Source organism: Eschrichtius robustus, chromosome 5 (assembly GCF_028021215.1).
Source record: "Eschrichtius robustus isolate mEscRob2 chromosome 5, mEscRob2.pri, whole genome shotgun sequence".
NCBI lineage: Eukaryota > Metazoa > Chordata > Mammalia > Artiodactyla > Eschrichtiidae > Eschrichtius > Eschrichtius robustus.
Window position 1 is genome coordinate 26,706,529 of NC_090828.1, and position 72,089 is coordinate 26,778,617.

The following is a 72,089-nucleotide window of genomic DNA, read 5'->3' on the forward strand; positions in this document are numbered from 1 at the left end:
GGGCTTTATTAAAGAAAAACAGTAAAATAAATAAATAAATAAATAAAAAGAAACTAAAGGTAAAAAAAAAAAATGGGCATAAAGGTAAAAAAAAAAATGGGCAGAGGTGCAAAACAGACATTTTTTCAAAGAAGTCATCAAGATGGACAACCGATGCATGAAAAGATTCTCAACATCACTAATTACAAATGATTATAAGTAATCACTAATTATAACTGAGATTCCATTTTCCAGTACATTTTCTTGCTAGTTTGTATATTTTGTATATTTCCTTGCTAGTTTGTAGATATAAAGGAAAACTCCCATTTTTTTCTTCATATTTTTCTTTTCCTCACCAGTCAGCTCATAAAATCTCATTAAAATTTTGTCACTTTTATGTAGGAATCATTTTCACTTACTTTTCTTGAGAATTTTTTGCTGGAAAAACAAAACAGAAACAACTATTCAACCAGCCAATTAGCAAATAAAAACAAACATTAAAAAACAGAAAAAAAATAAATAAATTTGGGTGCCCTCCATGCACAAGTACAAACTGATCCTCTAACCATCAGCTTCTTACAATCCAATAAAATCCATGGGATTGACACTTAGGCTGGAAAAAGCTCTGTTGACTCTGCAGACCCCAGAAAGCAGTTTGGAAGTTGCCAATTGTCAGTTGGTCTCTTTAGACCTCTTGCGAATGACACCTTTGGAAAGTCAAGAGGTGGATTGAAAATCTTAAGGGAACTCTCCACTTGTTACACGTTGACTTGTGTCCTTCACAAAACTCATATGTAGAAGTCTTAACTCTCAGTACCTCAGAATATGAGATTGCTGTATTTGGAAACATTTGTTGTTGTGGATATAATTAATTACCATCAGGTCATACTGGAATAGGGTGGGCCCCTAATCCAATATGACTGGTGTCATTTAACAAAGGGAAAATTTGGACACAGAGGCATGCCAAGGAGATGCCATGTGAAGATTGGAGTTATGCTGCCACAAGCCAAGGAACTACCAGAAGCCAGGAGAAACCTGGAACAGACCCTTCCCTAGAGCCTTCAGAGGGAGCATGGCCCCGCAAACAACTTAAGCTCAGACTGCCAGCCTATACAACTGTGAGACAATACATTTCTGTTGTTTAAGTCATTCAGTTTGTGCAACTTTATTATGGGATCCCTAGATCACGAATATACCATTTTTCTTAATTTAAAATATCTTATCAGTTTCTTATTTTCCCTATCCTCAATCTTTCCATTACTTATGGCAGCAAAATTGCCTGAATCATACAGGCACATACATAAGATTTATTTCTTTATTATATTTTCAAAGAGAATCTTTAACTCTATGGGATCTTCCTAACATTATTCCTTCACTGGCCATTTCATTTGTTTCCCTTTTATATCCCAGGCTCTTATGGATCTGAGGATCATGAAATACCACCCTGAGGGCAGGTAGGATGTGCCGTCACACAGAGCTAGTTATCATCTCTTCAGCACTAAACTATCAATGAGAACAGGGCTGAGGGGATTTCTGCAGTCTAGACTGGAACTCGCAATGGATAGAAATGACCCTGCCACTCATGAAGGCAACGGCCCAAGATGGAAGTATCCCAGGCAAGGCTCAGCCTTCCCAGTGCTCTGAGGGACCCACTAGGTGTTTTGTCATTCTTACCCACAGATCCAAAGCACACAGTCCCTTCCAGGGGATGGTTAGAAGGTTTACTCACTTATTTTCCACATTGTGGATTGTGTCAGGCAAAGGCAGATTTCTGGTTTCAGGTAGCAAAAGGAGAACAGGACCAGCAACAATGGGAAAATCTCCATAGATGATCCAGGGCAAGGTGGGTAGATATACCACTATGGTCATCAAGAGTGGAGCCAGTGTTGCCCCACACCTACTAGCCATCATATCTAATCTTGAAGCTTTTGCCCTGAGGGGTAAACAACAATACATAATAATGCAGTAAAAATCCACACATGTAACTTATCATCTAATGTTTTGATGTGATTATGGAAGACATAAAACACAATTATTAAATATATGGGTTTGATGAAAAAATTAAAAATTTAAAAAAATTTTTTTAAAAATAAAGAGCTCTTAGATAGCCCCATGACAAAAAGGTGTAAAATGCAATTATCCTGCCTGAAGAAAATCAAGCTAAAGTTTCAAAAAGACTTGTCCTGACCGGTTGTTCTCCACCTTGCTCAAAAGATGTTTAAACTTCTGTTTGAGAGATATGTAGGTTAGATCTAAGACAGAACTCCCGGAAATATAAGGATGTTAAAAACCCTAATTGGCTGTCAAAAGAAGTTATGAATGCTCCTTTTCTGGAAGGATCTAGGGTGAAATAGCTGCCTGTAAGTGCAGGTTGTATTAGCTTAGAGTGAACAGACATTTCTTTTTCCTTTCTCTCCTTTTTTTCTGGGGGGTGGGGGTTGTTTTTCTGGTTTTTAACAGTAGTCCCAGGAAATATTTAAGGGCTATGATGCAACAAATATAAATTGGAGAGTATGATAATTCACAAAAGTTCAGTCTACTTGTTACCATTTAGCACCATAGTTTTTATATTGTCTCCCCCTCTCTCTCTCTCTCACTCTCTCCTCCAGCATTTTTCAAATTTTAGTCTGCAAGAGAATCCTACGGAGAACTTTTTTAAAAATGCAGATTCAACCCCAAACTCCTGAATCAAAATCTCTGGCAGTGAAGTTAGAAAATCTGTATTTTTAGTAAGTTCCAAGGTGACACAATATACTGATTGCTCTAGAATTTGCAATTACCTGGGGGGAAAGTTCTGTATAACTCCTTAGACTCCAAGTCCTGTCTCTCAGGGGTAAGGAAATCAGCCTGAGAATGTGCTCCTCGCTTTCTCAGCTACCTCCAAGAGCAGCTCTGGATCCAGGCTTTGAGGTTCAAGCCAGATGTTATGAGGATGGCAAAGGAGCCAGCTCCTCCCTGGGTCTGCAGGCCCTCTCCTCTGTACCAAAGCCACTGGCTGACCAGTAACGTGGTCAGTTCCAGATAATCTCATGTGGCAGCAGCAGAGTGAACCAGCTGAATTCCAGAAGTTTCCTTCTAAGTCTGTAAGTTGCATGGCAAAGTTCATATTGCCCTGAAGTAGCAGTTCCTCCCACATTTTGTGTTTTTTTTTTTCTTTTTTTTTTTAACATCTTTATTAGAGTATAATTGCTTTACAATGGTGTGTTAGTTTCTGCTGTACAATGAAGTGAATCAGCTACATGTATACAAATATCGCCTCCCTCCTGGACCCCCCTCCTCCTCCCAACCCCCCCCCCATCTAGGTCATCACAGAGCACAGAGCTGAGCTCCCTGTGCTATCCAGCAGGTTCCCACTAGCTATCTGTTTTACACATGGTAGTGTATTTATGTCAAACCTAATCTCCCAATTCATCCCACCCTCCCCTTCCCCCACCTGTGTCCACACGGTCCGTCCTCTATGTCTGCGTTTCTATTCCTGCCCTGCAAATAGGTGCATCTGTACCATTTTTCTAGATTCTACATATATGCGTTAATATACGATATCTTTCTCTTTCTGACTTACTTCACTCTGTATGACAGACTCTAGGTTATAAACTAATCTACTCACATAGTTACTCCCTGATCCATCCGAACTCTCTCCTCTTATGGCAAATAGAAAGGAAAAACAAGGTACAAATAACGTGGCTACCAGGCAAGTCAGGAAATTTTAAAGTTTCTCTTTTAAATGATTCAAAAATACCTGCTGTGAGGCAATTCTGAAGCTTAAAAGAAGGACTGTATGGGCCAGAATGTCTCTCTGTTGGTTACTTCCCCCACCAGGAAATAGGACTGCCAGATATGCCAAAAGAACACCTTGAAATGGGAAAACATTTTGCAAGGCTTTGATAATAAATCATCTCATTCCATGGGTGGGTTCTGTATGGTTGAGTGGGGAAGGAAGCAAATGTAACTGCCTGATTAATGATTCATTGTTGTGAGAAGGTTGCTCTGCTTAGGGACACTTTCCATTGCTACCTTCATTATGCATCTAAAGCATAGAGAGAAATGGGGAGCTGCATAATTTTAACAACTAGTACAGGTACATATGTTCAGCAATAAAGGGCGAAGCCTCTTTTTTATTTTGCTTGTAAAGACATGGACTAACACTGTTGATCAAGATCCCTTCTCAAATGTTAAGTGTAGAGAGGAAAAGACAGTTTAAATGTTTGTACACTTTTTACCAACTTTCTGTACTCACAGTCTTTAATATCCCAAGAAAACCCCAGTGCACCTGTCTCACATAATAGAGGCTCTCACCCAGCAGGTACATTTAGAGAAAGAAATCTGTCAGCACACTAATAACAGTCCTGACAAGGGAGGGAGGAAATGTTACCAGTACCTTCGGGAATACTCTCTCTGGGAAATTAAAACTGTACCAGAGTGCATGTGGTGTACATCCGTTTAGGTTCTTGTTTCCTCCACTGGCAATAGCTCCTGTCAATCCATGAACTCTGTACTGTAAATGAAATAGAAAATTGCTTCAATATTACACAGCCCCAGATGGATGTTAAACCAAGAGCGTGGCGATATTAAACTCAAACTTAGATAATGCTTGCTTTATACTTCTTTGAGCTGAAATGGAAATAGGGTACTCTCCACAAAGATGTAATACTTCAGAGAAAAGTGAAAAAAAGTCATAGCCATCTGCCTGATTTTGCGCATGCATTTCATTTTGTTTTGTTTTGAGAGGGGAGAATTTCCTAGAAAAAAGAAAGAATATGGAGTCTTACAATCTGTCTTCTACCGTAAGTCAGTGACCCAGAAAGTTCAAGGGAATATGCAGGAGGAGACAGAGATGATGTGATTGCTAGGAGGTCAGAGGAAAAGGGAACACCACAGAAATTTAAGCATATTGCCCCTTTGATGGGAGACACAGTATCAGTTACTAGAGCTTCCATTCCGCATTAGAGACCACTAACTGTCCACCACAGTGAGTCTTCCCTTTCTTTCATTATAGCTGGGCACTCAGCAGCTCAGCAGAAGACTTCATTCCACAGCCTCCCAGGCAGCTGGATTCTTACCAATGGAATAATGTGGGAAGTGATGGATTCCACTTCCTGCTCTGAGGTTGAAGGCATCAGATGTGTACTTCTCTGTATTTTCCTGACCTTCCCACAAGCTGGAAGAAACATGCCTAGGACCAGCATGGATCTTGCAGACGAGGATAGCGCACTAATGGAGGGAAAAACAACAAGATGGAAGGAACCTGTGATCATGAATGGCTGCATGGAGCAAAGCTATGCTCGAGTAAGAGAAAAATAAATTTCTATTAATGTCAGTGATTGTATTTTTGAGCCTCTTTATAACTGTAACTTAGCCTTCACCCTAATACACATTATAGCATTTTGAAATTAAGGTCTTAGAAGAGAACTAAGGAGCTCACAGATGTTACATCTTTTCTCAGTTTAATATAAACCTTCCCAGATTTCTAGAGGTATTCTTTTTTAAAGGCAATAATACAATGACTGTTTCCTAAGAGTTCACACAAAACAGATTCACAAATTAAGAGAAAGAACATTAGAATGCTTTTCAAAAAAATTCTATATTTATCAAAAGTGGAATGGTCCTTGAAAAATAATCAACAATCAAAACTATATTAGCCACAATTGTGTGCAGACACCACAGCCATACATGAAAACATAAGCACTATTATGGGATGAACTGTGTCCCCGAAAATTCATTTGTTGAAACCCAACTCCCAGTACCTCAGCACATGGCTAAATTTGAAGATGTAGGTTTTTCAAGGAGCTAATTACAGTGAAATGAGGTCAGTAGGGTAGGCCCTAATCCAATATGACTGGTGTCCTCATAAGAAGAGGAGATTAGGTAGCAGACACATACAAAGAGAAGACCATGTTAGGATACAGGAGAAGACAACCATGTGCAAGCAAAGGAGAGAGGCTTCAGAAGAGATCAAGACTGCCGGCACCTTATCTTGGATTTCCAACATCAGAATTGTGAGACAATAATTTCTGTTGTTTAAGCCACCCAATCTGGTGGTATTTTGTTATGGCTGCCCTAGAAGGCTAATACAAGTACGTCAGTGTCAATCAGTTTTTTTCCGAGTCAGAACCAAGGAGAAATTCTTTGGGTTGCTTCTAAAACAAAACAAAACAAAATGAACAAAAGAAATGAATTCTATATGATTTCCAGTCTTTCAAATCTTTGTGCTTTTCTGATTAACAAAGAGAGGACTTGTCATGCTTTGACTATATCTGAACTTTCAGAACAACTCTATACCCTTCCAAAATAAGTGTGGATCCATGCCTTACACTATATTCATAAGCTAACTCCAGATAAAGACCTAAACATTAAAAGTAAAAAGCTAATAAAACAAAATGTAAGTCATCTTTGCAGCCTAGGAATGAATAAAGACTTTTTGAAGATGAAGCTAAATCCATAAATTGCAATGTTAAAATTGGATGGGTTTTCCTTCATCAAAATGAAGAATTGTGGTTCAACGAGGGTTACCTTAGAAAAAGTTAACAACGAGAAGATATGTACAACATCTAAAGCCAAAGGAGATTAATAGGTAGAATATCCTCTCCCTCCAAAAAAACAAAAATAAAACAAAAAACTGCTACAAATCAACAAGAAAATACTACAATCCCAAAAGAAAAATGGGTAAAAGATATGAGTAGGTAAATCTTAGGGAAAGGTCAGATGTCTAATGAGTATATGAAGAAAAACTCAACACTATTAGCTACAAAAATACTTAAAGTTTAACAATCAATGAGATTCCATGTTGTCCATTAGAATTGCAAAAAATAGAACACTAGATAGTATCAAGTATTGTAGAGGACATGGGAATGACAGAAACTATTAGGTACTATTGGAGCGAATATAAACTTGTTTAGTAGTTCTGGAAAGCAATCTAACAGTACTGGAGAAATTAAGTATGAGGATGTCCTGTGATCCAGCAATCCACTTCTGGTATATATCTCAGATACAGTCACATCCAGATCCTTCTTAGAACATGTACTTGGATATTCCTGGCTGTATTATTTGTGATGTGGAAGTTGGAAACAATGCCCATCCTTGGGGGAAAGGATAAGTAAAATGAGGTGGAGACATACTATGAAAATATTAAGTATGCAATTATCTAAAACAACCAAGTGTACATAGGGCAACACAAATAGATATAAAACACAAGTTATTTATAGCACTACTCCACTTATTAAAAATGCATACCTACACAACCCATGACATATTTTCCAAAGATTATGTAAATTATACATATTGTGGAGTTTGCCTTCTGGAGGAGAGGAATGGGTGGGAAATGGGAATTAAGGGAAAAATTGAGATAGAATATGGTCTTCCAGGTATCTCAGTGGTTCACAACCAGAGTCAATTTTGTCCCTCTGTCCTCCCAGGGATATTTGGTATTTGGCAATGTATGGAAACATTTTTAGTTGTCACCACTTAGGGGGGCAAGGTGCTACTGGCATCTAGTGGGCAGGAGCCAGGGATGCTGCTAAACACACACAATGAACAGGACAGCTTCCACACAAAGAAGCAGCCCTTCCAGTATCACTCGGATTTTAATTGGTCCAAGATTGTGAATAGGATAAACTGGTAGTAAGCCTTTAATAACTAAAGAAAAATAATTAAAAATGCCTCTCACTCCTTATCCTTTTCTCTCTTATGAGTTTCTCCTCCACATACCCATCTATTAAAATAGGAAGGGTGTCCAACTTAAGATGCACTGAGGGCTTCCACTAAACCTTCATGAATTTGGTGAAGGAGCTAAAAAGTATCCTAGGAGGGCAGCAGTTCAAAAGAACAAATTGAGCCAGAGCAGGGTCAGAAGGAGACTTTGGGTTGGCAGCCACAGAGGGACAAGCTTGGGCCAAGGTGGGGGTGGGGTAGGGATCGAGCTTCAACAAGAGGTTTGGGGCTAGGGTCCTTCCTTGAAACAAGAGAGAAGGAAAGAAAAGAGAATGTGACTCTTTCTGACCATTTAACAGAACTTCAAAATTCTCTGAGCAACAGAATGGGCCTAATGTGGACCAGGTGGGATTTAAATTTAAATGAAAGCAAAATTTTTCAAATACTAGAGACTGTTAAACATTGAAATTGATTCCTTTGGTTGTCCTGCTCTATTGGACATTGTTATCTTTTTAAAGGGCTTGGGTATACAGTATTATAGTCTAATTTAGACTAAGGAGGAGCTTAAAGTTCTTAAGAGCTGTGGTTTGTGTTTTCATGTTATTTTCCTTGAAGTTTTGGCAATTGCTATTTGATACCTTGCCCTTGGCCACTCACATCCACCAAGAGCCTTTGAGGTTAAATTATCATGAATTATCTTCAAAGATTTTTGTCACTGTTGTTGCTGATGGTAGTGGTGGTGTTTTGTTTCATTTGTTTGTCTTTTAAGAAATGAAAGAAAAAGTTTGACAAATCTCTGGAGAAACATAATCCTCCCCAATTTTATTCAGTTCTAGCGGTAGGACTATGAATATATTCAGATCTCAAAGCAGTCTTTTTTTCTCCTCCAGATTAAAAAAAAAAAAAAAAATTGAATTCTTTTGAATCATCTGGAGTAGTATTAGTTTACTTAACTTTTTTAAAAAAAAATTAAAAGAGAAGAAAGGTAGGAAATATTGGGTACAGCTGCACATTATTCTAAGATATGTCCCCACTCCAGCCCTCCAAGAATTAAATCACCCTGTATCATCCTTTGGAAACCACACTTCTGTCTCTTTAACAAGTGAAAATGAGAAGTGGTGGGGCCTCCGGAGTGGCGCAGGCTGTGATTGGTCCAGCTGGCAGGAAGTGGGCCGTGAAAGCGTCGCTTCTGTTTTTGTCCGGAGGCTGCGGGGTGAGTGGCCCGAGACCGTGCAGGGCTTAGGGGCCCTGGACTGGTAGTTACTTTGAATCTCGAGAGTGCGAACGTGGGGTGTGAAACGGGTCCCATTCATCGCTGTGGGTTCGGGGCCCTGGCAGCCTTTTTGCGGAGGTGCCACGCCCTAGCGGCTGGGCCGCGGTGGGCCCGGGGTCCGCTCGGACCGCCAGGACCAAGCAGTGGTCCGGGAACTGGAAGGAAGGTGTTCCCGGGGCGCTGGCCGCGGCCTTTGCAACTCGGCCGAGGCCCGTATCTCAACGTAGATTTTCTTTTTCTCCTGTTCTGCAGGCTCGTTTCTGGCATCATGGCGCAAAGGGCCTTCCCGAATCCTTATGCCGATTATAACAAATCCCTGGCTGAAGGCTACTTTGATTCTGCTGGGAGGGTGAGTTTGGGAAATATCTGTCTGCATCCCTACCTCCAGCCCCGAGTGTTTGGAAAGTTCAGTTTTGCCTGAAAGAAAGGGATGAGCATCCTTTTTTAAAAAATATAATAGAGTTTCACTATAAACATACAAAATATATTTTAAATATATAAAGTATATGTGAAAATATACAATGTGAGCTTTAACATGTTGAACTTCGGTAAGGAGTCATTGTTAATATTATCAACAATAATGAATAATTGAAACAGTCTCAAACATTGATATTTAAATTATAAAAATTCGCGGCTCTGCAATTTTCTGTGTAATCTTGCATTTTTGATCACTTTTGGTTTGTTTTTTAAAGAGAGGTGAGAAATCCTGATGGTATTTCATGGGTGCCGTGTTACTGTTTTATGATTGAACAGGAGTACGGACAGGGTAAGGATGAGAGTAAAACAGAATGTGGTGAAGACATCTTTAAACTGAAAGTGCTAAGAGAGATTTGGGACATAGTCCTGAAAGCTTTGTATCATTTGCACTCTTCCCAGGACATCCCCACAACTGGAAAATAAATAAATACATAAAACTGGTCAGTTTAACTGGTGAGCACCTCACAAGTCAGTGTAAGAAAGAGAACCTGGACGTGAGATACCAGAAGCCTGTGTTTTCTCATGCCTCTGAATATAATTGTTAAGAGGGAATACAGTTCTTTTTAAGAATACCTAGTTGAGAAATCCTAAGAGTGAGTTAGGTTGGAAGAGTGATATCTTTAAATGTGCACGCATTTTTTTTTTTAATTTTACCAGTTTATTTCTTCTAAGCTTATCAGCCATATGAAAAGCATTTTGCATGTGATGTAAGGGCCTTAGAGATTTCATATCTGCCAAGTGAGCTTTCAGTGATTCTGTTGTTTCTTTCCTTAAAACACTTGTCATTATAAATTAACTTGGGTGAGTAATGCAAGTAGGAGGAATGAAAGAGATGGAGAAGAGCTGTAAGATAGAAGGCTGCCAAAGTGTGTATGGAGCTAGAATCAATCTGATTCTTTTAAGACTAGAATTGAACTCCCTAAACAAAGCCTGTAATCATTACCTTGAAGTCAGATGGCTTCCTTTTGGCTATTTGGACTTGCATTCTGCCCAGCTCTGCAGATCCTGAAGCTGAAGCATTTGTCTTGTCTTGTTGGAGGAAGACCTGCTGCTTCATGCTTACTTGGCAAAGAGAACACTTGAGGATGGATCCTAATGACAGCAGCCTTCAATAAAATGTATCTCACTATTTAGGCTGTTTATAAAGTAAATGCTTTTTATAAATTTAACTCTGTTTCTAAGGGAGAAAAAAAATGTTCATTAATTTGAACTCTGGCCCCAAAATAATAGTGTAATTTATTGCCTAACACATGGTTTTTGGACCCATCCCAGAAAGAAATTAACCTACCAATTTTAAAATTGTTTAATGTTGAACATCAAGGATGGGACCCTGAAGATCTGTCCTCCTTAATTTGTTAACGCAAAGATTTCAAAAAGGAACTGCTCTATTTCCTGGCATCTATCAGAAAAAGTGTTTTTAGACACTCTTCAAATTATTCCTAGGTTTGAATAATTTTGTGGTCTGCTACAAGCAATTAGTATTTTTAGGCAGCTCACTTTTCTTAAATGCAATTATGTGCCAAATAGAAAGTGACTTCCCTTCTTAAGGCTGAGGCATTCTCATTATTCTTGGTCGCTTACAGTAAGGCCAGGCAAGATGATAAATTATCCATGATCTATGAACAGAATATGACATGTTCTTATGTAGATGCACTCTTCTATCTAGTTGAGATTTATAGACCTTTTATATCAATACTGAAGTATATTTTACCTTACTAAATGTATTTTTAAGGCTTGTTGAAATCTTAACCCCTTGGCAGACATTGTTAAATAAAGGGAGTGTGTCCATCAAACACTGGTTTCTTCTTCAGAGAGTGAAATAATGGATCATAGTGGTGCTTCAGAATAAATAACCCAGATATGGTTAATCGTCTGATTTGTCTTATCAGAGATACTCTTAAAAGTACCAGTAAAACTTAATGTCTTTTATTATTATTAATAATTCTGATACCACCTTTTCTACTTTTTTCGGTTTTTAAATGCCCTTTTTAAAAAATGAGGTTATGATGCTAACAGGTAGTAGTTAGGTTTGTTTTTACAGTCCTTGTGTGATGAAATAAAATGTCTGTGTCCTTGTAATGTTCCCCAACATTGTTTCACAGTTTTACTGCTTTGTGAAATCCAAGTCTGGGAATCACAGCAGATTCCTAAAAATATTGAAGGATACATTAAAATGCTCTTTTAAGACACTTCATGATTCAGTGTATACAGAACTTTCAAAATATTTTTCAGTTACTTTTAGAACAAATAACATAATTATTCGGTATGCCTCACCGTTTATGCCACGTCTGTGGGCCTTTATATGGATGTCACTAACCCCACACCCCAGCCTCAGTGTGCTTTCAATCTATATCCAAATTACTTTTTATAGACCATTGGACTGCTTAAAATAGTAAAAATATCAACATTTACATCCCTGAATGCAAAAGACATGAGAGACACAATCTCATTTGATCCTCAATGCACCTTTTGAAATTGGTGGGACAGGTATTATTATCCTGACTTTACAGAGGCAACTGAAGCATAAAGGAGTTATGGGTTGAACATGGTCACTCAGCTAATAGTGGATAAGGATGTAGCCGGGCACATTCACTGAGCAGTATTTAGGAGGCCCCAAGCCTTCTGGGCACTGTGCTGGGCATGGGTTTTTGATACTTGGTCTGATGTTCTTTCCACTCTGCTGGAGGCTCCTGATATCTGTGAATTTATTTTGCTTTTCTTATGCTACTTCTACAATTTTTTTAAATGTTTATACATTTTTTATAAATGGATTTTTTATAAATGTTTATCCTCATTTTTCAAATAACAGAAGCAATTAGAATGTTTCTTTAGGGGATTAACATTGCTGCTGCTTGAATACTAAAACTCCAGTGGCTTGAAAACAGCAGACATTTTCTGATTTGTGCTTAGTTTAATAAAATGACTTTTATTATAATAAAAAATATTGGTTTAAATAATAGATGATTCTTAGTAGGTGGAAACTACTATGATCCAGTTTATCACTGGCAGTCTATTTTAGTATTTAACTAAAAATTTTATGTAAAACATTTAAGTTACATCAAAAATATTTCCCAACTTGAGTAAGAAAACACAGTAGTACTTTTAAGTTTTGTTAATTTGTTCTTGTTTAAGAATAAAGTAATTGTCCAGTTCTCTTAGGCAAAAAAAAATGTAGCTTAAGTGGAAATGAAGTACCCTCCTATTTTTAATAGCCTATATAGTCCAGGACACCCAGTGCCCCATATTTTTTGATATTTGTTTTCCCTTTAATACCTACAGCTGACTACTGAGTTCTCACAACGCCTGAACAATAAGATTCGAGAGCTTCTTCAGCGAATGGAGAGAGGCCTAAAGTCAGCAGACCCTCGGGATAGCACTGTTTACACTGGCTGGGCAGGTATGAAGTGCTGACTGTGAACTGGCATAAGCGTGGTAGAGGAGAGCTGTCTGGCTGAATGCTGCACCCTTAAATGCTTCCTGCATCTGCAGAGGAGTAATTGCTTCTGGGGAGAATGCTGTGCTCTCAGCCTAACCTGGGTATCTTCTGGATCTTTAACAGTGCTCAGAATTTAGGGCAGGGTAAGCATATTCCTGTAATTCACGCCTGACACAAATTTGGATGGCTGCCATACTTGGGAGAAAAATTGATGTTCAGCATTACATAGTTAATTCAGAGATGGAATTTCAGTGGGAAGAGTTGGGAAGATTCCCAAAATGCAGTGCATGAAACAGAGGAATTTGCCCACGGAAAATAAAACATGTCCAGAACTGTCTTTTTTTTTTAACGTTACCACATAACAGGGATCCATACAGGAACTCAGGGTAGAGTATAGATTCCGTGAACTAATCCTCCAGTATAGTTGTTGCTGGTTGGTGTACATCCACTGTTTTACTGGTCATTGAGAGGTTGAGAAAGTTTGGGAGGAAATAGTACATAAATATCAAAAAAGTGAGAGTGAGAGAAACCAAAGGAAAGCTGAATAACTGCAGCTAGCTTACTAATACAGAGAGATAGACAGCTTTCTAATCTTGAAGAAAGCACAATTTAGAGACTTAGTGTTTCCCAGTTACTCTGAAAAGCAGACAAGGAGGAATAGGTTTTCAGCTTAAGGAGTTTGGATTTGATTTTAAGGCAATGATGCTTATCATAAACATGCATGTTCCTGGGCCTCACAGCAAGATTCTGCTTCGGTAGTCTTGAACAGGCCAGGAATCTGCAGTTTGCAAGCCTCAGTGGTCTTGATGTAGATGGTCATCCTTAGAGCATACTTTGAGAGCTTTTCTGAGAGGAATTTACTAATAGCAGTCTCCTAGCAATCCTCTCAGTTATGGCAACTGATTTCTTTCTTACGAGGATGGGGAAGGCAGATACAATCAGTAAAATTATAATCTCTCAGGGACGTTTAAGGTCAGTATTTTATAAAATAAAAGGAATAGACTAAATAGTGTTGGACCCTCCCTTTTATAGTTTAGTTTTATGATTTTTGTAGATCTTAGAAGCTTAACACAAGAAATGTTAAGGTGAGAATAAAATGAAAGTATTTTGCTTCAAGAGACATTATAGCAACAGTTGTCATTTATTGAGTAGCTGCTGCGTCCCAATTGCGCAGTAATTGGTAGATGAATCTCATTAATGAGCATTACTGTTCTTTATTTTAAATTATGAGGATTTGAACAAAACAGGACAACTGAGACAGATGGCTAGATTTAATTCCCTAACTGATTGTTAAAAGAATGACTTAAATCTCTAACTCACCCGCTTCAGGTGAGCTTATATTATTTATTATATATTATAAGGTACTTGCTTGCTTTAGGAGAAGAAGTGGTGATTGATTTCAAGTTTGAATTGATAGTTTGGCAGTGTAAGGAAAAGCTCCTCTATTGGCAGGGCTAGTTGAGAAACAAAGTTAAAATTTACTTGGAAATAGAAAAAAAAAATGTTACTCCAAAGTAAAATGCAAGTTTGTTTAAATTTTTTTGGCACTATGGAGTTTTTGGCATCATTTTCTTTGAATTGCCCATGTCCTTCAACTTTTTCTGCTTCAGTATCTATGATACTCATTGCTGTCTCCTGAAAGCAGCTCGTAGGGGCAATTGGCATACTAAGCAGTTTAGGATGTCTTCAGTTGCTGGTTACTTTATGATGTAGCATAAAATTTTCTAGATAAATTTGCTAATGGCTTTCAAGGCAAGGTTCCTAATGTCTCCCCATCAAGCACTGTTAAAAAGCCATTGTTCCCATGTAAAATGGAGCCTCCTCCAGTGTTTTGATAAGTAAAATGCTTTTCCTGTGCAGTGTTCCATCTGAATAGCATAAAACTCTGAGTTGCATGAGAAACTAAAGCTGATTCAACCGCAGAAAATCATAATACCTTTTCCTCCCGTTATATTATGTCTTATCAAGTATCATCATTCATAACTGCTATTTTATTACCAAAAATACATTCACAAACATCTTAACACAATAAAAATACTTGGTATTATGTCTCACAGCAGTGTTTACATAATTATGTGTGGCTTTGTATGTTACTTTTTGTGCCTCATTATCTTTCTTTTTTTTAAAAAATTTATTTATTTATTTTTGGCTGCGTTGGGTCTTCGTTGCCGCGCCTGGGCTTTCTCTGGTTGCGGAGAGCAGGGGCTACTCTTCATTGCGGTGTGTAGGCTTCTCACTGCGGTGGCTTCTCTTGTTGCGGAGCACGGGCTTTAGGCCCACAGGCTTCAGTAGTTGTGGCACGTGGGCTCAGCAGTTGTGGCACACGGGCTTAGTTGCTCCGTGGCATGTGGGATCTTCCCGGACTAGGGCTCGAACCCGTGTCCCCTGCATTGGCAGGCAGATCCTTAACCTCTGCGCCACCAGGGAAGTCCCTTCATTATCTTTCAAAAAGTAATACTTTTGAGGGAAAGGGGATTATATATTTTTAACTTTGTTCCCCAAATTTAGGGTCATATTTCTATAAATATTAATTTATTATTTGCTCTTGTTATTAACTTGTCCAAAATAATATTACTTTGGGAAATACTAATTGTAGAAATCCTTTAAAACTTTATTTTCTTCTTCAGCATTCATGTTTATTAAGCATTTGTTGTCAGTATGCAATGAAAGCTTTTGCATACAACACATAGTTTATTTGAGAAACTACGTGACTGTTACAACTAGAACCTTAAATTACCATCTTATTTTGTTAAGTTTCATTCCCCAGTGGAAGTATGGTCTCATATTTGTGCTGATTCAGATAGGCTTGGTTTTGGAATAGGATTGGGTTCAGTTGCATATACCCAAAATAATCAAAATTACAGTGACTTAAATAAGATAGAAGTTTTTGGTTTTTTGTTTTTTTCCTCTAATATAAAAGAAAGCCAGAGGGAGGGGGTCCAGGGCTGCTATGATGGCCTCAGGATGTCAAAAGGAACCCAGGCTCCTTTCTTTCTGCTACATCATCCCTCAGCCACTGGCTTCTAACCCTCGGCCAAATAGTGACTGAATATCCAGCCATTACATCGGCTTTTCAAGGCTGCAGGGAGTAAAAAGAGGCAAAGACGAATGCATTTCTTCCCTTTAAAAAGACTTCCTGGAAGTCGCACTCAGCATTTCAATTCTACTTTCTTTGCATTGGCTGGAGCATAGTCACATATTCATACCCCTTAGCAAGAAAGGATGGTGAATGTAGTCTGTTACCTGAGGTTCTGTTACTAAAGGAAAGAGGAGCATGGATTTGGGGGTAAGACCTAGCAATCTCTGCTATAAGTTCTGTATAACAAAAAAAAATGATCCTTTTTTGTTCCTGTGCTTGCACAGAGTACTTAGACAGCAAGACACAATTTTTTAACATCTGCCAAAGGATCTCTAGCTTCTGGCCCACTTCGGGGAAATTTTTATAAGGATAAATTTACCAATGTCTATAAATATTTGAAATTTGCTAAGCGATATTTTGCCTGCTCTGTATTTCTAGGGAAATTGATATTTGATTTTGATTGAAAATTTCTTACTCATTTTTAAGTTCATTTGCTTATTGCAGTAAGTAATAGTCTTTTCATAAAGACTGACATAGAAAGGAAGTACTATAGAAATGCCAAATCATAAATAATTTTTGTAGAGCCAAGTGTAATTTCAATTTACAAAGGGGCTACAACAGGTTCTAAATTTGATACTGGGAAACATTATTGTTTTCTCAGCTTGATTAAACAGCTCTCTGCCTCCCCTTTCTGCTTCCTCTCAAGTCTTGTTTGCTTCTTACAGGGATATAAAGTCCTTAATTTGTTTTGTTTTGTTTTGTTTCGTTATTTCTGAGATGTACATTTTAAAGTAATAACTAGAATTATGACTTATAACATTATACCAGAACATACAAGATTTTTAGAAATTTCATATAATATCTGAAACATTTATATTAACATATTTCCATACAAATAACCCAAAGAAAGTTTAGTATTAGTAGTTTTTTTTTGTTTCTTTTTTTATACTGCAGGTTCTTATTAGTCATCAATTTTATACACATCAGTGTATACATGTCGATCCCAATCGCCCAATTCAGCACACCACCATCCCCACCCCACTGTGGTTTTCCCCCCTTGGTGTCCATATGTTTGTTCTCTACATCTGTGTCTCAACTTCTGCAACTGCAAACCGGTTCATCTGTACCATTTTACTAGGTTCCACATACATGGATTAATACAGAATATTTGTTTTTCCTTTTCTGACTTACTTCACTCTGTATGACAGTCTCTAGGTCCATCCACGTCTCAACAAATGACTCAATTTCGTTCCTTTTCATGGCTGAGTAATATTCCATTGTATATATGTAACACAACTTCTTTATCCATTCGTCTGTTGATGGGCATTTAGGTTGCTTCCATGACCTGGCTATTGTAAATAGTGCTGCAATGAACATTGGGGTGCATGTGTCTTTTTGAATTATGGTTTTCTCTGGGTATATGCCCAGTAATGGCATTGCTGGATCATACGGTAATTCTATTTTTAGTTTTTTAAGGAACCTCCATACTGTTCTCCATAGTGGCTGTATCAATTTACATTCCCACCAACAGTGCAAGAGGGTTCCCTTTTCTCCACACCATCTCCAGCATTTGTTGTTTGTAGATTTTCTGATGATGCCCATTCTAACTGGTGTGAAGTGATACCTCATTGTAGTTTTGATTTGCATTTCTCTAATAATTAGTGACATTGAGCAGCTTTTCACGTGCTTCTTGGCCATCTGTATGTCTTTGGAGAAATGACTATTTAGGTCTTCTGCCCATTTTTGGATTGGGTTGTTTGTTTCTTTAATATTGAGCTGCATGTGCTGTTTATATATTTTGGAGATTAATCCTTTGTCTGTTGATTCGTTTGCAAATATTTTCTCCCATTCTGAGGGTTGTCTTTTCGTCTTGTTTATAGTTTCCTTTGCTGTGCAAAAGCTTTGAAGTTTCATTGGGTCCCATTTGTTTATTTTTGTTTTTATTTCCATTACTCTAGGAGGTGGATCAAAAGAGATCTTGCTGTGATTTATGTCAAAGAGTGTTCTTCCTATGTTTCCCTCTAAGAGTTTTATAGTGTTCGGTATTACATTTAGGTCTCGAATCCATTTTGAGTTTATTTTTGTGTATGGTGTTAGGGAGTGTTCTAGTTTCATTCTTTTACATGTAGCTGTCCAGTTTTCCCAGCACCACTTATTGAAGAGACTGTCTTTTCTCCATTGTATATCCTTGCCTCCTTTGTCATAGATTAGTTGACCATAGGTGCGTGGGTTTATCTCTGGGCTTTCTACCTTGTTCCATTGATCTATGTTTCTGTTTTTGTGCCAGTACCATATGGTCTTGGTTACTGTAGCTTTGTAGTATAGTCTGAAGTCAGGGAGTCTGATTCCTCCAGGTCCGTTTTTTTTCCTCAAGACCGCTTTGGCTATTCGGGGTCTTTTGTGTCTCCATACAAATTTTAAGATGATTTGTTCTAGTTCCATAAAAAATGCCATTGGTAATTTGATAGGGATTGCATTGAATCTGTAGATTGCTTTGGGTAGTATACTCATTTTCACAATGTTGATTCTTCCAATCCAAGAACATGGTATATCTCGCCATCTGTTGGTATCATCTTTAATTTCTTTCATCAGTGTCTTATAGTTTTCTGCATACAGGTCTTTTGTCTCCCTAGGTAGGTTTATTCCTAGGTATTTTATTCTTTTTGTTGCAGTGGTAAATGGGAGTGTTTCCTTAATTTCTCTTTCAGATTTTTCATCATTAGTGTATAGGAATGCAGGAGATTTCTGTGCATTAATTTTGTATCCTGCAACTTTACCAAATTCATTGATTAGCTCTAGTAGTTTTCTGGTGGCGCTTTTAGGATTCTCTATGTATAGTATCGTGATCTGCAAACAGTGACAGTTTTACTTCTTCTTTTCCAATTTGTATTCCTTTTATTTCTTTTTCTTCTCTGATTGCCGTGGCTAGGACTTCCAAAACTATGTTGAATAATAGTGGTGAGAGTGGACATCCTTGTCTCGTGCCTGATCTTAGAGGAAATGCTTTCAGTTTTTCACCATTGAGAATGATGTTTGCTGTGGGTTTGTCGTATATGGCCTTTATTATGTTGAGGTAGGTTCCCTCTATGCCCACTTTCTGGAGAGTTTTTATCATAAATGGGTGTTGAATTTTGTCAAAAGCTTCTTCTGCATCTATTGAGATGATCATATGGTTTTTATTCTTCAGTTTCTTAATATGGTGTATCACATTGATTGATTTGCATATATTGAAGAATCCTTGCATCCCTGGGATAAAACCCACTTGATCGTGGTGTATGATCCTTTTAATGTGTTGTTGGATTCTGTTAGCTCGTATTTCGTTGAGGATTTTTGCATCTATATTCATCAGTGATATTGGTCTGTAATTTTCTTTTTTTGTGACATCTTTGTCTGGTTTTTGTATCAGGGTGATGGTGGCCTCATAGAATGAGTTTGGGAGTGTTCCTTCCTCTGCAGTTTTTCGGAAGAGTTTGAGAAGGATAGATGTTAGCTCTTCTCTAAATGTTTGATAGAATTCACCTGTGAAGCCATCTGTTCCTGGACTTTTGTTTGTTGGAAGATTTTTAATCACAGTTTCAATTTCATTACTTGTGATTGGTCTGTTCATATCTTCTGTTTCTTCTTGGTTCAGTCTTGGAAGGTTATACCTTTCTAAGAACTTGTCCATTTCTTCCAGGTTGTCCATTTTATTGGCATAGAGTTGCTTGTAGTAGTCTCTTAGGATGTTTTGTATTTCTGCGGTGTCTGTTGTAACTTCTCCTTTTTCATTTCTAATTTTATTGATTTGAGTCCTCTCCCTCTTTTTCTTGATGAGTCTGGCTGATGGTTTATCAATTTTGTTTATCTTCTCAAAGAACCAGCTTTTAGTTTTATTGATCTTTGCTATTGTTTTCTTTGTTTCTATTTCATTTATTTCTGCTCTGATCGTTATGATTTCTTTCCTTCTGCTAACTTTGGGTTTTGTTTGTTCTTCTTTTTCTAGTTCCTTGAGGTGAACGGTTAGATTGTTTACTTGAGATTTTTCTTGTTTCTTGAGGTAGGCTTTTATAGCTATAAACTTCCCTCTTAGAACTGCTTTTGCTGTATCCCTTAGGTTTTGGATCGTCGTGTTTTCATTGTCATTTGTCTCTAGGTATATTTTGATTTTCTCTTTGATTTTTTCAGTGATCTCTTGGTTGTTTAGTAACGTATTGTTTAGCCTCCATGTGTTTGTGTTTTTTACATTTTTTTCCCTGTAATTCATTTCTAATCTCATAGCGTTGTGGTCAGGAAAGATGCTTGATATGATTTGAATTTTCTTAAATTTACTGAGGCTTGATTTGTGACCTATCCAAAGATGTGACCAAGATGTGATCTATCCTGGAGAATGTTCCGAGCGCACCTGAGAAGAAAGTGTAATCTGCTGTTTTTGGATGGAATGTCCTACAAATATCAATTAAATCTATCTGGTCTATTGTGTCATTTAAAGCTTCTGTTTCCTTATTTATTTTCATTTTGGATGATCTGTCCATTGGTGTAAGTCAGGTGTTAAAGTCCCCCACTATTATTGTGTTACTGTCGATTTCCTCTTTTACAGTTGTTAGCAGTTGCCTTATATATTTAGGTGCTCCTCTGCTGGGTGCATAAATATTTACAATTGTTATATCTTCTTCTTGGATTGATCCCTTGATCATTATGTAGTGTCCTTCTTTGTCCCTTGTAATACTCTTTATTTTAAAGTCTATTTTATCTGATATGAGTATTGCTACTCCAGCTTTCTTTTGATTTCCATTTTCATGGAATATCTTTTTCCATCCCCTCGCTTTCAGTCTGTATGTGTCCCTAGGTCTGAAGTGGGTCTCTTATAGACAGCATATATATGGGTCTTGTTTATGTATCCATTCAGTAAGCCTGTGTCTTTTGGTTGGAGCATTTAGTCCATTCATGTTTAAAGTAGTTATCGATATGTATGTTCCTATTACCATTTTCTTAATTGTTTTGGGTTTGTTTTTGTAGGTCCTTTTCTTCTCTTGTGTTTCCCACTTAGAGAAGTTCCTTTAGCATTTGTTGTAGAGCTGGTTTGGTGGTGCTGAATTCTCTTAGCTTTTGCTTGTCTGTAAAGCTTTTGATTTCTCCATCAAATCTAAATGAGATCCTTGCCGGGTAGAGTAATCTTGGTTGTAGGTTCTTCCCTTTCATCACTTTAAGTATATCATGCCACTCCCTTCTGGCTTGTAGAGTTTCTCCTGAGAAATCAGCTGTTAACCTTATGGGAGTTCCCTTGTACGTTATTTGTCACTTTTCCCTTGCTGCTTTCAATAATTTTTCTTTGTCTTTAATTTTTGCCAATTTGATTACTATGTGTCTCGGCATGTTTCTCCTTGGGTTTATCCTGTATGGGACTCTCTGCGCTTCCTGGACTTGGAAGGCTATTTCTTTTCCCATGTTAGGGAAGTTTTCAACTATAATCTCTTCAAATATTTTCTCTGGTCCTTTCTCTCTCTCTTCTCCTTCTGGGACCCCTATAATGCGAATGTTGTTGCGTTTAATGTTGTCCCAGGGGTCTCTTAGGTTGTCTTCATTTCTTTTTATTCTTTTTACTTTATTCTGTTCCGCAGCAGTGAATTCCACTATTTTGTCTTCCAGGTCACTTTTCCGTTCTTCTGCCTCAGTTATTCTGCTATTGATTCCTTCTAGTGTATTTTTCATTTCAGTTATTGTATTGTTCATCTCTGTTTGTTTGTTCTTTAATTCTCCTAGGTCTTTATTAAACATTTCTTGTATCTTCTCAATCTTTGCCTCCATTCTTTTTCCAAGGTCCTGTATCATCTTCACTATCATTATTCTGAATTCTTTTTCTGGAAGGTTGCCTATCTCCACTTTATTTAGTTGTTTTTCTGGGGTTTTATCTTGTTCCTTCATCTGGTACATAATAGCCCTCTGCTTTGTCATCTTGTCTATGTTTCTGTGAATGTGGTCCACAGGCTGCAGGATTGTAGTTCAAAATCCTTAATTTGTTTGAAACATTTATCAATCCATAGTACACCCCATAATAATGAGTCTGTGTTTCTGGTTCATGACTCTAAAGAAAACTACAGAGCTAGGCTGCCCAACTTCATCATACCTCATTCATGCTATGCCTAGATTTGTCTCAGTTACTCACTTGATCTTGGAAGAGTTTCAGTGAAGAGAGGAAGCATCCATATGTTTTTAATGTTACATATGTACTTCAAACTGAAAAACTGGACTCATGTCATCTTTTTCCATTTTCTGTTTTTTGTTTTTTTCCAGCAAAAATTGAGACAGTTAGTGACAGGGTACTTATTGGAATTTCTGCTAGAGCACCTCTGTGTGTCGTATGTGCTTTAGAAAACACTATAATGCTTTATTGGTAAGGGTGATACATACAAGTTTAAGTTGAAATTTAAAAGGAGCAAATCATTGCTTTAGAAAGTTAACATTCATTTCACAAACTATTTTACAGCTGAAATTATCTTGGCTTTTATTTTTAAATGAAGCAGAGGATATAATACAGTGATGAGAGTGGTTAACATAAGCTTTTAGTAGGATTCAGACATCATCTTCTCCAAAGCCTGCATATTTATTTATACATGTGGGTTGTCATAGTGCAGTTTTATAAGCCGTATTCTTGGCTTTTACCTTTTTTTTGTTCACAGCACAGAGGTAAAATGCCTTGACCCTTCGGAAGGAAAGGAAGGAAGAATTTTTAAAACCCCACAGCTGTCTCATATTTGCAAATGAAGCAGTTATTACTGTAAATCCTCTCTGTTATTTATTCAGGAATGAAGTGTCATGAATAATCAATTTTTCAGTTAGTAATTGAGAGTTAACAAATTATTACTATACATTAATGTTCAAAAAACAAGAATTCAATACTTTAATAATAAAATACATTGAATTTTGGCTCCTAAAGGAATGAGGATCATCAGTATGCAGTTTTGTGATCATTTGACTGTGGAAAGACAGGAGTAAAGATTAAAACATGATTCTTGTTAATAAAATGTTAATAGGATTAACATTTGAATGACGGGAGCCAGAGAGTGTGTGCATGTATGCCAGTAACTAATGTTAACGCCAGGCACTGATGTAAGTGCTTTGCATTAAATAACACATCTAAATCTCAAAACAACTCTGTGGTGTGGATACCATTCACATCCTGATTTCACAGATGAGATAACTGAAGCAAAGTGAAGCTGAGCACCTTGTTCATGGTTACACAGCTAGTAAGTGCCAAAGATAAGATTCGTTTCAGCAAGCCTGGCTTTAGAGCCGTGCTCTTTACCCCATGAGAGTGTGAGTGTGTGTGTGTGTGTGTGTGTTGTTTACTCTCCACTCCTACGTTCTGGTTTACTCCGTGCATTTTATAAGTGAAGAAGATCTACACATAAGCTGTAAGATGGAATAATTTGAGTGATACCTACATGATGATACTCATGCTGTACGAACTTTTTAGAAATGGCTAATGACTAGTCAGTTTTAAGTGTTTAAGGAAAAAAAATCAGAATAAGCCCTGCTCAAACATGACAGGAATTTAGAAAGCTAGAGGGAAACATGGCTTGTTAGACAGGCAACAGTAATTACTATTAAAATGTCTACAGGAAAAAGTTGTTTGGGACTGGACATAGAGGAAACCCTAGAAAGATTTATGGGCATTGGCAACTAGAAAAGTGTAATCTCCAGCACTGTTCCATAGAATGTGTTTTTCCCCTTCCTAATCCTGAATTAATATATTCAGTGTGGTTTCAGGATAGAAAATTAACTCGGCCAAAACAGAAGCTTTTCCTCATAATTGCTTGTATTTGAAAAGGCATGTTGAGGATCTTCTTGAGTAAAATATTACCCCTAGTCTGAAAGCAATCAGTAGCTCTCGCAACTGTTAATAAGCGATATTTGAAATGAACAGTCTCAGTTCTTTTCACTGAAATCCTCCTTTATAAAATTTAATACACTGAAGTGCAGTGCGTCATGATATTGATGTATGACACACACCAGCAGTAAGCACTGAGTTGTTCTTTTTTAGCCTTAATCCTATCCTGGTAGATTTTCAAGAATTCTTTGCTGCGTGATCCCAGTTTGGGGGCTAAGGGAAGCCATTTGGTTCTTTATGCCTGTGCATATAGCAGACAGTGTAGAAAAATAGCAGGCATGGAAGCCCCTTAAGATCAAATCTAAAGGCCAGCTATTAAGTGATGGTGGGTGGTGTCCAGGGATCTCTGGGGACTCACCAGAGAGCATGACGCCCCCTGCCACCTGGGTTTTGTTTGAAGTATATCTGTTCTAGGGTGGAGAAGATTTTAAAGTGCTTTATAAAATGGAAAACATGAAACACTGGTGAGGAATTGCTGTTATAAAGGATTAAATGAGCAGATGAAGTATTCTGGTGTTTGAAGTAAGCATTTAGTAGGAGACATTGCTTCCCTCGCAGATAACAAAGTAGGAAACTTAAGTAAACCCAAGGGGATGGCTGATCTCACTAGTATCTTTAAGAGAGAATGAGGGAAAGTGCTAGCCCTCATTTAATTTCATTTTTTCCCACTCTTAACTATGATAATTCCCAAGGGAAATGATGATCAGCTCACACTTTAAAAATACACACAAGACTCTAGGGGCTTTAGTTCTAGAAGACATGACCCAATCTTCTATAACCAACTCACAAAGTTAATGAGGCTAAGATTGGCATATATTTCCTCTTTTCAAGTATTAGGTAACATTTTAAATGAGAGGATGTGCAGCATAATCCCTAGAGTAATATTAACTCACGCGCTAAGTGCAAGTTATTAAAGTGTTTCAAGATGCTGTTCCTCTGATCTGCCAAATGTATAGCCTCTGAGCTACAGCTTTAGCATGTGGGTCTCAGTTTCTGCAGATACCAGACTTGTTTGAAAGGAACTGCACTGGCCAGGTGTCTTTTCTTTGCAATTTGATATTCTTATAAGTAGCTCTTCATCAGAGCCAGCATTTCATTGTCTAATTTGAGCCCTGACCAAGTGTCCTTCACCTTCATGAGAAGCACTAAACTGCTAGGACAAACAGAAGGCATCAGTGGCATGGATCTACACCGGGTCTATTAGAGCTCTTCACAGTGACTGCTAGACAGATGAATGCACCAAGAATGTCGCCTGCTTTCTTTGTGCCTGCACTTTATATGGTGCTGATATCACTGTGCTGTCAGTAATCTTAAATGGCTGAGACACAAGCTTGAAACAGCTGGAGGGTTTTGATATCACCAGTGTGCTTGGGTGAAGCACAGAGCAGGATGAGAATGTTTGAAGATAGATCAGAAGAAGTAGGAGGAGGTAAAGAAGGAAGACGTATCTAAGCATTTGACTTCTACGGACAGCACCAGGAGACTGAGTCCATGTCTTGTCATTTTCATTCCATTAACTTCAGCAGTTAATACAATGCCAGGTCCATAGTTGGTGCTTAATAAATATCTGTTGAATGAACAACTGAATGAATGAATGGAGAGTGGCCTGCTGTTACTACTCTAGCTACCATCTAAGCAAACTAAAAATAATAACAAACATAACTAGGTGGAATGGGGAAAGGGTGGGAATCCAACTCATTTCATGTCTTTTAGGATGTAAAAGAGTCAGTCACATCTCTTTCCCTTCAACCTCTGATGCAATTGAGCATGAACTCAGAAATGAGACAGGGCTCAGAATGTTCACTTTACACCTGGTAAAGCAGAATACAGAGCATACTGTTTAGACCTGGACATAAAGTGGGCTTCCTTCTTATTGCACCCAATTTGAATTTACCTCCCTAGACTCAAAGAACATCTGGACAGCCAAAGAATGGGTTATGACATGAGAAACAGGATTGAGAAGAGAGAGCTCCTGATGCGGGAAGACTCCCAGAAAGCTCAAGATGGCACACGTATAGGGAACACTTTGCTAATCCTCCTCAGTCTGAGGAGCCAGTGAGGGAGGAGAGAGGCAGGAAATGGGAAGAGGAAGAATATGGTTCCCTCTGTACTTTCTGTCCCTTTAGATCAGGCATCAGTGATGAGACGAAGTGACTCATTCAACACTCATGGAGATTCACAGTCTAATGGGGTTTGGACATTTATTGAGTAGTTACTATGTGCTAGGGACTATTGTACTGATCAGAATGATGTACAGTAACTGGGAGTAGCTACTGTTATTTTCATTTTATAGATAAAGATGCTCAGGCACAGAAAGGTTTAGTAAGTGGGGTAAGATCACACAGCAGGGAAGTGGCAGAGCTAGGCTTCAATCCCAGGCAGTGATTCCTGAACCCGTGCTTCTTAATGACTACTATGCTGAAGGAGTTATCACCTATTATGGTAGTCTGAATAAAAGACTAGGAGCACTTCCTAATTTGACAGTTACAAAGCAGTACACTGCAGGGCACTGAGGGAAGGAAGGAGGAAAGTATATATCTCCTTTTTTTAAATTTTAACCTCTTTTCCTATTTAGCTCTGGAAATAGATAACAGAGAAAAGAAGACACATCTTCAGAGTGCTCATCTGCCTTTTTTAAGTTACATTTCCACTTCTTTGTTTGGGCCAATATTATTAAATTAAGGGTGTGGAGTCACAACTGGTTTCCTCCCCAGATTACCTGTATTAAGAGTACTGGAGTATTTGGAAAGGCAGCAGTGTGCCCGGCTTTCATCTGAAGACTGACCGGATGCACTAGTCCCTGTGGTGTTTACACCCAGGCTTTGTGGAGAGTGACTTCAGTGACTAGGAACGGGAGTCCTTCCCTGAAGACCCTGTCGTTTAGCTGAAGAAATGGAAACACACACCCTCAAAACACAAACAAAATTTAGACAGTTACAGAATAACACATTAGAAAGTGCCAACCTGCTTAAAAAGCAGGTGATCATGATGTATGGGGTTAATCAGAGAAAACTTTCATTTCTTACATTTCCATTAATCTGAAAGGAAAAAAAAAAATTAAGTAATTGATGAGCCTTTAAAGTTTCAACTAGGGAACAGTTTATTTGAAACTTAGGTTGGAACAACCCATGCCCCCGCCTTTAGGAAGTTCTTGTCTCTGTATCACTCAAAACTATTCTTGGGCATTAGCTGAACATCTCTAGTGGCTCCAGCAGTACTCGTTAATCTGAACATGATTTTTCCCACCAGAGTACATGAAGAGAGTCTTCAAAAGCACCTAACCTACAAGGAAATAACTTGCAGATCTGAAGTACCATGGCAAAGGTTTTTACATCAGTGTAGGCTGGTCGTAAAATAAGTGAATAATGTTAGGGAATAATCTCTAAAATGCAGAATTACAGAGAAGTGCTTTGAGAGCTTCATACATCTGTGGAGATTTGTATCATCTCCATAGACATTTGAGATGCATCGAGGTCTTGATTGGTCAAGATGAATAGGACTAATGATCCCTCAGAAATCCAAAGGCTTAGTATTAATTACTTCTCAACAGCTGGCTATATTTATAGCACTACTGGAGATAAGGAGCTGAGTAAGGAAACTGCAGATTTAGAAGTGTCCCTAAACAGTTTACCCTCCCTTCCCAGAGTTGTAGCTACAGAAGGAAACAGAACAGAAAAAATCTGGTTCAGAGCTTCCATACTGAAAGCCAGGACATATTCCTGTTACGGCAAAGTTTTATTTGTTTTTGTCTTTCAAGTAAATTAGTTTTCAACATTTCAAAACCAAGAGATTCGTAGGATGAGCTGTGAGGCAGTGCCAGACATTCTGAACTTCTTATAAAGAATGACATCTGTCCCTGGTGTTCAAAACAGTGCTGTCCTTAGACCATTCTGCTGTGATGGATAGTTTCTTTGCTGTCCATGCAGCAGCCACTAGCCACATGTGGCTATCAAGCATTTGAAATGTGGCCAGTGTGACTGAGAAACTGAATTTTAAATGTGTTTACCTTTAACTAACTTAAGTTTCTATAGATACTTATGGTTAGAGTCTGTCACATTGGACACTGCAGTTCTGAGCAACCAAACAGGCTCCAGGAGTTATAAGATCAAAGTAATAGATATCTGGGTTTCTACCGGCCTCTGAGATCACAGGAGATAAGTAGGTTCTTTTTATATTTTTTGGAGGACATTTGTCCAGCCTCTCTTCCCCGAACTCAGACTCATATATCCAGCTGCCTACTTGACATCTTCACTTGGATGTCTAATGAACATCTCAAACCTGACCTGTCCAAGGTTTGGCTCCCTCTTTCTGCCACCTCCCTGCCAGGCCCCGTGTTAGGCACTTCTAGTGCTCGTCCATATCGGGTTGTCCCTCTCCTTCTGGGGTCCCGGGAGGATTAGACCTCTCAACTTCATTGTAGTTAGATGAGGCCACCTCTTCTGGTCCAGGGGCTCCGGGTGGACCCCCTGGACCAGAAGAGGTCACTTCCAAGCCAAAGCATGCAATTGCTGGTATGGTGCCTTGCAGTACTCTTCATGTTATGTATGTCCCTAATAAAGTCTTATATATTCAGTCCCATCTTAGAGGACCTGGAGTAACACATATAGCCACATTTATCTTTGAAAAATGCTGTTTTTGAATACTCCTCCTCTACATAAACTGACAGTAGGTTAACATCAGATCTACATTTCTATGTCTAGTTTTTAATAATTTGAACCCCCAAGGAGTCCAGCCTTACTAACCAGGTCACCCTCTAGTCTCGTCTACATGGATTCGCTCAGATAATTCCACGTGCTGGGAGTACTCTCTGCCTTTGCTCCATTTCGGGCTTCCCACAAGTGAAGCTCCCCTTTCAGTCCACACCCCACCCATAATTACTTCCTTATGGTGTTTTTTTTCCCCTGGGATACAGCGGATACTCTGCCCACTTGTCTGTTCCTTCTCCACCAAGTCAGCTTCCAAGGCTGTGAATAACTACGGAATTAACATACCATTTCTAAAACAATGACTGACTTCACATGCTTAATTCTAAATGGTGCTTTACTGATATGACTTAAATTTGTCTGGTTTTGCATGTAAAATAGAGATGATATCCCTATAACAACTTTCCTATACCCTCTGGGAAATAACGTAAGACATCATCCAGAGTGGGAATAATCTCTTGTTCCTGAAGGAAAGTACTCATTACTTAACAGAATCAGGATATTATCCCAAATATTTATTGTAAAGTCACCTTTAATGACTTGAGAATTAATGGGAAAATAATGGATTCGATTTTGCTTTACTGATTTCTCAGCATATCTCTCTTCAGGTGGATTATTTTCTTTTTTAAATATCTCAGAATGTTTAAGTCATATATATGAGCAAATCTGACAAGATAGTAAAATTAAGACCAAAAAGCATTAGTTTTCATGGCTTAGTGACACTCATTATTCATGGAGTGGACCAGCTAAAAAATAAAAGAATATTTAACTTAAATTTTATATCAATGAAAATGTCAAACTTCATCCAGATTCATGAAAGGTAGGGTGGTCTTCCATTTTTTTAACAAAATAATTCTAAAGTCTGAAACAATTTGGAGCATATTTTTACAATTAAATTCAATCAATTTTAAATCTCATTTCAATCTTTTCTGGTCTAGAAGAAGAGGTGAAAGGGGTAGAAGACGGAAGCAAATCTTGATTAGTCTACCTTTTGCTTAGCAAACAGTATAGAAGGACATTTTATCTGCTGCTCAAATTTAAGCCCAAGAATATTCTTGATTAAGTAACATATTCTATGATTAAAGAAAAAAAAACATTAAAAAGTTTAAACTCCATTCATCATTCTATATTGAGCCTCATGACCAGTTTTGATGGTTGTTATCCTAGAAGCCAGTAAGAAACATTCTTTCTCATTATATTAAATGTCCTTTAGGGACTGGAATCGTATTTGGAGACGAGTTTATGAATGGATACAACTGTAATCTTCCCTCCCAAACCTGGCCCTCCCCTAGAGGTGTTTGCCATCTCAGAGGATGGCACCATTGCCCATCTAGCTGTTGAAGTTGGGCATCTGGGAGTCATCTTGATTTTTCCTTCTCAGTCGTTCCCCACCAGGTTCTGTTGACTTTTACCTTCCAAGACAAGTATCTTTCCAGTTCAGTCTCACGTCATCTCTACTGCAGCTACTCTTGTCTCTCGCTTGTGCTCCTGAACTGTCCTCCTAAAATTGCTCCGCCTGCATCCACTGTTCCGTATACACTTTTCCAAACCTTACAGTTCAATTACAGTGAACTTTTAAAAACACAAATTTAATTATGCTCTTAAATGGTGCTTTTCAAATTTACAAGACCCTATGTGGTCTACCTTCAGCCTACCTCCCCAGCTTTGAAGAGAGCTGTATTCTTTAGGATTAGGCTTACTAGCATAAGGGGAATGTGCCTAAAATAACAGTGGCTTTAACACAACAGAATTTCTGTCTTGTGTAAGGCAATCGGTGTGTGGCAGCTTCACAGTCCTTTGGGTTCTAAGCTTCTTTGATCTTGATGCTTTACCATCCTCATCACAGAGCTGCCACTTCATGGTCTAAAATGGCTGCTCCAGCTACACCATCACATCTGCATTCCAGCCAGGAAGGAAGAAATGGCAGGTCCCCTCCCTTCAAGAACATCTTCTGAATTTACCCCCATTATTCCCACTACGTCTTATTGGTCAGAACTTACCCATGCACATGGCCATACCCATCTGCAAAGTAGACTGTTCTGGGCCGCCATGTGCCTAGCTAAAATCCAGGGCAGTATTGTTTAGAGAAGAGGGAGATAGATTTGGGGGGACCACTTAGCAGTGTCTATTATAAGAGCTAAATCCTTATCTTCCAGATTGGAATGTGAATCAAAAATAACTGATAAAGAAAAATCAAGAGAAAGTACATAGCATATTATTAGAAATATGGAGGCAGACACTAGAGGAAATAGATAAAATGATTGAAAGTGGTTGCTTCTGGGAGACAGGAATAGACTGGGGCAGGAGACTGCAAATGCGTATTAAGCCTTATAGTACTGTTTGACTTCTTCCATGAAGGACAAATTTATTTTGATAAAAATTACATTTTGAAAAGAGTTTTTAAAAGCATGGACTGAGGCCAGGGTTGTGAGTACACATAAGGACTGGATGAGTTTACCCTGCAGAGCCCTTGAAGTTGTGTTTTTATTTCCCACCTTGCCAATTATCACTCAGCCTTCAGTATTTATGCAAAGGTGTTGTTATATGCGTGAATATTGTCAAAGGTTAGATCATAAGAATCAAGTTCAAGATATTTGGTCACAGGCAATTCCCCCACTTTTTCTATTATTAAATTAGGCCACCTGGGGTATAAAATATTGATGAGGCATTAAATGTCTTTGACTTAGGCATTTTGTCTTATTTTCCTGACCTAGACTGATTTGTAATAAGGTTGTCCAGGAGGATTTTTCTGTTTGGCAGCAGCACTCCTCACTTGAAACCCTTTTCATCCTTTAGTGTCTTGTAGCAGGGAAGAAGGTAGGCACTGTAAACTACAACCTACAGAAGATTGCTTAATCAAAATATGCAGACACAGAGGCCCAGAATGAAAAGACAGAGAGAAATAGAACCTGAGGTGATGGAAAGCTAATTCTCTGATCAAAAAGAAAAAAAAAAAAAAAAAAAATTTTCATCTAAATGAAATATTGTGAGACTTGAGAAATGATTACCTGTTTTTCATGAGAAATGCATCAAACCTTAAAATTGCACACCTTAATGGGTTTTGTTTGTTAAATGTTTAGACCAAGAGGAATTGCTGATAATAAGAGACAAAGGTCTGAAAAGGAAAACAATCATTGGGCTTGTATTTAATCACTTTTTATTTTCTCAGATCTCAGTCATGTCATTATCTGGCTTCGGTGCCTACATAACTTAATTAGGGGAGTACAGGCAGTGATGGGAACAGGAGGGCAAAATGAAAGGGTAACAATTTAAACGGATTGCCTGCAGATGCCTGGTATGGATGGAGATGAAGCCTATTAAGGACCTAATTCTAGAAGAAGCTCTTGACATTGATCATTTGTGAAAAGGAGAATTTTTTTTCTTACCCACGTACAGGTTTTGTACACTTATGTCTACAAAGCTTAAGTATTGGTACATCTGATCAGCAGCTTGTAGAATTACTAACACCAAGTCACTTTGAAAGAGTAGACAAGGTTATTAACTTCGGCAGAAAATGAAAATTTGGCCTTAATATACATGTGAAATTGAATTGTCTATGGCACAAAGCTTTGGAAATTACCCATGCAAGATAAGAAAACTATCTAAATTTAAAATTGTCCTCAGTACAGTGAAAAGTAATTTTGCAAACTGCATTTTTACTGCATTGAAATCCATAAAGAGATTGGCTCTGTTAATTTAGATTTAAACAGAGGTTCTGTGTCTTCTAAAAATGGTAAATGAGATGGAAAATGTACTTTAAGGGGAGAAACGAGTTTCTGGAAATGCTGCAGGCAGGCAGGCTCCCTGCCCCACGTCTTTGAGTCTGCCCTGAGACTAGTCAGCTTCAGAGGAAAGGCTCTATCTACTGTGACAGGCATTTGGAATGAGGACATGCAGACAAGGCCTCAATTGCATATAGCAGGCTTCAAGAGTAGGATAAGAAGCAAATCAAGTAAAGCCCAACGCAAAAGGCATTGGCAGCTTTTCTGGTATAGTTCCTAAAGCGGCTGGGTCCCTGACAGTGGAAAAAAAAAAAATTGGGAAACTGAGTATATTTTCTTAGATCTCAAATAACTTAATAGTTTTCTTATAATCCCCTGCCTGGAACAATACTGGGATAGAGGATTTGGTTACTCTACCTATCTTCTCATGCAAAAAATGATCTTCTATATAAAGAAAAATCTAGTTTTTCATTCCCTAGTCTTTGAATTTCTTTAACTCATAAGAACAAACATTTCTTGTTTATTATTAAGTAAATTATTATTTGTAAAATAAATAGGTGATTATTTAGCAAAGGTTGATTACCTATCATTTTAACCATCAAAAAGTATACATCAGCACAATAGCCAGAGTGCAACAAGGATTAATATTAAACTTGGGTTTAGAGTTCTCAGAGTTCCTATTTTAATTTAGAGTTGTAATGATGAGGAAACTGAGAACAGGAAGTGTCTGCCTACTGTTCTTAGAGCTGCTCAGTAATAAAGCGGAGTCTAGACTAAGGTCATCTGAACTTCCAGATAATTTACGTATTTGTTACAGCTTATCAAAAATCAACACTGCTGAGTAGACAGTACACCAAAATAATACAGTCAACTGCTCTTTCCTCATCTGTACATGATTTTCTTTTTGCTTTTCAGGTATTGCTGTGCTTTACTTACACCTCTACGATGTGTTTGGGGACCCTACCTACCTACAGATGGCACATGGCTATGTAAAGCAAAGTCTGAACTGTTTGACCAAGCATTCCATCACCTTCCTGTGTGGGGATGGGGGTCCCCTGGCAGTGGCTGCTGTGGTGCATCACAAGATGAACAATGAGAAGCGGGCAGAAGATTGCATCACCCGGTAATCATGTTTCTTTCTGAGAATTATTATCTAAACATTATGCCTTAATTCTGTGTGTGTTAGCAAAAGAACACTATTGAATTTACTTTTCTCCCAGCAGTAAATCTTACTGCTGTCATTTGATCAATCACATTATTCCTGAGTTGTAGTTAAGGAACAACCATTATAATCCTTATTTTATTGCAAGGTATAATGACGCTGGGCTTCCCTGGTGGCGCAGTGGTTAAGAATCCGCCTGCCAAGGCAGGGGACACGGGTTTGAGCCCTGGTCCGGGAAGATCCCACGTGCTGCGGAGCAACTAAGCCCATGCGCCACAACTACTGAGCCTGCGCTCTAGAGCCCGCAAGCCACAACTACTGAGCCCACATGCCACAACTACTGAAAAGCCTGCATGCCCTAGAGCCTGTGCTCCGCAGCAAGAGAAGCCACCGCAATGAGAAGCCTATGCACCGCAACCAAGAGTAGTCCCAACTCGCCACAACTAGAGAAAAGCCCACGTGCAACAAAGGAATACCCAACGCAGCCAAAAAATAAGTAAATAAAATAAATTTAAAAATTAAAAAAAAAAAAAGATATAATGACACTGACATATTCCAGATCAAACGTCAGTTCCTTAGCATAAATGAGATCAAAAGCCTAATCATGTGATTACTAATCCAAGGTGCTATCCAGGATCAATAATTTGAAGAAACATGGTGCACGTGCTGCAGTGGGCTGGGAGAGGCCTCTGAAGGGAACACAGAGTCAAAACTGCTTTGCTTACCGGCAAATGACATGCAAATCCAGATTTTCATTTTTAATATAAATCAGGGCAACCCACTAGAAGTTTGTGAATCATGAAGAATTAAGAAACTTTTGTACAAATAAACTACAGTTTTTGCTTTGGTAGAGTTTACTGAACACTCTTTCAGAATTCTACTAAGAAATCTGGCTGCCGTGCAACTCTGCATGCCGTGCTGTTAGGCTCCCCATAAGTATGCCAACACACAGATAGTTGCAATTACAGCAGAGGTTTCTTTGTTTTGTTGTTTAATAGACTTGACTTTTTAGAGCAGTTTTCAATTCACAGCAAAACTGAGAGGAAGGTACAGAGATTTCCCATACACCCCCTGACCCACACATGCATAGCCTCCCCTGTTATCAACATCCTCCACCAGAGTACACTTGGCTGCAATTGATAAACCTGCATTGACCCATCATAATCACCCAAAGTTTGTAGTTCATTCTTGGCATTGTACATTTCATGGGTTTGGATAAATGTGTAATGACATGTATCCAACATTATAGTATCATACAGAGTAGTATCACTGCCCTAAAAATCTTCTGCGCTCTGCCTATTAATCCCTCCTCTCTTCTTCCTAACCCCCGGCAACTACTGGTCTTTTGACTGTCTCCGTAGTTTTGCCTTTTCCAGAATGTCACAGAGTTGGAATCGTATAAGTATGTAGCCTTTTCAGAATGGCTTCTTTCACTTAGTAATATGCATTTAGATTTCTCCATGTCTTTTCATGGCTTGATAGCTCATTTTTTTTTTAGAGCTGAATAATATTCCATTGTCTGGATGTACCACAGTTTATGTATTCATTCACCTACTGAAGGACACCTTAGTTTCTTCCAAGTTTCAGCAATTATAAACAAAGCTGTTAAAAACATCCATTTGCAGGTTTTTGTGTGGACATAAGTTTCCAGCTCTTTCTGGTAAATACCAAGGAGCATGATTGCTGGATTGTATGGTAAGACTATGTTTAGTTTTAGGAGAAACTTATAAACTGTCTTCAAAAGTGGCTGTACTAGTTTGCATTCCCACCAGCAGTGAATGAGAGTTCCTGTTGCTCCACATCTTTGTCAGCATCTGGTGTTGTCAGTATTCCAGATTTTGGCCATTTTAATAGATGTGTACTCGTATCTCATTGTTAGCTTAATTTGCATTTCTCTGATGACATATGTCTTGGGGCATCTTTTCATATACTTATTTGCCACTTGTATATCTTCTTTGGTGAAGTGTCTGTTAAAGTTTAGCCCATTTTTTAAGTGGGTCTGGCAGCATTTTAACTAGTGATCATCTCTGAGCTGACCATGGTTTTTGATTCCCACTATTCATTCTTGTAAATTACTGTTAGAATAGCATTATCAGTTCTGATTTTATTTGTTGAGGATCCCTCTGCTTCAGAGGTTCACAAGCAAGTCTCATTCAATGAATCACTCTTAACTTTCATAAAAATAAATTGTAGTGGCCTTTATAGTCTATATATAATGCCAGCCTCTCTCAAAATATGTACAGCCAAATAGTAATAGTTTGGTATGTGAAGAATGTTAATAGGTATTAAATGAAAACAAGAGTTGTGTATTCAGACACAGTGGGGAAACACTAATTAAACAAAGTTAAATATGTGCCTTTACTGACTGCTCAGAGTCTTCACTAGCTTTTATACTTGGGGGGAACCCAGGTGACTCTAGGGAACAGAATTTGCCACACTTGTCATGTAGGCAACCCTTTTTCCTCAGGACATCTTCAGGCCTGTTGTTCTAACACTCTTTGGAGAATAATACCATATATTAATACTGGTTTATTATAAAACACTCTTAAGAGAGTAAACTAAAATTTCTTTTTTTTTTGATACCTTGGTATTGAAGGTGTTTTTGTTATATCTTTTTTTGTTTTATTACATTTCAACAGTATTTTATTTATAGACTTGCTAAGGTTAAAAATATAAAATGTGGATATATGATAGGAAATAGCCTGTTTGTGGATGCAGATTTAATTTTTTTAGATTTCTAGAGTTCATGGCAGATCAGAAAGAAAAAAGAATTATTTGTAAATTACTTTCACATCTCTTCCCTTTTAAGGGAAAAATTTCTAAGTCTTTTCAGTTCAACTTCAGGAAATCCAAAATTACTTGATGTCATCAATTATTTAATAAACCTACTTACTTGTTTTACTTTTTACCTCACCTTTTTCCTCACATCACACAGCCCTTTTATATCACAGACACTCATAATCTCCATGCGGTGTCTGTGTTGTGCTCTACTGCCACCATAGTATTTCAGCTTACCATTCCTGTATTTGCTTAATATAGTGGTCTTTCAGAATCATAATCTTGAGTTTTAGAAACCAAAAGGACCTTTGGGATTAATGAAAGTCTAATCCTTAGACAAACTGAAATCCAAAGAAATCAGTTTCCCTAAGGTAGGGGTTCTCTGCTTTGGAATTTTGAGAATCTTAGGGCTTCCAGAGGTATATAGAAAACCCCCAAATTGTATTCAACATGGAGAGAACATTTACACTTTTCTCGGAGGGGTCTGTGACTCCCCAAAAGGAGTGTGTGTGCACGTGTGTGCGTTCATGTTCAAATTGTCCTGCAGTTGTCTGAAGCAAGTGTTGGGGAAGATAATAAACAGCACTAGTTCTTCCTACTGCTTGATTTATACTGTGGCTGTTTTCTCCCTTCCTTCTATACAGAGATAGCTGGTGTCACTACACAAATAAAGAACATTGCCTGTTTTGTGCCCAGTTAAGTGACTATAGCATATCGTGTGCTTTGGGGCCAGCACTTAGAGTGATGAAGAACTTTGGCTTTCTGGTCAGAAAATGTTATACCCTGTCTCTTTTGTAGTGTGATGAGTAAGAAAAGGACTTCTTTTTAAAAAGTTACAAACTTTTGATGACAAAAGGCAAAAACTCTCCCAGTAACACCCTGGGGAAATATTGCTAGGAGTGGAACAAAATTATCCTGTTTTTATATGTCTTTTTTCTTCCTTCAATGACTTGCCTCTTCTAAAGATCAGTTGCTATTAATATCAACATAGCAAAACAAATAAATGGAGCTGCAATGATATGGGTTTGAGAGTTTCTGAAAACATATAAAATAACCATTTGATTGATAAATGCTGTCATTTCCTCATTTTATCTTAAGAATATAGCATGTAAAACATGGAGTGTAAAGTCCTGCTTTTAGTAATTGTCAGATCCAACTAATAAGTTTTATTTTTTTATTTTTTTAGGGAACGTACCAACAGTTTTTTTCCTTTGTCTTTCTCTCTCTGACTTTGTTTTTAATTTTTATTGAAATATGGTTGATTTACAATATTGTGTTTCAGGTGTACAATAAAGTGATTCAGTTATATATATATAATATATATATATTCTTTTTTAGAATCTTTTCTATTATAGGTTATTATAAGATATTGAGTACAGTTCCCTGTGCTACACAGTAGGTCCTTGTTGATTTATTTTATATGTAGTAGGGTGTATATATTTTAATCCCAAACTCCTAATTAATCCCTCCCCCCACCCTTTCCCCTTTGGTAACCATAAGTTTATTTTCTCTGTGAGACTATTTCTGTTTTGTAAATAAGTTCATTTGTATCATTTTTTAAAATTCCATATATAAGTGATATCATATGATATTTGTCCTTCTCTGCCTGATTTACCTCATTTATAATAATAATCTCTAGGTCCAGCCATGTTGCTGCAAATGGCATTATTTCATTCTTTTTCATGGCTGAGTAGTATTCCATTGTATATATATACCACATCTTCTTTATCCATTCATCTGTCACTGGACTCTTAGGTTGCTTGGTTGCTTCCATGTCTTGGCTATTGTAAATAGTGCACTATGAACACTGGGTTAGATACATGCAACTAATGAGTTTTAATGAATTGAATTCAAATCCAGAAAAAATGGAATACTTCCTCTTAAGTATTATTATAATGAGATGCACTGAACAATACTTTATTTTCGAGTATTTGAAAGGTACTTGCTTGCTATCAACTTCCCAGATGCAAATGTGTTTGGTTGCAAAATAATTGGTCTGCTAATTATATATCGCCACCTAGTGGTGATGCAGGTCATAGCATTGGCAAATGAAGGAATGGTGTTTTCTAATTCAGTGGTTCAAACACATTTTATTTAGCTGAGAACATCACTGGAGTTAATGCAATATGCAATAATTGTTTTTAGTAACTCCCATAGAGCAGTGTTTGTTTAAAAAATTGATAGTCATTTCCCTCTTTGAATAGTTCTTTCAATACCCTTTACAAAAATCAAGAGTGCTTTTCTATCTCTAAATTCTATACAGTTTGATACATTTATATTAAAACTCGATAATAAATTCTTATGAAAACTCTGAGATGTTCATTCTGTTTACTACAACAGTTGAGTCTGTATCTAGTAACAGATTTTATTTTCTTAAGTTCTCAACATTACTGAGCTGCCAGTTCTGGTGTAAGAAAAAAAAAATTTTTCTTAATAAATGTTTTTAAGTTATTTAAAAATATTAGGGGGTATTGTGTGTGTGTGTGTGTGTGTGTGGTATTGAAGTAGAAAAAAATGGTCCATAACCACCCAGATAACTCTGTTGGCATTGGGGGGAAAAAAGTCAATCAAGGTATTACAAGAAAATTTAAAGCAACCTCTGACCACTGTGTCCCTATTCCTAACATAACCACTGTTCCACTGTGAGTTAAATGCCTGTGTTTGTCTTAGAGAAAAATGCATGAGCCAGCATTTGCATATTTAACCAATTTGATCGAGATGCCTCCGTTTGTCGAGGTGTAATACGGACAAATTTAACTTTGTCAGGAACTGCAACCAGCCAAGCTTTTTCAAACCCCTCTCTCCTGTTGTGGAGTATAAGTTCCCTTAAGGATGCTTTCATAACTTTTTCTCAGTCATTGTTTCATAACTGTCAGCCCTTTTTACTCACTAAAATCATCTCATTCTGCTTATTTAAACATGTCTTCTTCATTTTTAACCCTAAGTGTTCCCCTCCCACCACAGGCTTGTGGAAGTGGGGAGGGAGGGGTTGGGAGAGGAGGACTGTTTTCTCTTTCACAAGTACCTTCCTTTCAGAGTTAGGACACTTTACCTACTGATGTATAGCCTGGTGGTAGCAATTGTTAGGTTTTTGTTTTCTTGTTTGTAGATATTGGTTGCCTCCAGAGATCAGAGGTAGGGGCTATATACCCTCTCAGCTATCACCTTACCACTGAGTAAATGAAGGCACAAGCAGTTAACCAAACTCTACCAAATGTACAAACATTTATTAGGAAGAAGACACACACACATACACACACACACACACACACACGCACACATGATTAGTCCTCTGCCCTGTTCTTTTGGCTCAGAGAAAGCCACATCATCCTTTGACCCTCCTTAGATCTTACTCATCAAACGGTGCTAGAGCCTGTACCATTTCCCAAACGTCCCACCCATCTTCACCACTCATTCCACCAATGAAATCCATTTTCTAACATTCCTTACTACACTTATCAAATCCTCTGGTGTAAATTTTGATAAAGTTATTTGAAGTGCCAAGTCTCTCTGAATGTTGATTCCTTACTAGAATACTTCAAATATAACCAGTCACTCCAGGGATATGATTTTTGATACTTCAAATGCTTATTAACCATTCTTAGTATATAAAGTTAAATAATATACATACACAGGCATTGTTTATACGTAACTACTTTAAAAATAAATTTTTAAATCAGAAGGGACCATTCATTTTATAGATGAGAAATTTAAAGTATAGAGATTAAATAGCATGTTTAGTGTCATAAGCTACCTGGTGACAAGGTCATTTTTTTTGGTAAGGCTAATGTCCTCTCATTACTACTCTTTTCCAGAAATTCCCTGACTCCCTCTCCCCCCCCATACTTTTTTAGTATACCAATATCATTTTGTCCAGTTTCACCAAAAATTAAATTGTTTTAATAATTTAAATGGTCTCACATTGAATTTATAGAATAATTTAAGGATAATTGAGATGTGCTTTCAAAATTGCATGAAAAATGTATGTGATGAAAAATGTGATGAAAAATGTAGAATAGCAAGGACATTTTCCCTACCTATCATATTTCCTGCCCCCCCCACCAAAAAAAAAAAAAAGGTTCATTCTCAGAGTTCAGACTACAAGTACAGTTGCGTCCCTGAGCTCTTATCCCTCTGTGAGCTCCACCTACTTTCTGGTTCCCTGGGACTTCCCTTGTTGGTTCTCTGGAAAGAAATCTGAGGCTCTGGTTATCCTACTCAGGCACACACCTCCCACGAATGTGCCTGCATCTTGGGGGTCAAGTGATGGGGAGGCTAGAAGGAGAAGTGAGGCAGTGGGCCTTCCCTCACCCCTTCACCCCCTCACCCCCCTCACCCCCTCACCCCCTCATCCCCGGGACCACAGCCCCTCACCCCGTCACCCCCTCACCCCCGGGACCACAGCCCCTCACCCCTCACCCCCTCCCCCTGGGACCACAGCCCCTTCAGTCAGTGAGGACAGGTCCCTCCCTCAGAGTTTTGGCTCCTGTGGGCTCCTGTTGCCTTGGCTTCTGCTGCCACCATGAGATTGCTTGTGGCCTAGGGAGTGAAAGAACAGAAAAACGAAAATAAAGAAAAATGAGGTGTTTTACCCACTCTCTCTGATATTAAGAGTTCCCCTTCCTGTTCTTTCTTGAGATAAAACTAAAGGGCTCTTTCCGGGACTGTCTCTGTCAGCGCTTGGATGCCCACTTCCGGGTTTCAGGCGGCACTGAGTTCAGGCCAGGGAAATACCAGAGGGGAGAATGTGGTAAACTCACCACTGATGTGGCAGTACTTCAGATTGCGGTCATCCCCATTGTGCCGGCTGCTGTGTAGTTTTCAGGGTTCTCAGTAGCAGCTTCACACATTCTCTCTAGGTTTTGGGGCTACGTATACTGACTGGGAGAGGCAGGCTGGCATACGCTTACTCCACCTTACCTGGAACCAGAACCGAAAACAACTTTTTTTTTTTGAGAAGCTGAACTGAGTCTATCAATAGGGAGCTAATAAATTATAATACATTCGTTCAGTGGAATACTGTACAACCGTGATAAAGAATAAGATCACTCTGTATGTGATGATAAGGAATGGTTGTCAAGATGTATTGTTAAATAACAAAGCCACAAAACACTTGGGGAAATATGTTTATAAATAAGTATATGTATTCTTATATGTGCATAAAACAGTTCTAGGAATATACAAGATATTGGTAACCATGGTTATTGCTAAAAAGAAGGACTAGGAGCTGGGAGACTGACTGATCCCTTTGTGCTGTTTGTATGTGCTACCGTTTGTGGTAAATCAGGCTGCTATACAAACACTTCAGCTAGGCCAGATGACACATTTAAGAAATAAATCAAGCAAGGAGATAACTGGGGTGCAGCAGGCATTTCATTTTATGGAAATAGGCCCTTTGAGTGTTGACTTAGTCCTTTCCTCAGACTGAATGTTATAATAGCCAGTAGTTCTTGGCTTCTCTGACCCCAACTGCTGGTCTCAGAGCATGCCGCCATGAGGGGCTAGGGAGGCTGCAGGTGGTCCCAGCCACACTCACGTATTCCTTCATTCTTTGGATTTCTTATTTGTCAGTTCCATTGTGAGCTGAAGAAAAGAAATGTAGTTGATGGTTGATCTTTGAACCCTGATTACCCTTTGTGGTCTGGCCCAGCCCTCTTAATATTTAAAGTATAAAAATATATAGGTTATACTATGTAAGTATATTTAAATATTTTATTTTATATATTTTATTATATATTTAAAATAATATAATTCCATATATGTGTATATATGTATAACTATATATATTTGTGTGTTTTAAACATATCATTTTTACGTATATATCTCTACCTAATCCCTTTTACATTATCTTAAGCGTGTATTTTTATTCCCAGGCTAATTCACCTAAATAAGATTGATCCCCACGCTCCAAATGAAATGCTCTATGGACGAATGGGCTACATCTGTGCTCTTCTCTTTGTGAATAAGAACTTTGGAGTGGAAAAGATTCCTCAAAGCCATATTCAGCAGGTACCACGTTTTTGTGCTTTCTGGAGTCTTTTTAGGATCCCACCTACTATCTGCCTAAACTATTGGTTTTGTTTCCCTAGTTGGCACATCCCAGGTAGCTGGGAGGTAAGGTGTATCTTAACCTCTGAAGGTCAGGCATGATCAGAGAACCAGCAGCTGCACTTGGAGTGCTGTTGGAAACTGTGTAGAGAGTGACTTGGAGTAAGAAGTCCAGCTGCTCCATTTGGAGTTTAGAGGCCATTCAGAGGAAAATAAGGGCCAGATTTCACCTCCAAGGTGCAGGTGTTCCTCTTGTATCTGAAGGAGTTTTGCTTTCCTTTGACAGGTGAATTCTTGTGAGCTGTAGTAAAAGTTCAAAATCTTCCAGACTCTCCCTCTTTTAGGCAGAATAATCCCATGTGCTTCTCTGAGTACAGAATCAAACTGTGCCCGTCCATGGCCATCAGATGGTGTCGAATTTGCCATGTTCTCCAGTACTTCTTAGCAAAAAGTTCCTTGGCTCCATTCTAATTCTTCCCTTATTTCGGTCGATTTCTCCCTGCAGATTTGTGAAACAGTCTTAACCTGTGGAGAAGACCTAGCTAGAAAGAGAAACTTCACAGGAAAGACTACACTGTTGTATGAATGGTACCAAGAATATTACGTGGGGGCCGCTCATGGCCTGGCAGGAATTTATTACTACCTGATGCAGGTAAGAGGGGATAATGATGGAGCTAGAATGTGATTCCTGACTGTACTATCTAGGGTGAGAAGACAGGTGCTCCAGCTCTATTTGTTCATTCTGCCAACCACTGCATCACTCTCCTGGTAATCACCTGGCCTAGGTAAACAGGGACAGTGCTTGTGAGAGTGCATTTAGAGTGTGTAAACATAAAAGCCAGTGTGCTTTGAGATGACTGATTTGTAGGTGAGCACACTTGCCCACCTCATGCCGCTTGTGCAGACTTAAGTGTTTTGACCTATTCTTTTAGATGAAGTGCCTCTGCTCTGCTCTTCTCTTTCAGCAGATGCCTTGAATTAGTATTATTCCACACTGTAAGGCACAACCCATTGAAACAAATTTCAGGAGTAAGAGCAAAATCAGTAGAAAACAAAGGAGAATATGCTGCCTAAAGCTCAGTTAGAGAGCAAAACTAAGGAGCCTTTTCAATGGGTTTTGTGTAACTTACCTGAAAAATAGCTGAATATGCCATGCTCAACGGTTCTTCGGATCTAAAACTATTGGGGGACATCAGCCAAAGCCAAATAGACTAAGGGCAAATAGAGTTTACTGCATCAAGCATAACCTGGAAAGGGAGGTCAGAAGAGGGCTTCTCATGAGAGCATCATTTCCAGGGGCTTGTTTAACTCTCCTTAAGGAGAAATAGGCACTTTGTGTAAGAATAAGAATTCATGGTAAAAGAATATTGAATTTTTAATGATGGTAAAGGTGCCCCCCCTCAACTTTCCAAAGTACAGTGTGGCATAAAGAAAAGTGTTTCATTGATATGTTCTACAAGAGTGGTTGGATATAAATACCAATAGCTGGTTGAGTAGCTGGCTATAATCATGCAAAATCAACATCAGACCTATCCTCTCCCTATAACTAAACAAGGACAACAAAGCTGAAAAACACAAGGTTATTATTGCTTTTCAATGCAGAGTCACTCTTTGAATGTTAGTGGCAGTAGGAGACCAACTCTTGTATTTATTCTGCGCTTCTCAATTCAGAGTTTTATAATTAGGGGTTTTGACAATTCAGACTTAAATTCCTTTACTTTTCTGGCACACTCCCTCGTTGGCTCTCTATTTCCAGAAGTAAATATAGATCCTTGAAAGTTTTCAGGAAAGAAGAAAAACCTTGAAGTTTCAAGGTGAATTAGAATCAGACATGTTAATGACTGGTTGGCCTCATGACCTTTCTTTGAAGCAGATCATCAGGAGGTGTCTTACCCTCTGCCTCCATGTGTTGGTTGTAGTAAGAAACCTGGAAACCCAAGTATTGAATTTTCCATTTGCACATAATTATCTATTTGAAATGATTTAATTTTTAATCCTAAAAGTGCATTCTGGTAGGTGCCTATGTATCAACATAAAACATTATTTTTAGGCCATTTTGGATAACTTCTGCAAGTTTGAGGAGAATCCAGTCATTCAACTCTAGCATTTTAAACTGAGCTTGAACAATATTCTTTGGGTAAAGTGAAATCTAAATGTGCCCTAAAGAACTTCGTTGCGTGTTCAGTATCTGTGAGTGCCGTATGGTCGGTATCTCCTTGTTCCCTGCCGCCTCTGCCTGTGCTTCACAGCACTGCCTCCCTCTCATCCCAGGTGCTCACCCCCTGCCTGGCAAAGACAACACTGAATTTGTTGTTTAAAGAAGTGTGAGGTGCATTGAATTAAGACCAGGACCAAAAGGAGAAACTAAAAATTGTATCAAAAATGAAGGCTCATATGCCATATGGCAACGAGTCCTATTTGTTGTATCAAAATAATCCTTCATAAGTATCAGTCCCAAATCATTTGCAGAAAGGCTTAATCTAGAGTCACACCAATTCGGGATCTAGATCCCAGGGCTCCCAACTTGTTAGCGTCCTCTCCTATTGGAAATATCACCTGTCACTTCTCTAAATGCAAGTTGTGCCTGGTTTGTCTAATGCATCTCTTTGTGGTCTTTAAAGTGTATTTAAGGTATTAAAACCTTAGGAAACTTCTCATACACTCACATTCGTAAGCATTGGCTTTGGAAGATTATGTATATGTATATAGATAATAAATATCGAAAAATAATATGTACATAAGGCTCCAAGTATTAACTGATAGCCTAATTTTAGTTTGGATCAGTAGGTGAAAAAATTGGATGGAATCCAGAACCTCTTAATGACTTTCAGTTCATTTTGGTCATGTTTTCCTTCTTATTTAAAACTCATCCCTGAGCCTTAGGAAGGTCTGTTTGTTTCCGCAGAACTGATAATTCCCTTTCTTGTTTTTAGCCCAGCCTTCAAGTGAGCCATGGGAAGTTATATAGTTTGGTCAAGCCCAGTGTAGACTACGTCTGCCAGCTGAAATTCCCTTCTGGCAATTACCCTCCTTGTGTGGACGACACTCGGGATCTGCTAGTCCATTGGTGCCACGGTTCTCCTGGGGTAATCTACATGCTCATTCAGGCCTATAAGGTACTGTGAATTTTCTCGTTTTTAGAAATAAATTGGAAAACATAATATAAAATTCTATAATTTAAAATTAGTTTTCTGTATAATTCTTGAACAATATATAGACAAACCATTTGTTGGACCTAAAATCACTTTGCTGTATGGATTATAATTCATTTTCACAGTATCCATCTGTACCACAGCACACATTATTTCATAGAACAGGGGACTGCTTCACGGACAGGTAGAGTAGCCAAGATTAGCATCAGTGGCAGAGACAAGATAAATATCCCAGGAGCTCAATTAAAAAGAGAAAGAATCTCCTTGGGCATTGCTGGTGGGAATGTAAAATGGTAAAGGTACTGTAGAAAGCAGTTCGGCGGTTCCTCAAAAAATGAAACACAACTAACATATGATCCAGCAATTCTACTCCTAGGTATATATACCCAAAAGAAGTAAAAACAAGGTTTCAAACAGATACTTGTACACCAGTGTTCCATAGCAGCATTATTCACAGTAGCCAAAAAGTAGAAACAATCCAAGTGTCCATCAACAGATGAATGGATGGACAAAATATGGTGTATACCTACAATGGAATATTATTTAGCCATAAAAAAGAATTAACTTCTGATCCATACGACAACATGCACGAACCTTGTAAACATTATGCCAAGCGAAATAAGCCAGATACAAAAGGACAAATACTGTAGGATTCCACTTATATGATGTGATGGTTAATATGAGGTATCTAGAATAGGCAAATTCATAGAGAGTAGAATAAAAGTTACCAGGGGCTGGGAGGGTGAGAATTATTGCTTAATGGGTACGAAGTTTCTGTTTGGAATGTTGAAAAAGTTTTGGAAATAGATAATGGTGATGGTTATACAACATTGGGAATGTAGATAATGGTGATGGTTATACAACATTGGGAATGTAATTAATACCACTGAATGGTCCACTTTAAATGATTAAGATGGTAACTTTTATATATGTATTGTACCATAATTTTAAAAATTCAAATATCACTTCTAAAAAGCATGCTATGTCAGAGCCATAATCAAAGAAGAAAAGGTTTTTCTTTGAGGGGAAAAAAATGGAAGTAAACCAAGATATTTATGTTCATTGGTACCTGTTCTACAAATTACAAATCTATAGACTCTAAATAGGGACTGGCATCTCATGGTCTAAATAAGCGTTTAGTATATCAAATTTTGCATTCAGGAAGTTAAATATAATGCACAAACTTTTAAAACTGTCTTATTCTACTTCTCTACTGCAATGAGATATTAAAAATGTCGGGAATTCCCAGGCGGTCCAGTGGTTGGGACTCCATGCTTCCACTCTAGGGGGCATAGGTTCCATCCCTGGTCAGGGAACTAAGATCCCACAAGCCATGCAGTGTGGCCAAAAATAATAATAATAATAATATTTTTTAAACCTTTGATCAAGATATAGGAGGCCACAATAGATTGTAAAGGTGTATCTCTATTTTTCTGGAAAGTATAGTGTTTTACAATCAAATCAGTTTTTATAATCAATTTTATAAACAGTTTCTTCTCCAGTGTATAAAGAAACTTTCTAGTAGTGAAGGGTATCATTGTTACAGAAAAGACAGTGTTTTTTCTTTGGAAAGTGACTAATGATAACAGCAAGTTGCAAGTAAATAAAGCTACTTCACCAATAACACCCACATACGCAAACATACATACATATAAAACTTACACCATGCAGACAAGGTCATGCCCAGTTATGTATTTAAAAACAAAAAAAAGCTAGTGAATTCTTGTAATTTGTCCCCACCGATACAACACATCTCTCTGTCTCTGAATTCCTACCCTTTTTTGCCGAGGCACCTCTCTGTCTCCTCCCTTATCCTGTCTCCCTTTCTCTCCTATCAGGAAGGAAGGTCAATGGAGGTTTCTTTTCTATCCCTTGTAATAAAACTATGTCCCTTGACTCTGCAGGTGTTCAAAGAGGAACGGTATCTCAATGATGCCTATCAGTGTGCTGATGTGATCTGGCAGTATGGCTTGCTGAAGAAGGGGTACGGGCTGTGCCACGGTGCTGCAGGGAATGCCTACGCCTTCCTGTCGCTGTACAACCTCACGCAGGATGCGAAGTACCTGTACAGGGCCTGTAAGGTAGGAGTCAGAACCGCCGAACAGAACGCACCTTTGCCCAGGAGGCTGTAGAAGTGTCTCTAGTTAATCTGATTTAATTCATTTATTTTTTTAAACCGTTAAGTCTATAGAACAAACAGTTTAAGAAAAACCTTCAAAAGCTATTCAGTTGGTCATTTGGTAGAGACGTGGATGGACCTAGAGAGTGTCATACAGAGTGAAGTAAGTCAGAAAGAGAAAAGCAAATATCATATAATAATGCATATATGTGGAATCTAGAAAAATGGTACAGATGATCGTATTTGCAAGGCAGAAATAGAGACACAGACGTAGAGAACAAATGTATGGGTACCAAGGGGGAAAGGGGTGGGGAGGGAGGAATTGGGAGACTGGGATTGACACATATACATTATTGATACTATGTATAAAATGGACAACTGATGGGAACATACTGTATAGCACAGGGAACTCACCTAGAGCACTGTGGTAACCTAAATGGGAGGGAAGTCCAAAAGGGAGGGAATATCTGTATGTGTATGGCTGATACATTTTGTTGTGCAGTGGAGGCTAACACGACATTGTAAAGCAACCATACTGCAATAAAAATTTTTAAAAAAGGAAAAGAAAAGAAAATGAGAGAAGAGGGCATTGGTAGGGCAGTTCTATAAACAGGACTGCCTTAGTTGGTGATTTAGAACTTTGGACTACCCATGTGTCATTAAATGTTTTGCTGTGGAAGAAAAAAATTTTTAATTAAAAAATAAAATAAAATTTTAAAAAGCTATTCAGTTGAATTAGCTTTTTTTTTTTTTTTTTAAGGACATAAGTCTACTCAGCAGCATTTGTGGTGGGGGTGGGAGAGTGGTGGGAGATGTAAGGTGGTTTTGTTCCTTTCTTTCTTCTTTGATAACCTTGGAGATGAGGCTCAGACAGCCCATTAAGTTCCTCCCATGCTTCATTCGTACTCTCTTTTAGACCATCCATTTCTCTGCATCAGCCCCTCTCCCTGCCTTGAAGATAGTTTTTGACTTTTCAGAGTAAATGTTAGAGACAATCTCTGTCAACTTTTAGAGGTCTCTAGAAGAAATGGCTTCAGTAATTTAACTTGGTCTCATCTTCAGTTCGCTGAGTGGTGCTTAGATTACGGAGAACACGGATGCAGAACACCAGACACCCCCTTCTCCCTCTTTGAAGGTATTTTTCACACGTTACTGATTCGCCTTATAATATCAGCATCTGCTTCTCTGCTTAGTAATTAATGTATCTTAATTTGAGTTTTGTCAACAAATTAATTTCATAGTTATTTCTTAAACTGCTTCCTTATTTCCTAATACAATAACTCAGTATTAAAAATCAGTTAGCACGCAGACCACCATGGACCCAATAGTAGTAGTTATTATGGTGACTGCTGTTTATGGAGCCAGGCACATGCTGGGCATTTTGCAGATGTTATCATAAATCATCGCAGCAAAAATATACATTATTATCCTCATGTCACAGATGAGGTTCCTGAGGCTTAGACAGGGAAGTGGGGCCACGGTGAAGGAGCTCACATATGGTAAATGGCAGGGCCGTGCCTTGAACTTGTCTGGCTCCGCTTTCCCTCCTGTCTTCCACCTGGGTAAAGAGGCTGAGCCTCTGACTCGTGATCTTGTCTAATGAGCTGCAACATATATAAACAGGTGCCCACTTCGTTTAAATCATTTAAATTAATATCATAATGTTGTTTATGCTACAAAATGAAGCCAGTCTATAATACATCATCATCTGGTGTAATAACTTTTGCCTCTTTCTTTTCCTTCAGGAATGGCTGGAACAATTTATTTCTTGGCTGACCTCCTAGTGCCCACGAAAGCCAGGTTTCCTGCATTTGAACTGTAAGAGGAGAGTCCCCCCCAGTGCAACTCACTGCATGAGCCTTTCTGTGTATCATTCCTGGGCTAAAGCAACAATAGAGTCAAACTATGTACTGGATTTAGTTGATTTTTTTTTTCAGACTATGTCTTTAATTCAGTTCCTTTTTATTATTTACTTTTATTTTAAAATATCCAGGGAAATCTTAGTTAACTTCAGCTTATCCTAAAGGGAGGATAGGTGATATGTACAGTATTTTGAGGGCATATATGCATATATTTCAGAACTTGGAGGCAGTCGTATTCTTACTCAAGCTTATGAATATAACCATCTGTTACAGTTCTAAAAATGTTTAAAAAAAACTAAATGTAGATAAATACACGCTTATCGCTGGATATTGACCTCCACCTCTTCTCTTTAGTATTTTTTTTATGACAGTTTTATGACTTTGCTTTTCTCTAAGTGGTTGATTATGAAAGGGGACAAAAATATAACTATATGCTTCCAGGACAAAAACTGAAAGAGTTGCCAACTGGGCTAGGGACCTAAACACCCTTTTTCAAATTCACAGTGCTTATTTAAACTAGAGATAAACATGCTTTCAAATTTGCCTCTTTTTGTTAGTAGAGCATCCAGGCTCTATAATCCAACATCTTTATCGAAAACTTCTGAAATGTGATGGTCATTATATGAAAATTCTGATTTGAAGGTTATTTCAAGATAAGCTAACAAAAAGTTTGTTTTCTCCTAATAAGCTAGTATGTTTTGGAACTACTTATGTATATTTGTTTCTTCTTTGGAATTAGTGTAAGATCAGGAAATGAGATTTCTGTGTGTAAATATATTATGACCTAGGATTTGAGTCCACCCTTTCTGACTGACCTTCTAAATTTTGATTTGTGTTTTACTTATTTTGCGATGACTATGCTTTATAAAGCGTTGGCTGCTTGGTACAAGCCATAAGATATTTTCCTTCCTATCTATCTAGATGTTGATCTTTTCACTAAATAGTAGAGCATTCTACTTGTTAAAAAAGGGGGGAGGGGTGCTATATTGCAAAATCGCTAAGCTTTCCATAGAAATGCTGGTTCCTGAGAAGGTATTATCCAGCGATTATTCTTAGAACAAATGGCTTTTGTCTCTTTGTATAGCCTAGGCGTTAACACTCATCCATTTCTGAGCACTCAGTGTAGGGTACTGATATGGGTAGGTGAAGAATCCCTGGTGCTTCAAATTCTATACAAATTGTTTTGACTCATCAGCTCCCATTCCTCCTCCTTCCATTGCTGACTTTCCCAGGCTTGTTTTGTCTTTTCTATGTATTTTGACTGATTTTGAAACATTTTGCAGCTTTTAAGAAAACAGGCTCTAAGAATTTTCAGTGTGCCTATTTCACGGCTCTCTCGGTCACAAAAACGTGCTATTTTTATTGGAACTCGGAACCAAATCCCCACTGAGTATATGTTGGTTCCTGTGGATAGCAATCCCCTATTATTTTCCATTTAGCACCAAAATAGCTAATATTATTGGAAATTGCCTGACCCTTTAAAGGCTACTGACAGTAGGATCTAAAACACAGCCCACGGCTCAATTCCCAGGATTAGCTTATTCCTCTGTGACTCATGCTAGCTGGGGACAACCTTGTGCCTCTCAGATGTTGAAGTGTTGCTGGCAAGCTGTGTGCAAGCCGTGCCTTTCTCGTGAACTTGTCACACGAACAGTGTCAGCATCCACAGTAAAGCTGATCTGCCTTTGAATGGGTGTCCAGCTTGAAAGAATAGACCCCGTTTGGTTTAGTTAAATGTCTTACTATACTGTACCTGTGCTTTTAGCTACTGTAGTGACTAACCAAGGGAAGAAGAACAAAACACTTTCTCTTAACCGGAGGAGACTGATCACAGTGCTTCACCAAGCAGCTTAATTAATTTAACCCCAGGAAGACATGAAGGCCGGGAGAAGAACATTTTGAGTAAGATTCTTATTCCTATTTGGATTGCTGTTTAGCTACTGCCATCCCTTAACAAATTTATCAATGCAAACACAATTCAGTTTTCATTTTTTTCTTTGGCTTTTTAAGTTATTAAACTGGCAGGATTTTATATTTGTGCCATTGTTTGTTTTATTTATGTTTAAGAGCTCAGAAAGTTTGATAGGATTTTAAACTCAGGCAAAGGCTATAAAACTCAGACGAATACCCTAACACCATGGTAGAAACTGAAACTTTCACACTAGTTTCTTAGTTTTGAAAGGAAGAGGCATCATTTCAGTTCTATTTCTGTTACATCATTTTTCCCTCAGGTATTTTTCTTTTTGTTAGAAAACAAAACAAAACGAAAAACTGTGCAAAACTGCTTCCCAGAAAACTCAGTAGTATCTTTTATCTCCATGTAAAGACTAGGTAGTGAAACCTTAAAACCTTGTCAAGCAGTATTCATTTATCCTGTCGTGTGTTTCTATGAACATCACGATCAGTTATTTACATCAATCCTATTGGTCCCATCAAGAAGTCAGTCTTTAATCCTTACAGTCATTTGACCCTCTTTTCATCTTTGATGTCACTTCCAATTATTTGGCATCAAAAGCCTTCACGGTAGGTAGAGTTTTAGGTAAAAGCGGCCATTTTCTCTCTTATTACAACTTCCCTGCATAACTTAATTGAGAGGTATACTTTGCTCATAAGTCCTCAGGTTAATTGGTGTCTGATTTTATAATGCCCTGCCTTCTCTTGACTGAGTTTGAAATACAAAACGTGAAGAGTAAGCATTAATTCATCTACTCCTTTGGCTGCTTGAACTCATCTATAATCCTTTGTTATCCATACTCAATTCTGACTTCACTGCTGCTCCCCCTAAATAGGTCAGAGCACCCCACTTCTGTATTGTTAAGCTGTAGAAGAACTGTTTCTCTCCTACAGGTACAAAACAAAGTGTGATATTCAGGGATCCTACGCCAATGTTATATTGCCATTTACTGGAAAGGGCTGGAATTGTATGTATTTCTGTGTTCCGTAAAGGATTTGACTTAACTGGTTCTCAATAAAATTTTATTAGGACTCTATATTGTCATGTGCTTCTTGTTTGCTTTGGTTTAAACTTAAGAAATATATTTCTTCAATGGCTTTTTCTTTATGCACTCATTCCCTGGGGTTTGTCCCTGACTTTTTCTTCATTGTTGGGTCAAACAAGATTTGAAGTACTTCATGAAGGTAAAAATTTATGAGACGAAAATATTTAAAAATCTGATCATTATAGAATTATGAAGAATCTACTAGGCTTCAAGCAGAGCAGTATATCAACCATCTCATACATATGAGAATCCACTCTGAAGTTAGTAACTAAAGGTATCATTCTAAAAATCGATTTCCCTGCTGACCAGTCCTCAAAGGAACTTTGACTAGAGGGGGAGATTAAATGGGGCATAATTATAAAGTGTATGTGCAGATGTTGGAAGGGAGTTCTGCTGAATCACCTGGCATGACTGTACTACTTCTTTTCATGACACAGCTATTTAGTGTCACTTAGCACACCAAAATTTGCCAAATGATAAAATACTTGTTTCCATCCCCATATTACATTTTGTCCCCTGGTACGTATGATTAAAATGCCTTTCATTCCCCTTGTCTATTGTCTGAATGACTCATAGTACTGAGGATAAATGCACAGTTATTTTTATTTTGCTCCTTTGAGTAAAGGTATAGATGATGGCATCACATCTTTAGATGTGGGCAAGGGGGTGTGGAGAGGACAGGGCTTTGCAGAGGCCACCCAGAAACTCCAAAGTGATGCTTGGAGCATTCCCCCTAACTCTCCACAAGATTACATTTCAGTTGGTAAGGACAGCTAGCTCTGTTCTCAGGTTTACCATTCCCTGGCTCATCTTCCTACCAGAAGAAAAATAATGACAAGCACTTTAAGTTGCACCACAGTTGTAACCTCATGAGCAAACAAACAAAACTTGAAGAAGTAATTCATCTCCTGCAACTTACCTATAGTAGTTTATTTTTTCCTAAACTTTGCATTAGAAAAGGCCTTTGCCTCCCTGCTTCTCATACTCTCTGAATAGGATAATTGTTGTGTCATTTCTTCTTTCCCAAGACAGTTCCCACTGTGGATTCAGTGTCATTATAAAGCCTCATGTATTCTCTACTCTTAGAAGCATCATTTAAAGTGAGAAACATCTACAAGTCAGTCCCCTGATAATTTGCTTTCTCATTCTGTTTCCCATTCAAATTCGCCCTCTTACTTCTGAAGCTGAGGGTCAATTAACAAGGCAAGAGAACACTGGGCTTTTTTACAGTGGAGGGCATGTTGGCTTCATTGGTCCCATTATGTAAGCTTTTCAAACACTATTTTCTAGAAGCCGTGTGCTAGAGCATCCTCTGGGACTTACTTGACAGTTTTGTGAGTAATGGAAGAAAGCAGCAAACACAATAAGCCAAGAGGTGAAGTAATGAGGATGGATGAATGGATGTTAGCAGGACTGCTGCTCATAGCCAACCAGTTTAATTTCACATTTTTACATTATGTTAACTTTTCATCCACATGCAAATTACAACCATGGTGACATTAAATCTGCAGCTAATGTTCTGTGAGGCACTTAGTCATTATGCAGGGAAAGGCAGGACTCTTGATAAATCAGTTTATAAAGTAGTGTCACAGTTACCTAATTTCTCTTCTCTAATGGAGCTGGGATATTAAGAAAGGTATTTGTAACCGGAAAAACCCTGATATGGCTCACGGTGAAAGTTGATGGTTAAAATTCATTGTTCTCTGAGGATCTGGCATTCAGGAATTAACATCACCCCCTTGCTGGTATTATAATCCGAACTGCTGGCACTGTTTATATGCTGCAGACATGCCATTTTATTTAATAATGCCATGAGCAATGCTTTAAAACCATTTTATCCCCCAAATTCAATGAACGTGTATGTTGCATGCGAGACACCTGGCAGGGGATTCTGTGTGCCTAAGATACACATCCCCACTCTGACAGCTCAGAGCCTGGTGAAGAAGACAGGTGAAGAGACAAGCAATTACACGGAAATGTTTTCTAATATTCCTGTTAACTCCCCAGTTAACTCCCCAGCTAGTCTTTCCCTTGTTCCACAAATGTCAAGTACATCCAAGTCTCTCCTGTGACCCATGTTTTCTGGCTGTATTTGCAGATACTGGAGTTCAGTACTCCTTCAGAGAGAAGACACTTAAAAGCTACTCAGTGCAGAAGCACTCAAGAGTTCTTTCATGTGGACCACCTTGGTGATGAGCAAGGTGGAGGGAAATCTGAGAACAAAAAGTCACTTGCCCCCAAAATTACTTGCGCTTAGTTGAATGACTTCTCAAAAACTCCCAGCATTAGGTTAGTTAATGATTTAGGTTAAATCCACTTCCTTTAGGAATCCTGTAAAAATGCAGGTATTTTTGAAGAGAGAGTTCATCCATCTGCGATAGCACCTTAGTAAATGGTTCATGACCTACGTAGCAATTAACTTGAAGAACTTTAATCCAAACAATGTTAATTGTACTGCTAGAATATGATAGGTACATCATTTAGCTAGGATTAGGAAGATAAGGTGATGCATGCTTTCAACAAAAGACTCAAACAAGACTGTTGAAATCGGGAGATAAATATAAACAAGGGATTTCAATGAGATACGGAACCTCATCAGGACTGGCTTTTAGTGAGTAATCAAAGGGGGAAGGATAGTGTGTGAGAGTCACTGTAAACTTGTTTAAAGAAACATTGAGGTCAGGGCTTCACCACCATCTATGCATACAAATCATTGGGAATCTTGTTAAAATGATTCTAAAATGCCAGTGTGATGGGGCCTAGGAGTCTGCATTTCTAACAAGCTCCCAGACGATGCCCATGCTGCTGGCCATAGAGCCTTTGATACCACGGGACTAGACAGTGCGTCATGGAATCCCGACTCAGTAGAGAAGAAGGAAGGAAAGTCAGGAGTTGGATGATGAGTCGAGAGAATTGATTGACAGTTTGTGATCAAAGGGCACATGCACTAGTAGCAAGAGCATGAAAGAGCTGGAATGACTGGAGTCTGATTTCTGATGTGACACAATTCCAGATAATGTCAAGGCAAAGAGTACAGTCTTGAGGTGATCAATTTTCTGTGATGGTGACTGTAGCAAGTGAAAGAAATGGACTTGGGACAAATATGTGTTTATAATTTTAATGGAAAAATTGCCAAGGATTTGGAATCTTTCAATCCGAAGAGTCATAAGCTTCTGGTAATATGAGAATCATGTGGAAGATAATCTAGACTAAATAATTAATTTGAGTCATCTGGAATCAATGCTTGTATGAGGAAAATTAGACCCTTCTGCCCTTGTTTAGAATTTAGAAGGAGCCATGATTAGCCAGCCAATTGTTAAAGGTGTTTGAATACAAAAGCAGATCAATCACATTCCTTTCTCCAATTTTTTTTCTTAGCATGTTGTGAGTAGTAAATGTACACCAGAGGTGTCATTTACCCTTACTTGCCATCATCTGTCATTTGCCATGTTTCCTAAATGAGAATTTCATAAAGTGATGTGGGTCTATAGTGCCGCACAGGTCATCTATACAGGGCTACTTCAGTGCGTAAGAACAGGGCTCAACCAGGAAGCTTAGAAACATCATTAGAAATAGGAAAAACCCATTAGTTCTCAACTCCTAAACTGAAAGGCTTATACAAGTGAGTCTGGTCAGATAACTCTTGTTCACATAATCGTATTCCCTGCATGTTCTATACTAGGAATTGATCCAAGATTAGATGACTCACATAACCAATTCATTTTCTACCACTTATTTCAGTGAATGGACAGCATGTTTTATTTTATCTTTCACCAGTTCTCACCTGCCCAGTTAAAAATGTTTCATTCACACATAACCAATGCATTTTCTACCACTTATTTCAGTGAATGGACAGCATGTTTTATCTTTCACCAGTTCTCACCTGCCCAGTTAAAAATTAGTTTCATTCACACATTATTGAAATATGTTAAAAGAACCTCTGTAGGTCTGGCTTTGATGGTCTTTTCTTCCGTTTCCTTGAAAAAGCCAAATTTATCATCTTTCTACCTGTCATTTCTTCAAGTTGACCCTTCTGCTGAGTTTCCTAATTCAGTTAATGATGTTACTAACTAACTACCAGGGTGCTCAAGTCAAAAAACGTGAATTATTCTCAGACTGTTGGTTTCCAAAGTGCAGTATCTGGCCCAGCAATGTTAATTAGCATTACCTGCAACTTGTTAGAAATGCAAATTCCAGGACCCAACAAAGACCAACCAAGTCAGATATGCTGGTATAGAAAGCAATCTGCTTTCACAGCCCCAGGTGATTCTGATCACAGGCAAGTTTGAGAAAAATTACATTTAAAAATAATGAGGTTAACATTATATATTCTGTAGACATTTAATTTAAAATTTAGTGGTTTCAATTTTCTGTTTTCTTGTATTTTAGAACACACACACCTATCTGTAGGCCCATGAAAAATACCTAGGCCCAAGGCACTGTGTTATTACCTAATGGGCAAAATGACACTGCTCTGGTTGATTCCCTCCACAAAGATGTTCTTGGAACAATGGGTACCCCATGATGTACCATGCACAATAGATAGGTCTATTGTGCATGTACCCACATTAATGGGTACCCCCTGATGTACCATGCACAATAGATAGGTCTTGCTGCTGAAACAGGAAGCACTCTGGATAGAATACTTTCTGAAATAACCTGTTTAGGTATATGTCTTCCCCCACCAGACTCTCCACTCCTTGCAAAGGGCCCTGTCCAAGTACTGAGCCCACTGTGCATATAAAGAGGGTGACACATAGAGGGCACTCAGAAAGTGCGTGTTTACCAAACTGAATATGGCTCGACCAGCGGGAGAAATGGACTTAGAAGCCTTTTCTTAGATTTATTACATGCTGATTAATGATCTTATGTTTAACTTAGTTCTGTTTTCTCTATTGTTTAGTACAGCTTTGCTAGATTGATTTAATATTAACAGTCTAGTTAGTAAAACCTGAGTATTAATGAGTTGATAATATAATGAAAAACAAGATTTTGTCCAGCAGATGTCAGTAGAGCTCAGTTTAATAATTTCAACTGTTAATGAACTTAAAAAATTAATGGAGATGATGGGAGGGAGAAAATACTTGCAGCCAGAATAGCATTTTTTTTGTTGACATTTGAGGAAATGGCATCTATGTCAAAAAATCCACACAGGATCTCAGGCATCTTGGAAATGCTGCAAGTATTAACTTTAAAACAAACATGGCCTTAATGGTAAATTTCTTCCACTTCGAAGTTCAAAGCAGTTTAAATTGGACATTAAGTTATTGTTTACCAGAGCCAAAATCGTGAGACATGAAGCAAGTGCAAGGCTGTATATTTACGATTATATAAATGTGGTTATGATGCCGGCTGAGGCTCTGAAGATCAGACTTTATTTCACTTCACTAGTTATTTGGATCACTCTTCTTTCTTGAGAGTAATATTAACCCATACTCTTATACTTTAAGAAATATAAAGGTCTTTCCATGACTTTACTTAAAAGGAGAGAGGGCAAGGTAAAAGGGAACCGGAAGTATTGTATTTTTTTTTAATTGAAGGAAAATTCACTTAAAATTCATCAAACCCAAAAGAGACTGATGAAGCCATCACACTGAAAAATTATTATAATTATCATTTGTATTATTAGGCTTTTCTTAGCTCTGAATGTCCAATTTGTTTATACCTAAGAAAGTTAGATCTTTCTAGTGAGCCGTAGAAGGCCTATCTCTATCTAGCATTGTGGCTGGGAATCAGGCCTTCTATCTTTTGGCCTCTGACTCTCTTTCCAGGCTCCTATCCCCTTCCAGCCTCCAGTGTTCTTCTCTCCGCACTCCAACCACACCTTCCTTTCAGTGCCTTGAGGGCAGATACATGAAATCCTACGGAAGGACTTCTTTGGTGGTCATTACTTAGATGTCTATCAGGGCTGCCACAGGGATAGGGCAGAGGTATTATTAGGTAGAAGGTGGAGTAAGAGTCCTTCAGGCATCCTGCCTCACTTTAACTAGGACAGGTCCATTCTAATCCACTGGATGTTATGGTAGCTATTCCTATTTTATTGGCTTATTCTCAGCCAAAAGTAAATGAAATGGATTTCTTGATGCTCAGTCCCCTGCAATACGCATACACACAGACACCCACAGACACCCACACACACACACACACACACACACACACATATACACGGTCAAACTCAGAGCTCTGTCACAATTTTCTTCATAACCCCCTTTACTCTCTCCCACCCACAGTCCCACCAAGCCTCAAATTGCCCTAAGAGTCCCTGATGTACCATGCACAATAGACAGGTAATTTTATAAAAATCAACTTCCTCTGCAGCAGCTCAGTTACTGTACTTTTAAATTACCGTATCTTAATGGGGAGAAAGGAAGTTTATATTCTCAGCAATTTAGAGGATGAAGAAAGGCAGGAAGCAACTGACTTTTGTTAATAACTTTGCTGGAAAGTGACAAGGCAACATCTGGAATACTTATTACCTATTTGGCATGCCGTTCATCTCCATGGATAAGATTCAACATGACAAGCTCTGTCAAAAGGAAATAAGCTCTATCTAGTTAAATTAGAATGATTAGGGTCATTTAGACAGAAGAAGTTTAATTTGTATGGGTCCAGAAAATTTATACAAACTGGAATAAATACCTAAGCATTTAATCTTCCCTGAAGCTCAATTTAAATTGAAAGAGACGATTACACAGGTCTATAATGAGATGAGACATATTAGAAACTAATCTAACTATTACTGCACTGTGAGCATGTGGCCCAAGAAATCAAAGAATGTTTCACTTGCAGTTTGTACACACTAATAGAAGAAAACGTTCCGTTACAACTCATTAACCGTTCTATTCTTTTATGAAGTCCTTGAATGGAAACGTGAGCATCCAGAGTGTACTTGAATATTTTTTTGCTGCTTTTTAAAAATTCTCCTACCAAATTGATGCTGCAAAGTAAATGTCAACAGAATTCAATCCTAACCTTACCTTCTACAACGGGGGCATTAACCTTTCTGGTGTCATGGACACCTTTCACAGTCTGTTGAAAGCTATGGATTCCTTCTCAGAATAACATTTTAAATATATAAAATAAAATACATAAGGTTTTTGTTTTAAATATGTAAATATTTTGATATGTAGGATTACAAAGGAAATCAACTACATTGAAATACAGATAACAAAGTAGTTTTAAATGTGATATAGTACATGTGCTTCTTTATTAGGACATCTAATAACAAAATCTGGTGATTCATCTAAAAACTAATGTAATATTAAAGCACTGATGAATAGAAATAACTGCTATCATGTAATATAAAAATATGGGTGATTTCTATCAATGATAAAGCCTCAGGTAGTGCAAACACAACTGTGTTTGTTGCCTACATTAACAACTGAGGGAAATGTTTAATTTCAGCTAGAACTTAGTGAAAATTAATACGTGATTGTTTTCCATCCATGTTTTTAGACCACCAGATCTATTTAACGACCACCAAGGGCTGGTTAAGAACTCCGTTTCTATAGTTAAGTAGATGGGTTATGATGCAGTTAAGAGGACTAAGGGGTGCTCACTGGCACGTGTTGACAGCAAAAACAGGATGCAAAGCGGGATTGGCAGTTTCTTAGCTAATTAACAGCCTGGGCAGATATGAAGGCTAAATTACCCGTCCTGATCACAGAAGAATCTGCCAAATCTGTTTCACTCCCTGCCATGTAGCCCAGCCTAGACTGATTCTAATTACCTGTTTTAAAGAACTGATCAGAGTGCCTAAGTCATTTAGCTAATTCTGTATCTTAGGGTACTCTCTTATTTACAATACCCTTTTCACCTGTTAATGTAGCAGTAATAAATTTTGAAGTGTTCTTATAAACTCTTTATCACCTTCTTTACTGTAAACAGCATAACACCATCCTTGAAAAGGTCGTGTTTCATTCAACAACATTTATTCAGTGCCTAGTCTATGCTAATGCTGTGAGAGCTGAGTGCTAGAGAGTAAAAGCTGACTTTGGCACTGTCCTGCCTTTAAAGAACTCATAAACTACTGGGAGAATCAAATGAGTAAACAACCAAATCCAACACTAAGTTGTAATTCTCAGAGTAAATACTATCAAGTACCATCAGACTGCAGAAGAGAGACAGTCCTTCTGAGGCTGGAGGAATAAGGAAACTGCAGAAAGGGAAGCCAGGATAGTTGTCGCAAAATGTGGAGAATTATGGAAGACAAGGAGGCATGGGCAGACCAGGCAGGGGGATTCGGATCTTCAGGGGCCACGCAAAGATGTGGAGCGGCATGTTTAAGGAAAGGGTAAGGTGGGAGGTTAAGTCCAAGGATGTAATGGTGAAAGGGTCTTGGGTTTCTTGTTAAGCAGTTTGGATATCATCTTGTCGGCCAGTGGTTATCTGAACCGGCATCACCAGCGTCACCTGGGAATCTGTTGGAAGTGCACATTCTCGGACCCCATCACAGGCCGACTAACTCTGAAATCTAGGGGGTGGAACCTATCAATCTGTAGTTTAACAAGCCCTCCAGCTGATCCTGATTTACACTAAAGTTTGAAAACCACTGCCATCAATATTAGGGGGCCATATCACCAATGAAAGTTTCAGAAAAACCATCTTCTTTTATCTTCAGCATAGTGAAAGAAAAGGCTGGATTTGCCAATGGAAAGATGCTTTATGCTCCACATGGAAGATGAGTGGTAGAAAGGAAAGGCTGGAGGCAGGAAGATCATCAGAAGGCTCCCAGGGAAGCCCCAGGGAAGGACTAGGACCCAAGAAGCAGCAGTGAGGTTGAGCAGAAGGGATGGACTTGTGAGAATGATGGGTGGCAGTCAGCTGGACATGGGAGATGAGGGAAGGAAAATGTAAAGGATGACCTATTTTTTTTTAGTAACTGCCTTAAGAGTCTTGTTAGGAAGTCCCTGTGGAGGCTAGCACACCTGGCTTTTGATAGGGTAGCCAGAAGTCACATTCCAGGTTCTTCTACAATTACAGCTTAGAAAAGGAATACATAGGCCCACTCAGTGATTGATAATGCATATATTTGCGCTGCTTTAGGAAACAGCCTATCCAAGACCCGGGACTTTAAGAACAAAAAGAAGAACATACTAATCAAAAAAACCTGATATTGGGCTTCTTGTGGAAGTGACTGATTCCAGGGTCGGGGGAGGGGAAATACAAGAGGAGCCTGGAACGTCTTCTGGTGCCACGAAGCAAAGAAATGCTTGAAAAAAGGTTGAGGAATGTTGACATGACACAGGAGCCGCAGCTCCTAAGGGCCACATGCTGAAACAGTTTAGCAAGAAAATAATAGTACAGGTATAACTCGGAGATATTTTGGGTTTGGTTCCAGGCGACTGCAATAAGGCGAATATCACAATAAAGCAAATCGCACGACTTTTTTGGTTTTCCAGTGCATATAAAAGTTATGTTTACACCATACTCTAGTCTATTAAGTGCAGTAGCATTGTGTCTAAAAAACAATGTACATACCTTAATTAAAAAACACTTTATTGCTGAAAAATGCTAACCACCATCTGAGCCTTCAGCAAGTCATAGTAGTAACATCAGAGTTCACTGACCACAGATCACCATAACAATGATAATAATAAAACTTAAAAGTGTGAAATATTGTGAGGATTACCAATAGAAGTAAGCAAATGCTGTTGGAAAAATGGCACCAATAGACTTGCTTGATGCAGGGTTGCCACAAACCTTCAATTTGTAAAAAATTCGATATCTGCAAATCGCAATAAAGCGAAAGCACAATAAAATGAGGTATGCCTGTATCGGATGATGACCCAGGAGCACATCACTTTTGTAGTATTCTTGCCAAAAATATATATATAACCTCAATCTTATTATGAGAAAACATCAGACAACACAAATTGAGAACATTCTACAAAATACCTGAGCAGTACTCTTCAAAAGTGTCAAGGTCATGAAAGTAAAGGAGAGACTGAGGGACTGTCACAAATAGAAAGAGACTAAAGGGACAGGACAACGAAACGTGTGGGATCCTGAACTGCATCCTAAAACAGAAATAGACTAGCGGTGAAAATTTGGTGAAAAACAGGTAAATTTTAAGGAAAGTCTGTACTTTAGTTAATAGTATTGCAAGTGTTAATTTCCTGGTGTCAATAATTGTATATTGTAAGGTTCAATATTAAGGGAAGGTGGATGAAGACTATATGGGGGGCTCTACATACTATTTTTACAATCTTCCTGTAAGTCTAAATTTATTTCAAAATCAAATTTTTAAGTAAAATAAATAACTGCCATCATTTGAATCCTCTTGCTGACCTGTAGAACTGATCCAGTTAGATGAATAACACTAGATAGCTCTTTTCTTGGAAGGTCTAATGGCTACAACCCACTGCAATTATCTTGAGGCTGGAAACTCTACCTTTGTTTCTTGATTCCCTAAAGAACTAGAGGCAGATTTACTTTGAAGCTTCATGAGGATTAAACTTCACAGTTGCTCACTGGCCACAGGCCCCATGGAGCGCTAAGAGTTGCTGGGAGTTGTTGAATGTTCTATCTAGGTCAGGGGGAAAGCCAGGTTTCATTCAGAAGCATTTCTACGTAAGCAATTCTGGTAAATTGCCTATAGAGAGCTCAGAAGAAAGGGGCTTACATCTCTAAGCTTCAGTAACTTGTTATGATTTCTTTTCTCACTCTAAATAAATATTCACTTTTGCACCTAAGTTTGTATTTATAAGTGCCTTTTTGTAAAGTGGGTCCCCCAAATCATAGAAGATCCAGTTCCAACAAACCTGGATAAGCTTCCGTACCTAGCACAGGTGCTCAATAAACATTTCAATTAAATTATTAGAAAAATAACCCCCACTTCTGTAAAATGGAGTTGATGATATTGATTAGTCACCTAACAGCGGACTTGGAAAGGACTAATTTGGGAAAGATTTTTATACAATAACAATTCACTATACAAAACCTTTAATCTTTAAAGGTACTTTTACATTTACACTCATAGCATGTTAGCACTTTCAAAATCCTTAGAGATTTTTGAACATTTCCTTTTGCAAATGTGTGAACAGTCAGTCCCAAAGAGGTTAAGCAATTCAAGGACACACAGCTAGTGGCAGATTGATTGGGGGTGGAGGTGTACAAAGTACTGATTTTAGTACTTTGAAGGTCAGAGGAGGGTTGTCAGGATTTCTATACATTCCCTAGAACAAAGTCTTCTACTTTTTCCTCTTACTGGTAACTACTATCCCAGAATAGTAAAAGATAGCTTTGCCCCTTTTTGTACCCTTTACACAACATAGTGCAATTTTAAAGGACAATTAAATATTAAGCTAGCCTAGTATACCAAACTCTTTGCAAAACTCTAAAGTCTAAGCAACCATGCAGCTGTATTAAGAGAATAAAGCAGAGTAATATAGGGTAGGAGTTGGAGTTGGGTTGAGACTAGAGTTAGAGGAATGTTCCTTAGGGGCTGCGGAATCTCCTCCAGGCAGGTGTGTGTTCCAGGGAACACTTGATGCCCACAGACTTTTGCAGTGACTGCAGTTTGTCGCCATTTCACAGTGACTCCAGGCTGAAACCAAATCCACTGTTAGTTCATCCCCCATCAATCTGGAGCCAAGCCTAGAAATAGTTCCACTGCTGCTTTAATGGCATTTGGGATGGGAGCAAATGTTCTACACGGTGGCGCCTGTTGGCTCTAATCAGATAAATTAAGGAGTTGAGCGTGTTTCCACCGTTTGGTTTAGTTTTATTTTAGTCCCTAAGTCCCCTTGCTCCCATTTTAAGGCCTGGCACTTTCTCACTGGCGAAGCCCATACTGCCTTATCACTGAGAGAAGCTTCCTTAAGTAGAAGCACCACATGCCATACTCATCCTGAGGGATATCCAGGGTCCAGCAAACCAATTGTGCAGCTGTTCTGCAACATGACAGAGGCCATCTCTTTGTTTTGACATGCTTAAAATCATCACCCTTCAAAAATAAACTATGAAGTCTTCTTGAGAGAGAACACTGGGTGCATTTTTAGAGTTAAAGGGTGTTTCTCAAGATTGGGATGTAAAGTTTGGGCAAATTGACTCTGGCTCTGTTTATAGAGACAGTATAAGGTTAGAGTTTAAGAATAATACCTAATTTCATCTTTGAAGAGAGTTACTACACAAATCACAGTTTTTCCTCCATTGCAGTAATATTCAGATGAATCACATTACTTTGACGATAACTACTGGTTTGGACCTACAAAAAACTACAATTTTATATAGTTCACATAAATATGTATTTGTATCTTCAGATAATTGGTTCAGCTCTCTCCTTTACTTCCCTGTGTAGATACCTCTTGGAATTCCTAATAGCAGGAAAAATCCCAAAACCACAAAAAACTGCAAATGACATTGTTCTGGGGTTACTAGGAACCTTCTTCTATAGTTATAGTTGATTCAGTGCTGACATGAAACAGCTTCTCTTTGTAAGTTCATATATTGCCCTCAAATATATATAAAGAAAATAGGGACATCCCTGGTGGCACAGTGGTTAAGAATCCGCCCGCCAATGCAGGGGACATGGATTCAAGCTCTGGTCCAAGAAGATCCCACATGCCGCGGAGCAACTGGGCCCCTGCACTACAACTACTGAGCCTGCGCTTTAGAACCTGGGAGCCACAACTATTGAGCCCATGTGCCACAACTACTGAGCCCACGTGTTGCAACTACTGAAGCCCACATGCCTAGAACCCGTGCTCCGCAACAAGAGAAGCCACCGCAATGAGAAGCCCATGCACCACAACGAAGAGTGGCCCCTGCTCGCCACAACTAGAGAAAGCCCATGTGCAGCAATGAAGATCCAACGCAGCCAAAATAAATAAATAAATAAATAAATAAATAAATAAATAAATAAATAAATAAATAAATAAATAAATAAATAAATAAAATACAGGCAGGTGAATATGGAATAAAAGAAAACAATACTAATTGCCATTAGTTTTGTTTTCTCCCTCTTCCTATCTGCCTAGTTAGCTATAAACTGTGAACCCATGCTATTGACTATAGAAAATCTTATGCCAATCAAGTCATTTCACCAATGATAAGTCTATCTTTTATTTTAGAGATGAACTATTGGCATTGGAATAGCATTTACATTTCTAGCAGAAGATTGGTATAATGGCAGAAAAGATTTCAATCCTGGTTCCAGTACTTACAAGTCGTGTGATTTGGGACAAACTGCTTAACATTTCTGGGACTTCAGATTCCCCAAATGCAAAATGGGGACAATGACACGGATTTCCACTTTATAGGGCAGTTGTAAGGGTTCGACAAGATAATGTACGATGCCTGGCCCCCAGGCTCCTGGTGAGCACTCCGTGAATTTTCTTTCTTTCTTTTTCTCTCCTTTCCTTCCTTCCTCCCTCCCTCCCTTCCTTCCTTTTAGAGCATGATGTTAAAGGCACAGACAGCTAGCTGTATATCCTTTCTGGAAGGAGTGAGGAGAAAGAAAAGCTGAGCAGGGCTTCCCTGGTGGCGCGGTGGTTGGGAGTCTGCCTGACAATTCAGGGGACACGGGTTCGAGCCCTGGTCTGGGAAGATCCCACATGCCGCGGAGCAACTAGGCCCGTGAGCCACAATTACTGAGCCTGCGCGTCTGGAGCCTGTGCTCCGCAACAAGAGAGGCCGCGATAGTGAAAGGCCCGCGCACCGCGATGAAGAGTGGCCCCCGCTTGCCGCAACTGGAGAAAGCCCTCACGCAGAAACGAGGACCCAACAGAGCCAAAAATAAATAAATAAATAAATAAAATTAAAAAAAAAAAAAGCTGAGCAGTGCTTATTCTTCTATCTTTATCCCACTCTCTGTTTGTGCCTTTCACATTCTGCTTCTTTTCTACCTTCCTTGGAGTCATGGCAAGAAATTACCAATCCCTGCTGCTATAGCAGTTTCATAAGCCTTTGAATTTAAAGGATTTGAGACCAGATAGAAAACTTGACAACAAATCTTGAAAATCAGCTTTACCTGAAAATCATTCAAAATGGCTTTCCAAGGAGGCATAAGGAGGCCTTCTGAGATGTCGAGAGTATTCTATAACTTGATCTAGGTGGTAGTAAAAATTCATTGTGCACTTTAAGTAAATTACTCCTCAATAAAAAAAGAAAATTAGGAAAACAAAAACCAATTGAAGCTTCACAACTGGTTGGTCCTTTCAGTAGATATCAGTCTAACAGTGAAAGAGAGAGGTGAGAGCCAAATCTCCTGGTAACCTGGCTACTAGGTTGGAATATTATCGAAGAAGCAAATCTCAGACAGAATTCTGTCATTCATGCATGCATCAATTGATCAGCAGTCACAAAAGCATCCATACAGGCATACAGCCCGTTCTGGGAAGCTTTGCAAAGTCCAGCTCACTGGACATCAGGCACACGAATGAGCACCTTGCGCAAAACGGTGTCCCAAGGCAGACACAGTGATGCTGGAGAGGAAGGATCATCTACTTTGTGATCAGGGCCGTCAACTGAATTCCTGGTTAAGTTGTAGGAACCGGCAAAAAATCAGTCCCTGGAATAGAGCACCTTCCAAAGGGTGTGGAATTGTTGATTTTTCCATATTTATAAATCCCTTTCTAGAGATGCCAGCCAAACCACGTATCTTTAACACCACTCAATTAACCACTGAAAACACATCTCTAACTCCCCTCATGCAAGTTAATGAACCCTCTAATGTGGATTCAGAGAGCCACATCTGAAGGGCTTACTGTCTCTGGAGTCCACACTCTTCGGAGTTTCGAATGCTAAAGAATCACTGATGTAAGGAGGCTTCCTGCTCCTAGGGAACATATTAAAATAAACTATATACATATATATCATATTCTCTGTTTTAAAGTATTTAAGTATTTAAAATTAAATTACAGACAATAGGCTTGATATGCGTTCTGCATTACATATTCAAGTACACAGCCTGGACTGTTGAAACAGCAATAAAAGTGACCCTCCAAGGATCAACACTGACATCCCGTTCTCCCCTCCTCCACCCTTCTCCCCAGGAGCAGAAGCTTAGATATAAGCCTTGGGCAAAATGGAGTCATAAGACACATATACACGAACCCGTAAATCATAAAGATTTAGTGGAAAGGCACTAGAGCAAACACTTTCTAGTAGACCTGTGCTCCTCCTGGAATTCTCCTTTATACGGTGTTCTTTCTATCTCTCCTCTCTCTCCCTTGCAGCTGGCTGGTATGGTAAATGGGGCCTGGAAGTGTCCCCCATCCCACTTTGGATATCAGACAAGGCCTGGTAGAACCAGATGAAGGAAAACTTAAGGTTCAGGCCAGTTCTGTTTGGGGAGTTAAGGATATTGCTCTGGTTTTTCTGTATGTTTCCTTACCTCCTTCTCTAGCAATTAAAGGTAAGCTACAAAGCCTCATAAAGACCTAGGCAAAAGGAAAATAGAAGCAGGTCCTTTTCACCTGCATCAAATCTTAAAAGAGTAAAAGGAGCCATCAAAACTCACATTGATCTGACAAAGTAAAAGACCAGGGGGATTCAGAGGGATTCAGAATCAAATCCCTAGAGACTAATAAGTTGTATGTATGCTTGGAGCATTTCTCAGTATTCTAGCAAGAGTGGCCATGCAGTATCAAGACCCAAGTGTGCATCTGCAGCCTAGAGCTGTGCCACACACACCCTGGACACTCATTCCTGTCGATTATTTATAGTTTCTGCCGTTTAAAATCTGTCTGAGCAAGAGTTACAAGAAAGAAGAGAGAAAAAAAAAATAAACTGGTATATCTGCTGATAAAACTCATACTCAGACTTGCCAGGGCAACTACAAAATGTTACAGATTCTACAGTTACATTACCATTACATTTGTTAAAACAATGAAAAAATGGGTGACATCAGCTTTCACAAGATATTCCAGTGAGATCAGGCACTTAATAGCCTCCACACTGAAGAGTGCTTAAGATAAAACACTATATTTTTGAGCCATCTAGATTTCTAGTTGGAAAGTCTTCCTGGTTCCAGATGTCTTATTGCTATGAACATTTCCCAGCATCATTTTCTTGGACTTTTTCCCTCATTCATTTTATTCTGAGCTGCTTAGGAGAAAAGAATATTGTTCACATAATCTCTGGGAATGGAGAATAAAAAGACTCAGAGAAGAGAGTGCAGAAATATTCTGTTGGTGTTCATTTTAATACCATAGCTGAAGCTTTGTCCCCTTCCCTTTGAATCCTTCACACAATCAACAAGATGTGTTTCAGGACTAATTACACAAATACCAGCTTAAGCCCCATTATATTCTACAATAGCCTTCAATTAAATGCAACTGTACTGAATCTGAAAGAGAACTTTGCACTGCCTCAAAAGCTCCAATTGAAAAGAAAACATGAGCCTCCAGAGAATTCCATGCAAAATGTTAAGTATTAATGATTTCAAAGAGACCCTCTGACTTTTAGAAACATTTGTCATTAAATTTAGTTATTAAAAGCACTAAATTTTAAAAACATTTAAACCATTCTGGGTACATATTAATTCTTATTATGAGTTACTTATTTGATTTGCAACATTTACTAAACTGATATTTAAATTTTAATTAAAGAAAAACCCTGCAACTGTTGACTATAAAACCATTATGAAATTAATTAAGAAAACACTAAAATCAGAAACCCATCAACAAGGAAAGCAGCAAAGTTGAATTGAGGATTTCTCATGAGCTGGCGTTTTCTCAGTGTAGGAAACCCTAGGATGTGGTTTAGCCCTCTTCCCCTACTCTAGTTGGAACTCATGTATTATTTATTCAAAAAGTATTCATTAAACATTTCTGTCAGGTCTATTCAAGTTCTGACACCCACAATCCAGTTTGACAACAGCTTTACCCAAACCTGGAAACACCTGAGGCATTTCCTTACTATATGAATGACACTTACGACCTCTGAGGGAAGTCCCACCAAAAACATGACATTCTGAGTAAATTCCATGGGAAATATAGCAGCTGTGGGGAAGCAACACTGGTCACTATTTATCACAGTCATGGAGGAAGCCAACCAGAAGAAAAAATTGAATTTTCTCCTGTCCCTGACGTTTTCATTAAAATTCCCTCAATCAGAAGATGAAATGGAAATGAGAAGAAGCAGAGTGAGCAGTAACTGTGGGAAGAATCCTGATCTTGCCTGAATCTCCAGGTTGTTACCGGAGTCTACCTTGAATGGGGATCCATGAACTTTCTATAACCCACATGCTAAGGCTGTATGGTTATGTAAAATTGCTAGAAATCTTGTTTCGAAATTTTCATTCAAGGACATGAGCCATTCAAATCCTAATAGAGACTTGAGGGGGCATGAAGAAACTTAGGTGTGATGGATATGTTTATTAAATTGATTGAGCTGATGGTGTCATAGATATAGATATAGGTAGATATATACATATAAACAAATTGTACACTTTAAACACATTCAGTCTCTTGTATACCAGTTAAGCCTGTTAAAGCTGTTTTTAAAAAGTAAACTAAAATAGATCAATAATGAAAAATAATTTGAGTAAGAGGAAGACAAAATTTTAAATGAGTTTTAGAATTAGGCAAATAATTATTGTTAATATCAAAATGATTTTTGAAGAAGATTCATAATCAAAAAAATAATGCTCTGGGTCTACAATTCCAGATTACATCAACAAATTCTAGGAAATGAGGAGAAGGTAAATGTGTACTTAAATGTTCATCTTTCTTAGGGGGAAGCTAGTAGAAACTGCTTAATTGTTAAAATTCATAGTGAAGTATATTTGTAAGTATCTTTAATGTAAAGTTATCCAACAGTGGGTGTAAAACTCCTAAGTAGTAAAAAAAAGGCAGAAAATTAAATAAAGAAAATGTGATCAACTTTTAAAGACAGAAGGGTTTGTGTACACTAAATCATTTTTAAATAAAATTATAGTGAGAAGATGAAATATACAAAGTTGATACTAGTGACACTAATTTCCCTTCTTTAATGGGATTTTATTGGAAACACTTAATGCCACCAGAAAGCACTACAAGGTTGGCTTCCAGAATATTTTACAATCATGTCACTTAGCATAGGCCTGTTCTGTGAATATTAATAGCCTGATTCCAAGCTGTTCATCAGCAGTGAACTTCAAGCATGCTAAGAACTCTTTGCAAAGCTTGAATTTAGAGAAAGAGATCTTATAGCCCAGAGTCTAATTTCTTCTTTACAATATAAAAATGAGAGAACTGGAGGGAATAAGGAGGTGCTTGGTTTCTTCTATTGATCATACAATTAGCACTAAATGTATTTTAATTTAAACATAACCATCAACACACTTGAATATGATATTTCTCCAAAATGGACTCAGTGGGAAAATCATCCTTCTGTATTGCATGGTTATTGTGCAACTATAGTGATTGTCCCTTGAGATTTTAGCACAGGCATAGAGAAACAGACCAAAAGGGCACAGTAGAAACTCCAGAAACAGATTATCAGGTATATGGACACGTTGTTTATAGGAAGTGTTACAAACCAGTAGGGGAAAAGAAGAACTGTTCAATACATAGCCTTGAGACATTTTATTATTCCTATGTTAAAAAAAGGTCACTATTTTACATCATACTCAAAAACACAGAAATATGGAAGACAATATGGGAAAATACCTTAAAGAACTTGGATTAGGAAAAAATTTCTTTAGAATGATTTCTTAAACAAAAAACACAAGCCCTAAAAGAAAAGATTAATAAAATTGACAACTTTAAAATTTAAAACCTGTATATAACAATATATAAATAAAAAGATATATTACAGAGAGAGCATATTTACAAACCATATAAAAATTATTTGTATTCAGAATAAAGAGCTCATTCAAATGAATAAGAAAAAGACAAAAAACCTAGTCATAAAATGGGCAAAGGTTATATACAGGCAGTTAACAACAGGTAACTCTAAATGGCCAATAAGCATATTAGTAGCAATGCTCAACCTCATTAATAATTAAAATGCTACTTAAAGTAAGGATATTAATTTATTCCATTCAGATTAACATATATTTTTAAAGCCTAATTTTTTTTTCAAGTTTTAGTGAGAACTTGTAGCATCAGGAACTCTCAAATATGATAGGAATGTACAATTAAGTTCTGTCTTTGGAGATCAATCCAATAATATGTAGCAAAGTTAATACCTTATCCTACGGACTAGCAAGTCCATTCTATATACCTTAAAGAAACTCTTGCAGGTATACAAAGACATACATACAAGAATGCTCAAACGGCATCAACAGGAGAATGGATAAATAAATTATGTTGTATTTGTACAGTGAAATATTATACAGTCATGAAAAATGACTGATTAGAGCAACATGTATCAGTATGGATAGATCTCAAAAACAATTTTGAATGTATGAAGTGAGATACAGAAGTATATGCATAATTTATTATAAGTCCCTATATTTTTATATGGATTAAATACTTTATAATTTGTATAGGCAAGGAAACAGAATGAAGACTTTCATTATGAGTACCAATAAACAGACAATTGGTATCCCTTTTCAGTGTGCCCCATGGAAGCTATATTAGGCATAGGGTTAACTCAAAGTCCACAATGGGTCTTATGTTAACCAAAATCTCTTGAGAGGGCATTTATATTTACACGTGGTTATCCCTTAAAAAAAAAAAAAAAAAAGGTTCGAGTCTGACAACATTAAAAGCAAGCAAGTAGGGCTTCCCTGGTGGCGCAGTGGTTCAGAATCTGCCTGCCAATGCAGGGGACACGGGTTCGAGCCCTGGTCTGGGAAGATCCCACATGCCATGGAGCAGCTAGGCCCGTGAGCCACAATCACTGAGCCTGAGCG

At 38.2% G+C, this 72,089-nt stretch overlaps 1 protein-coding gene across 4 annotated transcripts; it reads left to right on the forward strand.

Moving 5' to 3' along the window:
• Nucleotides 1-8,783: 8,783 nt before the first annotated feature.
• On the forward strand, nucleotides 8,784-52,294 carry LANCL1 (LanC like glutathione S-transferase 1). 4 transcript variants are annotated; one of them, XM_068544533.1, is made up of 11 exons: nucleotides 8,784-8,839; nucleotides 9,152-9,248; nucleotides 12,656-12,773; nucleotides 33,099-33,306; nucleotides 41,997-42,132; nucleotides 42,677-42,823; nucleotides 45,105-45,287; nucleotides 47,228-47,404; nucleotides 48,505-48,577; nucleotides 49,188-49,260; nucleotides 51,070-52,294. In XM_068544533.1, exons 2-11 carry the CDS (start codon nucleotides 9,168-9,170, stop codon nucleotides 51,083-51,085), a joined length of 1,212 nt encoding a protein of 403 aa, XP_068400634.1. In that variant the 5' UTR covers nucleotides 8,784-8,839; nucleotides 9,152-9,167; the 3' UTR covers nucleotides 51,086-52,294. The 4 variants fall into 4 exon arrangements, with proteins under 4 accessions (XP_068400634.1, XP_068400636.1, XP_068400635.1 ...); XM_068544535.1 differs by lacking the exon at nucleotides 8,784-8,839 and adding an exon at nucleotides 8,863-8,882; XM_068544534.1 differs by lacking the exon at nucleotides 8,784-8,839 and adding an exon at nucleotides 8,925-8,943.
• The last annotated feature ends 19,795 nt before the right edge of the window (nucleotides 52,295-72,089 follow it).

What these genes read in the sequence shown, in the direction of transcription:
- LANCL1 (XM_068544533.1), top strand. Translation starts at nt 9,168, where the DNA reads ATGGCGCAAAGGGCCTTCCCGAATCCTTATGCCGATTATAACAAATCC. An exon ending in GCAGAAGATTGCATCACCCG is followed by an intron (nt 33,307 to 41,996) that starts GTAATCATGTTT and finishes TTTTATTCCCAG; the next exon opens with GCTAATTCACCTAAATAAGA. An exon ending in TGCTCATTCAGGCCTATAAG is followed by an intron (nt 45,288 to 47,227) that starts GTACTGTGAATT and finishes TTGACTCTGCAG; the next exon opens with GTGTTCAAAGAGGAACGGTA.